Raw genomic sequence first — 62,188 nt, forward strand, 5'->3', positions numbered from 1 at the left:
ACAGTTTTTGCATTTTCATTATGGGGTATTGTGTGCAGATTGCTGAGGATTTGTTTTTATTTAATCAGCTTTAGAATATGGCTGTAATGTAACAAAATGTGGAAAAGGGAATGTGGTCTGAATACTTTCCGAAGGCACTGTACATAAACAAACAATCAAGTTACAGGAGATGTATCGCCACTCACTACCCTCAAAAGAGGTCAGGTTTACAGACTGCTTCTCACCTTATGGTTATGGTTTCTCAGAGACAGCAGTGACTTACTTCAGATTTATGTGTGACCACGTGTGGAACATTGGAATTTAGATATTAACTCTGCGTTTGGACCATTGGGTTATGGACAGGGCTGTACTTGGCCTTCTGGCATTTCAGGCAAATGCCATACGGGCTGGTCTGTTTTTAGCCCAGTGGGCCTGTCAAACTTTATTTGTTCTTGTGCAAAATGATCATTAACTGGATAATAATGGGGGCCTCAAGGAAATAAATTGGCCAGTTTCAGGGCCTTGAGGAAGAATGGACCGGGTTTTAGATTTTTGGTCCCAGTCCGCCCCTGGTTATGGATGAAGGTCTACATGGTTCTATGAATACAGGGACTGAAGGTCCAACAGTAGGAAAGCAGTCATCTTTGTTCATCAGTGGTTCAGTACATAGAATCATAGAAAATAATAGTACTGGCCCAGGACTCAAACCTTTGGGCTACCATCATTGTGTATGCATGGGGGAATGGGTCATATAAACTCAGCAAAAAAAATAATTTCCTCTCGCTGTCAACTGTGTTTATTTTCAGCATACTTAACATGTGTACATATTTCTATGAACATAAGATTCAACAACTGAGACATAAACTGAACAAGTTCCACAGACATGTGACAAACAGAAATGGAATAATGTGTCCCTGAACAAAGGGGGTCAAAATCAAGAGTAACAGTAAGTATATGGTGTGGCCACCAGCTGCATTAAGTACTGCAGTGCATATCCTCCTCATGGACTGCACCAGATTTGCCAGTTCTTGCTGTGAGATGTTACCCCACTCTTTCACCAAGGCACCTGCAAGTTCCCGGACATTTCTGGGTGGAATGGCCCTAGCCCTCCCCCTCTGATCCAAGAGGTCCCAGACATACTCAATGGGATTGAGATCCGGGCTCTTCGCTGGCCATGGCAGAACACTGACATTCCTTTCTTGCAGGAAATCCCGCACAGAACAAGCAGTATGGTTGGTGGCATTGTCAAGCTGCAGGGTCATGTCAGGATGAGCCTGCAGGAAGGGTACCACATGAGGGAGGAGGATGTCTTCCCTGTAACGCACAACGTTGAGATTGCTTGCAATGACAACAAGCTCAGTCCGATGATGTTGTGACACACCGCCCCAGCCCATGACGGACCCTCCACCTCCAAATCGATCCCTCTCCAGAGTACAGGCCTCGGTGTAACGCTCATTCCTTCGACGATAAACGCGAATCCGACCATCACCCCTGATGAGACAAAACCTCGACTCGTCAGTGAAGAGCCCTTTTTGCCAGTCCTGTCTGGTCCACCGACGGTGAGTTTGTGCCCATAGGCGACATTTGTTGCCAGTGATGTCTGGTGAGGACTTGTCTTACAACAGGCCTACAAGCCCTCAGTCCAGCCTCTCTCAGCCTATTGTGGACAGTCTGAGCACTGATGGAGGGATTGTGTGTTCCTGGTGTAACTTGGGCAGTTGTTGTTGCCATCCTGTACCTGTCCCGCAGGTGTGATATTCAGATGTACCGATCCTGTGCAGGTGTTGTTACATGTGTTCTGTCACTTCAAGGACGATCAGCTGTCCATCCTGTCTCCCTGTATCGCTGTCTTAGGTGTCTCACAGTACGGACATTGCAATTTATTGCCCTGGCCACAAATGCAGTCCTCATGCCTCCTTGCAGCATGCCTAAGGCACGTTCACACAGATGAGCAGGGACCCTGGGCATCTTTCTTTTGGTGTTTTTCAGAGTCAGTAGAAAGGCCTCTTTAGTGTCCTAAGTTTTCATAACTGTGACTTTAATTGCCTAAGCTGTTAGTGTCTTAATGACCGTTCCACAGGTGCATGTTCATTAATTGTTCATGGTTCATTGAACAAGCATGGGAAACAGTGTTTAAACCCTTTACTATGAAGATCTGATAAGTTATTTGGATTTGAACTAATTATCTTTGAAAGACAGGGTCTTGAAAAAGGGATGTTTATTTTTTTGCTGAGTTTTATACTGCAGTGTTGGAGACAACAACAACAACAGCAGGAGAAGTCTGTTTCTGAAGTCTGACATTTGATCAATATAATTTTTGTTTACTATGAGCAATTCTGGTAAGGTGTCTAATATCTTTGCTATCATACACTGTTGTTCACCTGCCTTAATCTAATTTTCCAAAAGAAAGATTAAAGCACTTAAGCAGAGCTAGGTTTTCAATTTTCTTGTTTTTGAAAGAAAACCACATTTTTTGTCCATTAAAATAACATCAAATTGATCAGAAATACAGTGTAGACATGGTTAATGTTGTAAATGACTATTGTAGCTGTAAACGGCTGATTGTTAATGCAATATCTACATAGGCGTATTGAGGTCCATTATCAGCAACCATCACTCCTGTGTTCCAATGGCATGTTGTGTTAGCTAATCCAAGTGTATCATTTTAAAAGGCTAATTCATCATTAGAAAATCCCTTTGCAATTATGTTAGCACAGCTGAAAACTGTTGTTTTGATTAAAGAAGCAATAAAACTAGCCTTCTTTAGACTAGACAGCATTTGTGGGTTCAATTACAGGATCAAAATGGCCAGAAACAAATAACTTTCTTCTGAAAGTTGTCATTCTATTCTTGTTCTGAGAAATGAAGGCTTTTCCATGCGAAAAATTGCCAAGAATCTGAAGATCTCGTACAACGCTGTGTACTACTCCCTTCACAGAACGGCGCAAACTGGCCCTAACCAGAATAGAAAGAGGAGTGGGAGGCCCCGGTGCACAACTGAGCAAGAGGACAAGTACATTAGAGTGTCTAGTTTGAGAAACAGACACTGCATAAAGCAGTGTTTCACAAACTCTGTCCTGGGGACCCCAAGGGGCGCACTTTTTTGTTTTTTTGCCCTGCACTACACAGCTGATCCAAATGATCAAAGCTTAATGTTGAGTTGATTATTTGAATCAGCTGTGTGGTGCTAGGGCAAAAAAACAAACCGAGTTTGGGAAACACTGGCATAAAATGTGTTGAATATGTGACTCAAAGAGAGAGAAAGACAATAGTTGAACAGATTTGAACAAAATAATTTGTGCCGAAATAAAGGAGATGCAGCCGAGAAAGAGAGTGAGAGAGAGAGAGAGAGAGAGAGTGAGAGAGAGAGAGTGAGAGAGTGAGAGCGAGAGAAAGAGAGAGAGAGAGAGAGAGAGGGAGAAAGAGCTATATTTTGTTGTATTTTTATCTTTCTTAGTTTACCTTTCAATTACCTTTCAATTCAATGCTATTTCTGTTAGCTTGCTTTCTATGGCTAACCAACATGCAAACTCGTCCAAGTCAAGGTAAGCTTTCAATTTTATTAATGTATTGACATCGGGGCCACCGGTGTAAACTGCTTGCTGCACACTTTACTGCGTGATTGTACACATGGATTGGATTGTGGGTATACTAACACCAGAGATGTGCAGTATTCTGTTACATGTATTTGAAATACATATTTTAATTTCTTCTGAGTATTTGTTATGTTGTGTTACACTGGGCTAAACTACACTCCACTGTATTTTGTAACAAGATACTTTCGAAAGCTGTCATTTGTATTTTCGACATACAAATTCTTTATAGCATTTCACAGTTTTGTGGCCCCCTTTCACCCTACAATGGTCTCAAAAATCTGATGGCACTATGGTATGATAAGAGCTTCTACTAAATGTACTAAATCCAAATGAAATGTAAAAATTAACAATTGCAAAGCGTACTGAGTATTACTCTAATGAGCTCTGCCCCGAAAACAAGGGCAATGACAATACCCAGTGTGCTTTGCAATTGTTCATTTTCACATCCATTTACATTTTGGTAATTTAGCAGATGCTCTTATCCAGACTGACAGTGTATTCAACTAAGTTAGATAAACAACAACATATCACAGTCATAGCAAGAAGTTTCTGTAACCATTCATGAGAATGTTGTTGCTGTTTGCAGGTCATTTGCAAATGTATTATTCGTGTTTTAAAATGCAAATGACATGTATTTGAATTAAAAACAATACTTGGCAAAAGCATTTTAGATTTGATTTTGATCCTCTTTAGGGTATTTTGTAGTTCTATTTTGTAATTGTAATTACATTGGCTATAAAGTTAATATGGTCACAACGATGTAGGTTGTGTAGTGGTTAGCAGTTATGGTATGAAGGTTTAGCTTGGAGAGATTTATGCGCCTGGTCACAGACAGCTAGTTTGTTGTGCATTGAAGTCCACAAGCGAAGGAAAAAGGTGAGAGGAGGAGAGCACGTGGCTGCATTGAAAGTGAACCGTGTGTGCAGGTGATCAGCGGTGTATTCATTCAGCTGATTCTGTTGCAAAACGTTTTTAAACAGAGGCACATGAAACTAAACGGGACCTACCTGAATTTGTCCAATAGAAACTCTTGTTTAATGATTAAACTCAGCTAGATGCAGGCAAAAGTATGCAAGGCGGTATTGAATGGGTCACTGTCTGTCACCTTCATTACTAAGTCAAGTTGTCTCTTGACCTGTGCACCTACGTTTTAAACTTTAATTCATAGGCTAGGTTGCAGAAACGTCATGATGGGTATAGGGAAAATGTGAGTATCATGTAGTATTCTAAACCTATCGATGTTACATTGAATTGAATGGATGACAGTCATCCAATATGCTGTAATAGAAATAAGGCCTTGCTCATAAAAAAAACATCCTCCCTAACATGTAACGGCACGAGCTGTCACTGACACACACACACACACACACACACACACACACACACACACACACACACACACACACACACACACACACAAGGGTTAGTTTGGAGCTTGGGGTTTTGGCCCTTTGCTTTTGTCACTTCCGTATTCCCTATTCTGCACATCCTATTGGCACACAGCTCTGCCTATGACTGTTCCACTGCAGCTTTGGTACTGTCTGCGAGGAATAGGACCGCCCCTCTCACCAAAATGTGTTTAAGGCTTACTTTTCACAACAGAAGTACTATTGTAAGAGGTATTTGGGCATATCCTGTGAACGAGAAACCTGGCTATCTTGAACTATATGTTACATGTGGTATTTAGTTAGTCACTGTGAAGTCAGCTTTTATTATGACTGGAACGCTTGGTATTGGAGCAGAATACAGCCCATGAAGTCGGCGTTTCCCATTGATGTAAACAAACCCCTTACACACTACACCACAGTAAATATGCAATGTGAGTCATTGGATCTATAAAATGATACAAGGTATGACTTGTTTGACATGGTTTAGAGACAATGAATTGCTTATTCCAATTAGCCATACATTCAAAATATTATGCTGAGATTTTTCGTTAGGAGTCAAGAAACAGGCCACATTCCTCAAAATCTATGACAGGTTTTTGTAAATTTGAACTGGGGATGTAAACCACAACTTCGAGGATACCAATTGAATCACATAAGATTACACTTTGTTTACCTTAGTTAATCGCATGTATGTATATGCGTCAGCTCAATAAATATTGGGTCTGGAACAGAAAAGAAACAACTGCCCAAAACTCAAATTTTGTTCTAAAAGTTATTCAGTCATTCAACATGCTTTTTAAACATTCTAAACGGATACTTTACGATGTATTTGGTGTGTTGATATGTTTCTGTAAATCGAAATCAACTGAAGAAGGAGGATTATATTTTAAAGTGGGCCTATAGAGTAGACTACTCTTTTTAAAGAGTATCTTTACAAAGCTGTCGCATTTCTTTCTAGGATCAAATAAAATTCTCGAATGAAACAGCTATTGATTAAACTTACCCACATTTGAATTTTGAATCTATTCTCTCAAATCAGTGTCAAATCTTCTGGATTGTCCATTCCAAAAATATCACGATAATATAGGCCTATTGTTGTCTAAATGTTTCGTATCCTACTGCCTAAATGGCTAGTCCTTAAGTGAAGTTATTTTAAAACTATTTTTGCCTCCTTGTAGCTTATTAAAAATACAGAAAGTTTCCGTGCAATTAACAATTATCTGAAAGCGTTGACTGACCGTGCGGCTTTTGTGTATACTTTTAACAGAGGGTTGACATTCTCGTTTAGGTTTAGTGTACCTGCTGTAAACTTTATTGGTGGTATAAACGGAGCTAGCCGTTTCCGGAAACTCAGTGTTTCTCTTTTTATAGTGTGCAATGTCGACTCGTCCTGCTACACGAGTACACCCAGCCCAAACTGCTACACCCAGTATGCATGTACAAGATGCAACTTGTCTCAGTGTATGTATATCATTTATTTATATCTTAATCATAGCTGTGGAATTCAAAATATGATCTATCTTTATCATATATCATAGAGAGACTAAATGATTGCCTACTTTGTCTATGCTCAAAGACAGGATTCGACCGATTTGGAATGACAATAGGAGGACAGCACATTTGGGCATGAACTAGGCTATTACAACAGAAACATGGAAAATGTCGTAGGGCTAAAACATTGAATCAAATATTCAAAAGGAATAGGCTAGTAGACCTACAAAACAAACATGTTTTTCTCCGATATCAAGGCGTATTCTTTTGAATAGCGCTAGTAATTTAATTGAAGTGTCACAGCATCTGGGCTTGATCTTCCCTCGTCGCTCATCTTAATTCTAACCTTTTTTTAAATGACAGTATCCTAATAAAAGAGGTTTGGCGACACTGCTTTTGCTGAAATATATCTAGCCCTGTCGGATTTGCAGTTGTGCGATTTATTGCAACGTTCGGTCTAACTTTTTCTGTCTAACTTTTGTCAGTCATATTTAAAGCTTTCCACGCATATATTATGTGTGTTGTTAGTGGATGAAAGGCTTAAATTAAACTCTTGGTGAGGGAAATCTGTAACATTTAGACTGTTTTCAGTATTCCTGAGAATATTAAAAAACGATAGGCTATTGTTTTCACACTACATAGGTCGTTGTCAAATAGCGTGGTTCCTTTCGAGGTATGAGGCCTATTGTTTCTCAACGTTGCTGACAATAACTGAAGGTGAACTGTTTCTATAACCACATGTTTTCTATACGTTTTTTTTTCAACCAAATTATAATAGAAATGTCTGCATGACATGAATTATAGTGTCGTCACAGTGTCGTTTCTGTAAATATGAAGTATTGTAGGCCTGCTCATATCTTTGAAAACATAGAGGAATCGAAAGAATTGAACCTGAGCATACACATTCATGCTAGTAGGCCTATGTTCTTATTATATTGAAGATGATGATGATTGAGGGGAAAATGTACTCAAATGATCTCTATTCACCTAATGGGTGTGTGTGTGTGTGTGTGTGTGTGTGTGTGTGTGTGTGTGTGTGTGTGTGTGTGTGTGTGTGTGTGTGTGTGTGTGTGTGTGTGTGTGTGTGTGTGTGTGTGTGTGTGTGTGTGTGTGTGTGTGTGTGTGTGTATTATTCACGGCCAACAGTCATATTGGTGATCAATTGAGATATTGATAGATAAAGTAACATATGGGGGAATGCTGTCATATCATTGCTTTCGTTTTGTTCTTTATAAAAACCAATATTTAGGCCTAGAGAATTGTATCCTCAAGAAGGAGAGAGACAAATTCTAGGGTGTGCAACACATTCCTAGTTGTTTAGGGGAGAAATTTACAGCTGAGTAATAAAAGTTTACGACTCAATCCATTCAGGGATTGGTTGCAGCGAGCCACGTGGCACACCCGCTCTGTGAACATGAACTTTATGCCTTTGTCTATTCCTCGGACCTCACGTAATATCAGCAGCTCTCTCAGCAGGGGCATAGAAATGATTTCGCCAATAGCGTATTTTCCTAGAGTATAGATTATACAATAGTTTAGCTTTTTGATATGGAACGCGTTTCGTCTAGGCTCCATCCCCTTCCCGACGTGCTCCTTCATGCTTCGCGGTCAGAAATGGCTTCACCACAGTCACCGTCTCTACCAGCCCCTGTCTAGAGTACACCCCAGAGGAAGAACAACCCAACGGTTGCAGAAAGAGAAATAGAGAAAGAGAAAGCAAGCGGACTGTAAATTACGCGGTGTTTACCTAATTGTTAAATTCAGCTTTTTGCTCTTCCATCAATTGGCAGATTTGGGGACGTTTGCTACGCCCGGTGTAGCGGTGTAGAGGTCTATTCGTCAGCATCACCCCCATACCTTTCCGATGGGCCAACGAGCTTGCGTCACCGTCACTATAGACAACCGGGAGAACGCAGACGCGGGTAAGAAAGCGGTTCCTTCCGTGATCCTTCCTCACTGGCTTGACTGTTAATGAACTAAACCTTATCTATGAGAAGGGGGATTTGAGACGTTATGCCATACATGTTATATGGGGTCAGATATCCTAAGTGAGGGAAAAGACATTGAATATGAATGCTATTGATCAAATCAAAGTTTATTTGTCTCGTGCGCCGAACACAACAGATGTAGGTAGACCTTACAGTGAAAAGCTTGATTTTGTGTAGTTTGGGTGTTCGTGACCTGACCTGTAGGCTATTGTAAACTCCGTTATTTCTATATGCCTATAGTAGGCTACCTCCAAACTTTGACAGTGCGCTGTTCAGAAAATCACTGACACACCATCGAGAATTAGATTTAATCATCAATTGTTCTAAGTTTTGGTTTGTTTATCGAAGGTAGCTTGCCTTGAGTGGCTTAATAATGTGAGGTTATCCACTGGGGGGGGCGTGTTGATTTGTGCTAAACAGTTTTAATCTTTGTTTTCCATTCTTCCAGATTATTTATATATTACATTGAACCATGTTTTGGGCCCTCCCCATTGGTCTAAGTGGCCTTTCTTCTATGATCTATTCTAATTGCTGACTGCATATGTAATTATCTATAGGCAACATTAGTTGCAAAAAAGATGGGTGAGAGTATATATATCTAATCAGTGTGAAAAGTCAATGTTAGATCGTGTAGTATTATACTATGTTACACACACACACACACACACACACACACACACACACACACACACACACACAAACAAACAAACACAATACTGTTGTTCACTGATACTAACAGTGCCCCCTTGTGCCCACCTCTTCCACAGCGGAGTTGAGAGGTTGTGTGGGGGGAGTGATGGGGTTTGGTGACCGTTGGTCGGTGGTTGGTAGTTATGCAGGCTATATGCCACATTAGTGCGGATACATTTTAATACATAAATGAAATATGCGGATAGAAAGATGTCTGAACATGTCATCGGGCTCCCGAGTGGCTCCCGAGTGGCTCCCGAGTGGCGCAGCATTCTAAGGCACTGCCACTATAGACCCTGGTTCGATTCCAGGCTGTATCACAACCGGCCGTGATTGGGAGTCCCATAGGGCGGCGCACAATTGGCCCAGCGTCGTCCGGGTTAGGATACACCCGGGTACACCCCGGGGTAGGCCGTAATTGTGAACAAGAATGTGTTCTTAACTGACTTCATTAGTTATATAAAAATAGTCAGGTAAGAAGCTTGGTACCTCGTCTGAAATATTTAAACTGTCACGTGTGGCATGGGAACCATGTTGAATTGATATCTGTATTGTGAGATGGCTTAAACCTGTTATTTTCTCATACAATAATGAAAACAGCTGTACACAACAAATGTAAAAAATTGAATTATATTTATTGGAGGAACACCAGCAACAGCAAACATGGTCAAAATCATAATACTAATATAACTATAAATCATAATCACAATAATCATCATGATCATATTTCACAACAACAATAATTTGCACACATAGGGCAAGATCTTTAATTCAGAAATCCATGCTTAAACTAGCCTATAATTTGCGCGTCGATCGGATTGCTAAGGTTTATTTGTTACGCTTTATATACGATATTTTACGCATGAACATCATCATTGTTGGATTCGCCAATAGTGTATACTGTGGTGAATGGGACTTAGGCCCTTTCCTGTGCATATTTAGTTAAATATGGCAGACACTTGTACATTCATTTACACAAAATTAACATTGAATGCATGTTTAGTGATGGCAAAGCTGTGAAAGTGTGTGTCTGTCTGTGGGGGCGGGGGGGGTACATATTGTGTATTTAACTACATTTTTCACTATAAGTTAGGCTATAGCCTAAAGTAAAAACATTAGCTGGCAAAAATGCATATTTGATTTTTCCAAATCACTTCAGATATTGTGTGAGGCTAATTGAAATGAGACGAAGTGGATAGGCCTGTCGCAGGTGCGTTTGAGTCGTACTATCACCTCAATGAGATTTTGCTGCAGGTCATTGTGCGGGAACCTTTTTCCAATGGTTTCTTTTTGCACTTTGCCGCGTGGGGTACACCTTTTGCAGCTCTTCAGGTTCCCTTGAATGAGAGAGAAAGAGATCAGTAAAATGAAACACAGAAGTCATGTGCTGCCAATATGCGAAACATGTTTCCCCAATCCATCGTAACTAACGTTGCACTTCAAAACGTCGTACAATAACGAGTGACCCAACTCAATCGTAAAAATCCTACGAATTTAGAATTTTCCAGATGTAAGTTTGTAGATACATAGGCCTCCACAAACACGCAAATTAAGAAGGAAATAAATGATGATTTTATGCTTTATTGATACACATGAAAATAATGGGCATACCAAATGCCTGGAGTGTATTTTTTCCTGGGGTTTTGAAACTTGCAATAGGACCAAGCGCTGTTCATTCAAACTTTTTAATGACTAATAAACATTGCTATTGAATCATAAATCAATTTTACAAGAAGATATTTGCTTATTAACATGATTTACGATGTGTTATTTTTTTGTTGGTCTCCTTAAAACAGCCTAGTCTCTGATTAGCGTAGTGCGTAACATGAACGCAGCATAGCGCCTAGACCTAATTTGTAAATTGGCCGGAAAAGATGAACATCATTTTATAAAAGTTTGTTCAGAGCCAGCAATAAGTATGAATTCCTCATGGTCAAGTAAGAGAAAGCTGATAACAGAAAACATTGCTTCCCGGCCCACATGATCGACACATGTTCATCTCTGCTTCAAATTGTTAAACGTGGCAAACTGAACAGTGTAGGCTAATGTAGCCTAGATATTATGTGTTAGCCTATGTTGTTACAGCTTCATATGTACACAAATTATAATTCAACCCAGTGCAGTGATGGGCTAGGCTACCATTATTAGGCCTAATTGGATTGTTCTGGAATTTCTACAACTCCTGATAATAATAATAATAATAATATTGTGTTTGGTCAAAAATAGCATTATTGTTAGTAGTAGTAGCAGTAGTAGTAGTAGTCGTAGTAGTAGTATTATAGTTAGCTACACGCGTAGGGGTAGTCATAAAGTGCAACAGTGCAGATGTTCTTCTTCAAAGAAATAAAAGAATTACGGGCCAAACGGTCTCTTTCCTCTCTGCTTCAAAAGCTGAGATGAGTCCACGTCATTTGTCTTGAGGGCTGCCAAAACACTTATGCCTACAGCTCTTTCTCCCATCTCACATCACTATACCGCATACCAACAGCTCTTGTGAATTATGCAATGGAACTACCACAAACTCCATGATATGAAAATACAAATAATCATAGTGGCTTTATAAACAACCATGTCGAATAAGGGATACAACTAAGATGTTGTAGCCTACAGAGAGGTATAAAACGTGAAATACCAAAGAGAGCATATAGCGTATAGTCAAATAGTCACTGTGGTTCGCTCTCAGTCATCTCATCTGTCACAGTTGACAACACGTTGAAGTACGTGATGGTGATACGTTATGAATATTGCTGATTTCAGAAGCGCGCTCGGCTATATGGTTCTCATCAAGTGCTAGAAACCCATACTTATTTTTGGCTTAGTTGAGTGTCGGAGGAGAATCGTAATTCTATTCGCAAAATGGGGATACAATTTATGTAGGCTGGTGAAATGCAATGTTGTGAGCATAAGGAAAGCATCTTCACTACATAGAACATTTCAAGTGAAGGACATAGGCATGGGCCTATATACCTAGTTTCTGAGAGTTATGACGCACTTTCAACTGACTTAAATGTTGTCAAATGGTTAACACCATAACACACATGTAATAATGTTTACAATGAGGAATACAGATATTTTTGGGTTTTCCTATTTGGTTTTCCTATTTGTGTCATTTTTGTCAGTCTGCGGATGTAAACATATGGCGGTTAATCCAGTGGGAAGCCTTTATTGCACAACAGACGTCCTCGTCTTTCTTTCCGTTCTAGCTTTTATTGCCTGTTTTAGAACCGACAACAGAAGCCCAGCAAAATAGACCTACTATGTGCAAGTTAAAGATTCGTTTTATTGTAGACTGCATAGGCCTACGCGTAGACATCCCCTTGTCAAATACGTATGTCCTACATTTGTGGTTTCAATAATGTGAATTATGTCATTGTTTTCAATACTAGACGTTGTTACTATAGATTATTGAGGGGAAAAAATCAGATCTTTAGCTAATATCGTTCTCTAACCAACGTGTTGTTATCGAATAGCTTGACGGTTGTTTGAACAATCAAATGAATCAATCTGAATGGATTTACATGCAGCTGTGTGTTGGAGCTGAAGATAGTGGTAAAAGGATTTGCAGTAGGCTATTGTTGACTGAGTTTTTCCACACATGGAGAACAAAAGGATTCAATGTGGAATATTCATTTTTGGAATAATAGTTTTGTCGGGTTTGTACCTCAAATTGAGTAGCCTACCTTATAGAAAGGAGCCCACTTTTTTTAATCCAGGTTGCCATTCATTGATAAATTACTCTTGTCAGTCATTTTAGACAATAGGATACCTAACGTTTCCAGCTGACTCACGCACGAGCATATGTCCCAGGCCCCCATAGCACACAATTATAGATCTATAGCTAAAGCACTGGGCTATTTAAAAATATCCACCTCTGTGTACGATGTACAGCATACCGTCGACACTAAAATTCCATTACTACCATTAATCAATGTAATAATTTTGTGAAGTCAACTCACATAACTTATATTTAGCGCAATTTGGCACTAAACAAATACCTAACTCTACATTTCTAAGATGTGATTGTATCCGTAAAGATATCGCCTACCATCTCAATAACAGTGCTTTGTGGATACATATCCTCTGACGTAGCCTGATCAATTCTCTACTCACGGTTGATTTCTGGGTTTTCAGGAAAAGTGTTCTAAACGGTTACCACTTAGGCTAGTAACTTCAAATACAATTAAACACTAATTCTCTTTTTTTTAATATTGTTATTCTTCTTGCGTTTATAATCCAACGCATTCGTTTCAAAGGCTCAGGATGTATCGTTATGTAGGCTATACACAGAGTTATTTGTTGGTGAGCTGAGAAACTTCACTTGGTTTTATTGCCCTTCACAGAAGAGACCCTAAACGCATTCTTATCACCACCGCCCTTCCCCCTAGCAATCGGAATTACCCGTTAAGAGCCGAGGCACGATAATTACCTTCAAGTCATGTAATGCTAATTCATACACGATGTAAAACATGGAAAGAATGTGAAAAATTCTTGCCCAGCAAAAACACAAGAACCAACAGAGCACGCGAGCTTTATGAGAGCGCTACCACTACATAAACATCTGCTTTGGATACAACCTACACTGAATATGTACACAGCGGCGAGGACAAACGATACATTATCTTACATATTAGATTGTACTCTTTATTGGCTTTCACAATTTTCAAATATGTGCGTGCGAACTACATTGTCCTTGTGTGTAAGTGTATTACACACACACACACGTGCACTCACACACACACACACACACGCCATGCCACATAAGCAGGTAAAACATATGTATAGGTATCAATTTATTTATCCCATTTATAAATTTACATTAAAAAAAACTAAAATGCCAATTCAGTGACGGGATTATTCTGGTTCTGGACAGCAGTTTGATATTGCAGACATATACACGTCGCTTATATATTTATATTGTCTTGTTTTCTTGCTCAGTGTGGAATGTCCAACTAACTTAATGCATGCGTTGCTATGCCCCACTAACTTAATGCATTCGTTTTCTGGCTGCATTTTTAGAGCTATAGCTGGTTAGCTAAAAGCTACAGTTTCCTTGCTCTCAATTGGTGGAGAATGGTCAGCTGACATTGTCATATTGCCTCTCTCTGGAGCTAAGCGATCAGCTATAACACTCGGGTTTGTGAGTCTAACCGGAGATTGGAAATTAATAATATTGAAACCTCAAGCAACCGTCTATTTATACAAGCAGCGAAAGGGTGAAAGGAAGCAACATCCAGCAACATATCCAGAATAAGGGAAAGGTAAAGGGGGAGCTACTGAGAGGGGAAAGTGGAGAAAAAAGACTGATTAAGAAGTGCGGAGAGTTGAAGAAGAAGGGTTGCAGGCAAGGTATGAATTCGTATTTCGCAAACCCGTCACTCTCCTGCCATTTATCCGGTGGTCAAGATGTTTTGCCAAGCGTGCCACTAAATTCCACCACTTATGACACAGTGAGACATTTTTCGTCGTATGGGGCTGCTGTGACCCAGAATCGGATATACGCAAATCCTTTCTATTCTCCCCAAGACAATGTTGTTTTTGGGCCGAGCCGGGCATCCTATGAGTATCATGGATCTAATGTGTTTCTTCAAGACAAGGATGGAGGTCTTGCCAGTTGCAGACAAACAACAAGCATGGGACTGAATGCACAAAACCACATTGCTCAGGAGTACAGTTTGGATCAAGCCAGAGGTGGATCGCAGGAGCAGAAAGCTAACGTCCAGATATACCCGTGGATGCAGCGAATGAACTCTCACAGCGGTGAGTTTTACTACAACAAATAAATTAAGTAAATGAGCCAGTTTCACGATATATCTTAGCAACAGAGCATCTTCGTTTTTATGGCCCCATAAAACATCATTGTATCGTCTCGCCCTGTAGAAGGCCTCTTTTCTGAGTGTGCGTAACTATTCCAACAGTTTCCCAAAATAACGATGATATATTTAACTATTATACATTTAGTTTAAACAATTTGCATAGGCTACGTATATTTTACAAACAGATATTGGACATGCAGATTAAGTCTCATGCATGGTTTGGAGAATCGTGTTTATTTTACTGCATGCCATATGCGTTTCTACCCTGACCAGAGATAGGCTATTTTCTACATGAAATGCTCCCATCACATTGTCAGTACCTTTGTCATGATGTCTAATCTAGATTGTGGTAATTGCATCAATTTATGTCAGAACAATTCACATAATGGCTTGACATAGAAATGTAATCCAGTACATTATGATTTCTTTTCTCTGCACAGGAGTTGGGTATGGGTCAGACAGACGCAGAGGACGCCAGATATACTCCCGTTACCAAACACTGGAACTGGAGAAAGAGTTCCATTTCAACCGCTATCTAACCAGACGTAGACGTATCGAAATAGCAAACGCCCTTTGTTTGACAGAACGTCAGATCAAAATTTGGTTCCAGAATCGTCGCATGAAATGGAAGAAAGAGAGCAGCCTGACGTCGACGGTGACGGGAAGTGAATCGACTGGGGCCACGGCGGAGAAGGAACGAGACAGCGTGGAAGAGGAGAAAGAGGAGGAAAAGAAAGAGAAAGAATGAAAGACATTTTACAACGAAATCATGAAACTCCACTAAACTACCTAGCCATTCAAAGATCACAAACTCCCCTGCATGATATTATTCTGCTATTTGTCCCTCTCTCTCACAAACTCGTAGCCTTCGCGCGCGTAAAAACATGCAATATTCTGCAATTCGGATCATTTTAGGCTGGAAAAAGCATATAGTTAACTGATAGCTGTTTACTTCTGGTGGCATAATGTCCTTTGTCATAGTCATGCTATTTGTGTTGTGAAATGTGAAACATTCATCATTTCCCTCCAGAATTGCCCATTTACACTGTAAAATATATCGTTCGGATTACTTCAGTCAATTCACATAGGTCAGTGTTGGGGATGGTTTACAAACACAATAGGGCATAAGCATTCCAAATGTGAAGGAAATGCTCAGGCATACTTATTTCGTTTGTGTTAATGTACTTGAATCTTTACATTCCCATGAATCCCATCGCAATATGACTCCTGCAAATATCCTGAAAGCTCTCACGGGGTGAACTACACTACCTAAATTGTAGATACGCCTGTATATATTCTATGTATTCCCATATACTCTGTGAGGGTTTTGTGTGCATTATGCTGCTTAAACGGATGTTCTCTTAACGTTGCACTTACCACTTTTTGGCATAATAACCGTTTATGGTTACCCAAGACTACCTAATAAAAAGGGAGAAACGATACAAGAGGAATCAATCACGTTGTTTAAGGTTGTGAATTTATGTTTTGTGTATCATTGAATAAAATGTTTTCAAAACAGTTCCGTCCGTGTGGTATGTAAATCCACAATAGACTAAGTGGACACCTGAGTGACTTTACCTCACATCAATATAATCCAGAGAAGACATTTTTTGCACAAGTTGTGTGTTTGATTGGTCATTCGTCAAGGTATCTCATGTATGAATAACCTGTTACTTGACATATTACGGTTTAAGAAAGCACCCGTATTGTTTTTAGTCATATAGCCTATCCAATTTCCAAAATGAAGTTGGAACTGAAACCAATTTGGCATAACAAAATAAACGTGACCACAAGCCAGGAAAATATGATATTGTGCTATAAAAGCTGATAGCTGGTAAAACATTTAGTCTATCGGCTTTGGTGACTGTTTATTCTGCGCAATACATTGTCATATAGACACTTTGGGCACGTGGACCTATATGGATTCCTGGGATGACTATAAAACTACATTTAAACCAAATTAAGACAAACCTAAATATAATAATGGCTCCTCGAATAGCAAACCGTTAATTTATTGTTATTATTATTATTACTATTACTATTATAGCCTACTATAGAGCATTTAACGTTTTTATTGCTTAACAATCACGTCATTGCTCGATCAGTGTTGCTCTTCATAGTGCCTCTATGGGGCACCCCGCACCCACCCTCAACAGAGGCTGGTATGCTATATGATGCAGCAAGGCAAGGGCATTATGGAGGGGGCATAGATGAGATGACCGCCCTGGCCTGCCCTATATCAGACACCAGATGACGCTCTTGTCTTAGAGTCTCGCCCTTTTCCTCACAAAGACCCCACAAGGTCCCCAACAGCCCACAGCACAAAGTTTACCGGACACGTTCCTCCTATTCATCAATATACCCCCGGGGTATCAAGCCAATGTATGACTGGCCAACATCAGCACGTGATCCTATTCAGATGCCCCATATTTGGGCAGTGCGCGTCGAATCAAGAAAAAAATACCATTCCCCCACCTATAAATCGTGCTTATTTTTTTTTTTAGGAAAGATACCCCTTGAACTTCCAAAGAGCTTCATAGGAAAAGCAATAACCAATAAAAACAACAATACAAGAGCCAAATATCTAGCCCAGGCTACTCCCAGATAAAATATTTAGGCTATAGGCTATTGCAGTTTTTACTTCATGTATCTCTTCTGCAGCGTTTTTGTGTGTTTTGTTTTTCGTATAAGATGAGTTCCTATGTAGCAAATTCAATTTTTAAGCAGCAAACGCACGAGGCATCCTCCTGTAGCGCCATGAATAGTTTAGGCAGTTATGGCTCTCTCTCTGACTTCGATCAAGCTAATTATGCCTATAACGGAGGTCTTCATGATTTCAACGGAACATTCACCTCCTCTGATGCCACTGTAAACTCTCTAAAACGAGAAGAGATGAACTCTAGCCTGCGAGGCAAAACGGACACTCAATCTCCAACACGACCACAGTCATACTCAGCCTTGAGCTCCCGGAACTCCGTGCAGAACTGCCTCAGTGACGGTATACTGAGCAAAGGGAATGAAATGCAAATGGAGGTGGTCGAAAACCCCAGAACTACGACCGAAGAAAGCGCGATCAAAGTCGAAACTATGCAACCTGTAAAACATCAAATCCATTCGAAGAAGCACCAAGACAATCAACAGCAACCGCAGATTTTTCCCTGGATGACAAAACTACACATGATCCACGGTAAACTTATTTGTAAAATGTATATAGCCTACTACTTCCCTCACTCACTCTCTCGCCTGCTATCCTGCTTTTGTCCATTCACAGTTTTTCCTCTTGAGTTTTATTGGCCAAACGCAGGAAATAATAAAACTGGCGGTCATAAATTTTGACAAAGGCATCTATTGCTCGTAAACCTGTTCTGTTACTGTGAAGAGATGATCTGCGGTTAGATTGATTGCTGCATAATTGGATAAGAGAAACAAACAATTGAAGAAAACGATGAACGAGTATTAATGAGAGTTCTGTTGGGCTGAAAGTACTTTTCGTTTCCAAACAGGTTATTTTAGTCTAAAATGAGAGTATAGCCTAGTCTAGTTGAACTCTCGGGGGGGAAACCAGTGCCCTGACCTCCGTGTGAACTTTTCACCCTGGAAAGCTCCAGATATAACTGCGGAAAGGCATTCATGTTGCCATGTCCAACATCCACTAGCTGCCCATTGGGATTTAGCCACTAAATATTAGCACTGCATTTAGTGCTGTGTTCAAGACTTAAATTATAGTTCTGCAAGTGTTCTTGTAACAATGATCTGTATTTCCCTCAACTAGGGCAACTAATTTATTTTGCCAAGTGGTATTTGAAATGAACAAGTGCCAGAATATAAAAGTTTTTGCTTTCAATGAAAAATAATTAGAATAAAATTGGTTGTCATCCCAGAGACGTTATCCCTTGATTTCAATTCCATTATTTAGTTTTTTAAAAAACACACAAAAAACGAATTTAACCTGAATTTAAATCGTTTCACTTTTGGGGATTTAGTCACAAGGCCATTTTACCATTTGTTCATTATTTGAATGGTTTTGCATTCTGTAACTCACAGGAGTCTTCATTCTCAGGTCATCCAAACCGTTTGACCTCGAGCCATATTTTTTTTTTTTACGTATAAGATGTATATAATGTTCGACAGCTCTGGATTTTTTACTTCAAATGTAGGCTAACACCTATTTGTTTTTCTCTAATGCCACTTCAGAATCATCTGACGGTAAACGCTCTCGAACCAGTTACACCCGCTACCAGACTCTGGAGTTGGAGAAAGAGTTCCATTTCAACCGTTACCTCGCCCGTCGCAGGCGCATTGAGATCGCCAATACCCTCTGTCTGAACGAGAGGCAAATTAAAATTTGGTTCCAGAATCGACGTATGAAGTGGAAGAAGGATTCGAAACTCAAATCAAAGGATTCAATATAAACATGGAGTTTATGACTGATCTGGAGACGAACAGCTAAAAGAAGTAGGGCCTAAGCCTACCCTAAATAGAGAAAGAGAGACCATGATTTGAAACGTGAAGGCCGTGTTCAGAATCAGACCCTATTATGTGTTATGGACTATTACATTATTTGCATATTTCGTGTTTGGCACTTTATATGTGGACTTGTATTCTTTGCTTAATGGTTGTACAACATTTAAGATTAAAAATATATATATATAATAATAAAGTAATGTGTTGTCTTAATGTAAAGATTGTGTCAGGACCTTTGGAAGAATTAGGGAGAGCTGTGGACTATAAGGCCACTCACTCTTTCATGTTACATTCAAAAATGGAATAGACACCAAATAAACATTCTATAGCCTATACCCTTAGCATTGAGATAATAATTATGATCATGTAAATGACTGATAAGCCTACTGAGGGGTACCAATGAGAACGAGGAGACTTTATCACGAAAATATTAGATTTTTCCAAATGTTTTAAAATTCATATTTGGCCAGAGTCTTACACACGAATAAGAAAAACAGACGATATAAATAGACGGTTGACTTTTACAATAGCAAATAGATTGTCTACACGCATAGACCAGCAGGGTCAGGGATCTGCTTGTAATTATGTCCAACCAACTATTGAAGAGTTTCGTGATGGTATTTGAGAACAGCACCCATACCAATAGGCCTGAGATGTCCATGTCCATAACCTTCAACTGAAGAACCATCGACATGCGTTTCTCCAATTTCAGATTCTTACTGATTTTGTATCTTATTGTTCACTGTAATCAATGTCCAGAGTTGTCAACAGACATGGAAATGTGTTGTACATGTCGTCTATTTCTAGTCTCTATGTAATATCAAGACTTTGGATGATTCTATAAAACTATAGAAGTACAAATATACCCTAACACTAACATTTTCCAAAACGGAGATATCAACAGTGTAGGCTACATATTGGATTATCTGAATAGCTATAAGACCTATTGTATAATTCATGGTATGTTGAAGCTTGTGATTCAATCAAAACGCTTACAGGTGTTGAGAGACCATTTGAATAAACTTCCCATACCATATACCAGCACATTCGTGTCGCTTTTTAAAAAATCATTACATGTGTAGGCACACTTGGTATTGAAAAACAGATTCGAGTCCCCGCACCGTCTATTTCAATAATTTACAGTATCCCTGTCAGACAAACGCATGCACATAAAAGTTTAAGGCCCTAATAAAACGTTATTACTAGGTATCCACCTTTCCACCACCGATAGGGAAATGGTCCCTGTTTTAACAGGATATAGAGGCACATAGCCAGCTGCTACTAAATTCTCATGGGTTGAAATGCAGACTAACTTTCTTCTCTATAGAGGCTGGCGACCTACATACTTTGATGTTTCTAGGGCATTCTGGATCAAATGTAAAAGCTATGGTAATGAAATGTAGGATCTTCATTTGAGCCTAGTTTGCTACCGCATGAAAATAGTCCTGCAGCAACATGAAATGTGAATTGTTATGTGGACTATAATGAATGGACATTTTTGTTGAAAGTGGAAAAATAATAAACGGTTGACTTAATGTATTTATCTCTTGTGCTTTGAGTATATATTCATTTCATCACGTGGGTCAATATTGTAAGCTATATTGGAGCTGCAGGCTGTGTATATAGACAAAACCATAAATTGAAACAAAACTATGCATTGACCTGAATTTGACCCACTGCTGGCCCAGTGACACGTGGAACTATAATTTTAACAATAGTTTAATTAAATGGCTTAACCAAAACAATCAGGTTAACAGGGACAACAATTGTTCAGATGCCATGTCCTGTCGCAAATATCGTCTCAAATGAAAAAAATATAATTTTCACTCACCTCGCAGACAGGTAGCCTTTTTACTGCTAGGTCTATAAATGCAACAGAGCATGGGCTGCTTTCTCAATGGCACTGTCGGGCCTAACCGTGCTACGTTAGCCTATGTAGGGCTATCAAATTCCCCTTTATGGTATCTCTTTCTTTTAGTATTTTAAAGTTTGGAAGGTTATTTATGCCAATTGCCTCTAGCGGGGCCTGTGAATGGTGCATACGGAGCACGTGGTGCCATTAAAGTGGGTTTTATGGCCTGGAAGAGCTGACAAACCCTCGATATATACACATCATATATAATCTTAACTGTCCGGAATCGCAGCTGCTGGCTCCTCTTATCCGAGGAAGAAAGGGCTGTGTGGCAGTTAGTGTGGATTACCTTGGCCCGGACTAGTCTGCCTGTAATGGTGGTGCTGTGCTCTCTCAGTCACAAATGGATCCTTAAACGCTCCAGTAAGTTTACAATATTTGTACTTTCCAGCATGTTGTGTCAAACTATAGCGTTTCGTTTGTATTTGGTGCTGTGGTTGGGTTTGCTTGATGTTTCCGAAGAAACGGGATTTGTTTTAAAATGGTTGTGATATTCATCCCTTGTCATTTGTACACTCAATCGTTATTTTATATATCTGACTCTGTTTGTTGTTTGTTGGTCCTTAGAGGCAAAATGTATTCCAATAGATTACAAACGTGTGTCATCCATGCATGTTCCCCTTACCACTGGCAAAATGAAGCTATGGGAGTAGAGTTGGGAAAGAGAGATCTGTTCCAGCTTCACTTGAGTGTGTTCTACTTATGCTACTCTTATTCATTAGGCATGCACCTTTATACAGAGCGGAGTATATACTTCTTTAGATAAAGGCCAACTCCACTTTGCTGCACAATGGTCAGATGCTTTATTCTATAATATGTTACATAGTTGTCAGAGACTCAAGAGAGAGACTCTGTAGGTGTGTGTGTGTTTGTGTGTGTGTTGATGTCAATAGCCTATACATAGGCAACAGCTGCTATCCAAACCATTGCAGTCAGGTTCCAGAGCTTGGCCATGTGCATAAATAACTCGTTGCTACTTGAATAAATATAACAATCCGCCTTGCAGGTTTGGCTTGGTTGGGATAGGGAAGGAGGTACTGCTGAAGCAATCATACTGATGACTCAGAGACTGAAGAGTGTGTCATCATCGTCCCTGCTCAATGCTTCACCGTCCCTGCTCAATGCTTCATCAATGCTTCATCTAATATCTTTGCAGGGCAGCCCAGTTGATGCCTGTGACGTTAGAAGTTCAGTGGATAAACATCATCCATCCCTTAATCAATACATGTTTGTGATTTTATGTTTGTTTTTGTAGTTGAGGAATGGATTAGGTAGTGGAAGGTGTGGAAAACGTTTCTGAAGCCAAACTGGATGTAGCAGAGCAACAAGTTTAGTCCCGATTGTAATATTGTATCCATCACTATTTACTTGGGAAAGTTGTGTGGTTGATATTGGTAAGATGGTAAGATCCTGTGCTGCCTTGAGTTTTCCATGTTCGTGTGACCTGCCAATGAACTCTGGGCCCCATGTTGTAGCTTGTAATTATGGCCCAGAGTATTTCCTGGTCAGTTCACAGATGGGTCAAGGAGGAACTCTGGGCCCTGATGATGCAGTGAGTTGATGGGTTCATGTTGAGTATTTTCCCAATAATTCCTGTTAGATGAAGAGAGAGGAAGCCAATAGGGGGTGCTATTTAACATGCTCCACCTCCATATGGCGCATAAGGATGTTAAAGAGGGGATTCACCTGCATTATATTCATTGGAATGGAGTTAAGTTCTTCACTGTTCTTAAACTCAGTTATTCTTTACTGTTCCGGTTCCGGTTGACTGTATTCCATCACAGTGATTGGCAAATACTCATCCAATAAGAAAACCACTGTCAAGTTTAGATAATATAAGAGTTGTGAGGCATTGAGAACGTTGCCTCATTTTTTTTTTTCGAGGAACCCACCTCCAGAAGCCAACAAATATGTCTCGATGAACAGAAAACTATATTATTATGTTGTATTTGTTTGCGTACTTAACTTAATGGTTTGTTATATTGTAATATTTTCACATTACATGAATCTCACTTTATGAAATGAATTTGTTTCATTATGAGATTGAATTAAACACAATTGAGCATGCAGGCCTATGCCATTAATTGGATTTCTTAGTGTGTTCATTTCAGTGCCAAAAACTGCCCAATGTAAGACAGATGCAAAACAGAAAAAAACGGACCCTTTTTCAACAAAGGGTCCGAATTCCAGTTGTAGAGATTGCAAGTTTTATGATGTACAATCAAATTCGTTTTTGCTTCAGGCTTGAATATACCCAATACGGTGACAAAATCTTCATTTTGACAATTGAACATTAATCAGCATGGTCTGAATCGAAGTCGAGGGATTTCTATAAATATAACTTTTGCCCAAGGAAATGCCAAATGTATAAATCCAGTTTAACGACCCCAAACCGACCTGTCCTTAATATCTCTCCTCGGCCCCAATTCTAGAAGATCACACACTTGTTATAGCTTTTTCTGGGACACCTCACCTCAATTAGAAATTAACTGGAAGGAGGGGGATGTGAGAGAAGGGGTTGGGAGGATAAAGTGGCAATGGAGAGAAAAGGATACAACAAGCAATGCAAAGTCAAGAACACTAACATTGTTGTTATTAATGGGGAAAGTTGTAGCCTAAGCCTATGTGGCTTAGGCCACATATATATTGGACATTTCAGGGAGATTTCAGAGAGAATAGATATTGTCGTTAGAAAAAGGGGATTTGTGACATATGACTTAATTGGTATCGATTGCTTTTCTATGACATAAAATATTGTAATTCACAGTATTTTAGCCTTTTTAAACCTGCTTATTAGATAATTCCCTCTTTTTTTATTGCGACAAAAGATAATTTCTAAACGAAAATGTCCATTGTGTTTTTTAGTTGTGAAGTTTGAAAATACAATACAAAAATACTATCTTGACCGTCCAATATTACCTTCTGTTGTTTTTCAGGACATCATAGGCTACACTTTTTTAGGGCAGTTATTAAAACCATTCCGAATAATTTGGGATGAAATAATATATATACTTTTACAGGTTTTTTATTTCGCTAGGCAAGCCAGTTAAGACCAAATTCTTACTTACAATAACGGCCTACCCCGGTCAAACCCTAACGACGCTGGGCCAATTGTGCGCTGCCCAATGGGACTCCCCATCACGGCCGGTTGTGACACATCCTGGAATCGAACCAGGGTCTATAGTGACGCCTCTAGCGCTGAAATGCAGTGCCTTAGACCACCGCGCCAATCGGGCGTTTGAACTCTAGTATCTCATCCCGCTCATTATCTTGTTTTTTATTGTTATTTTATTTTGCAGACAACGAAATGAGGACCGATACAGAATGAAGGGGATATGTACAGTATCGGTAAGTTGTTTATTATTTTTGCACAAACAATAGGCTACCTGCCCCATTCGGTCCCTTCCTGCAGAGCCAACAGAGAGGGCAGTGTTCCCTGATAATAGCCAAGCCAGTGAAATGCACTGGGCGAGGTGATATTAGCAAAAATATGCTATTTGCTTTCATGCTAAGAAATTCGTTTTAACTAGGCCTATGTACACAAATTCCATTCTACAACAATTACTCGTTATTACCCTATATAAACATCATAAAGATTATTTCACACATGTTGGGTTCTAATTTTCTGAAAGATATCTATTTATAACAATCAGTCAGTGAAAGAACAACGAATCTTATGTTATCCTACTATCAATGTTGTAGCCTACAGAATTTGTGTTGCATGCATATCGTGTGTTACAGATATGCACTATAAAAAGGGTTATTATGAATTTGACAGTAGTTTACAGCCATCTAGGTGGAAAGTACAATTCTGTATGTAATATTACAGCACACCTACTGTAATATAAACAAAGTATCAAAGCAAGTACTGTGTAAGGACACACAGTACATTACCGTAAAAGAAAATGCTACCATAATCGAAATGAATGACTGAAAGAATGAGTGAATGGATGAATGAAATTAATTGAGGGGAGGAGATCGTATTTCAGAGTATTTTACTGTAATTACAAGGGATTGGTACAAGCAGGTTGACTGCTAAGTAAATTGTTTACACGTTAAAGTAGACCAATTCATATCTGGGTTTTTATATTACGTACACTTCTAGAGGCCTTAACAACGGTTTCTAAACTGGCAGCAACTGCATGGAAAAACAGATCAAAATGACATGGCAAAATGCTCAACCATTTGAGGTTTAAGACTGACTGCCTCTGGGGCCCTATAACCACATTGGAGTTCAATTGGTACCGCATTCTCACTCATGGGTGCAACAAATATGGCCTCTTACAATGCACGCCTCAAAATATGTAAATGAGACAGAAACTACATTACCATGCAACCACACTAGTGGTCAAAGGGTTTTTAGTGCTCCAAAGATACGGTATGGCATACTGAGTGCCATTCGAAATACAGCAATTCTTTCCCCAACTACAACATTTTCCACAATGCACCATAATTGACAGTATGCTGCAGTAAAACGTTTCAGAATATATTACTGTTGATAATAGCCACAATTACAGTATCATTTACAGTTTTCTGTTACAGTGTGCAGCCTATGTTTGTGAAAGAGATGTTCTCTGCAAGGTGTTCATGTGACGGAAAAGAAAGGTTCACCATTTTTCCCATTAACAAATGAAACATCAAATGAGTTTGCCTAAGGGCCTCATTTTTCTGTAGTTCTACATTATAACTAGTTATTGAACTAGGGGAGAGATCTGAAATCCATTTGTGGGGAGAAAGAATTCATTGCTTTTCGCCCATCAATAATCCTTGGCAGTGAACTATTGGAAGTCAAACGTGAGGGGTGAAACGCAGGTCAGGCTGTCTAACGAATATTAAAAAGCGTCCACAACACTGGAGCTGGGGTGAGATGAGACCTGGGGGCGTGCACGGGCCTGTGAAGGCGGGGGCGGGTGGTAGGGGTAGTGCGAAAACTCTAATTATGAACTGAGTGGGTCGAACCCTAAATGCTGATTGGCTGAAAGCTGGTATATCAGACCGTATACCATGGGTATGGCAAAACATGTATTTTTACTGGTCTAATTGTGTTGGTAAGCAGTTTATAATAGCAATAAGGCTCTTCGGGGGTTTGTGATATGTGTCAAAGCACTCTGCGTTGCGTCGTACATTATAATGATTTGACCATATACCACACCCCCTCGGGCCTTGTTGCTTAATCATATGCCGAGATTTGCAGATGCTAATGTTAGATGAGCAAGAAAGTGTGTATGTTTTCTTCTTCTCTTGTCTATCCTAAATGGTTACCGATTCTATTCCATTCCATTCAATGTATGATATTATATTATATCTATAACATGATCTTGTTCACAAGTCATCTGAACATGTTCATCTTTTAATTGTGCATCAATAAAAACGTGAAGATTAAATTGGCGTTTTCAAGGCTATTCGGTTGAATATACCTATTCACCATTTCAGTAGACTATTAGATTCTTGAAACAGGTCACACTCACACCATGCACGATACATTTTTCATCTCCGTCTTCTCATTAACTTCTAGGATGGCAGCCAGAGAGGTTACCGAGCGGTCAGTATGGTAATAGCGAGGCAGGCGAGCACAAGAAATCGTTGGGGACAATAGAAACTTATTTTTCATCTGTGCTGTCACGCCGGCGCTTTGCAGGCTACCCACCGTGCACCGTGTTTGTGGCTGAATATTCATAGTTCAGAGGAGCGACTAACCTCAAAGGCAGGCTACTCTTTTCGTGTGTGTGTGTGTGTGTGTGTGAGAGGGAGAGAGAGGAGAGAGAGAGAGAGAGAGAGAGAGAGAGAGAGAGAGAGAGAGAGAGAGAGAGAGAGAGAAAATAGCTACTGCAGATATTTTATTGACAGATTTTCACCTAACAGAATTCTGGCAGTTCGATATTTTCTTTTCATGCTACAATGGAAAATACTCATTAGTTGTCTATATGTACCCTGTAGAACCGAATTTGTGTTAATATATTACAATCGCAAGTACGTCTCTACAGGAATACATGGGCTACTGAAATCCCACGTCTGTCAAGATAATCGTCTGCTTCAACTGTCGCTTCTATTCAGTAGGTTATAGCTGCGTTGTGTCACGTGTTAGCATGAATAATAGGGCACGAATAGCCATAAATCTCAGAAGAAGTCTGTGCAAAATATGTGTCTAACTTACAAACAATCTAAGATTGTCTAGAAGAAGCCCAGGCCCAGGCATTGTAATGACGTTCAAAGGCATATATTTGTACAGTAGGCTATCTGGAAGCAAAGGTATACTACTACAAGTCTGCCTATACTAGTAAAACATGTAAGCAACCAGCGATCGTTTAAAGCGGACTGATTTAGGCCTACGGCGTTCTATAGCCCCATAAAACGCCTCAAACATCGCTGCCGAAAGTAATAAAAATGGCGGGCGCGCTCTACACATAAACAAACCATAAACATCTGCCCTGCTATGTTATTTTCACCAGATCATGTTGACAAATGACTAAAAGAAGACCACTACCTCGAATTTAGACGCTGATTAGCAAGCAGGTGATTGACCTCGTGTTCTGATCCTTCTCATGTTCTTATAATCCATCCCTGTCGTAGTAGGCTAGAATTTATTCTAGATGTATTTTAAATTATTATTATTATTCGTTTTTATTATTAGTCTATTGAGCCATAAAGTTCACAGACTGATTATGTGTAGGCCTACTGTCCTGTGATAATGTGGTCTCGTGCATAATTTAAAGGATGGAATACAAAACACGAATACATTTGGCCAACAGTTAATTACAGTATAATTGCGCCTGTAACGCATCTGTGGCAAGTGATACCACTCAAAATGGACAGTTTTATCTGCAATGATTTACTTTTCTGAACACAACATTGTATGGGGGTTGTAATGGATGATGCTATTTGCTCCGCATGCTAGGGCTGATGTCAAATGAATAACCTATACACGTGCACTTAGACAGCCACTTGTGTTGAAGAAGATGAAGCCACGATGGACAAAACACCTCCCTGAGACTCATTTCAGAGTAACGTAACACTGATTTGTTTACTAGTTGGATCACCATGTCATACCTATGTAGTGCCTTATTCAAATGTATGGACCTGTACATATCCAGAGAGAGAAAGAGAACGCGACGGAGAAAGGTATAAATTCATACTGCAATAATTCAACCATAATGTCAGTGATAATTTCATTATCATTAGCATCTACGTAATACTATTTTAAAGCAGTGAAATGTGTTTGACCTTGTTTGAAAGTAATTCAAAATGCAAAGTATTACATGTGTACTTGTACTTCAGTATACTTCGTGATGTTGTTTTTACCTAAAAAGCTCGTGTATACTGGTATACTAATTTGGTGTACCTCTGGTGTCCTCTTTCCCCTGATTTAGGCCCAATTCTAATTTCAAAAACTCTCGCTTAGTTGGAACTGGAACGTCTGCATAACATGTACGATTTACGCGAACGTTCATGGACTGTCTGAAGGCAGCAGCCGGATATTTTTAGATAGGGTTGCCTTTATTTTTGTGAATGAGGTAATCCTGCCGCTGTTTTACTTGCAGTAAGCAACCCAATTGTTATTGAGATTTTGCGTGCGATTGTCCATTCACATATATCACTCTACCTCCATTTCTATTTCTGGATAATAGTGATACTGATGATCACAATAATAATAATAGAACTGTAATGACAGGGTACACTTCACATAAGAGGTGTTTGTTTTGATCATTTGCATTGGTGACACAAATGGCGTGAGAGAGAGAGACAGCGAGAGAAAGAGAGAGAGAGAGAGAGAGAGAGAGAGAGAGAGAGAGAGAGAGAGATGATGCCCACAATGGCGACCGAAGGTACGTTCGAAAACCTTTGGTTCCTTATCCGGGGACTACCTCTCACTCTGCTATTGGGCCGTGGGGTCACGTGGTAAAAGTAACTTTACAGGGCTGCTCGCAAGTAGGAGGGCTTTATGGAGCAGAAAAACGACAAAGCTAGAAAAATTATTTTCCACTCCAGAAATTAATGATCATGAGCTCGTATTTGATGGACTCTACCTACATTGATCCGAAATTTCCTCCATGCGAGGAATATTCACAAAACAGCTACATCCCCGACCACAGCCCCGAATATTACAGCCGCGCAAGGGACCCTGGCTCTGGTTACCAGCATCACCATCAGGAGTTATACCCTCCGCGGGCGAGCTACCAAGAGCGCCAATATAACTGTGCAAGCATCCCTGAACCTGACACGCAAAGTGGACATGGACTACCCCATACTGCGCACCTGCTTGCAGGGAAAGGGCAGCCAGCCTCATGTGAGACCCCACAGCTACCCATGTCCCCCACCACCCCACCGGCTGCATCCTCCGCCTGCAACCAAGCTACACCGGAGCATCCAAACAGCTCAGCCTCCTCCAAGCAGCCCGTGGTATACCCATGGATGAAGAAAATTCACATCAGCACTGGTAGGCAACTTGTCTCTGTGTTTGTCTTTTCTCTCTCTCTCTCCACTCTCTCCTCCTCTCTCCTCCTTTCCTTCCCTTTATCGGTGCCTCTAACTCCCATCTCCTTCCCAGCCCCTGCTACGATAGGGGAGAAGCTTTTGAAATGGCACAATTGAGGCGGATTTACGACTCCGCGTCGGTAATTACACCCACCATAAATTTTATAGCCGAGGTATACTCTTGGCAGCCGTATCACCATGTGGCTTCTGCTGTTATGTAGCCTATGTGCGCGATGGAGAGAAGAGGGGAGAGATTAAACGAAAGAAAAAAGACTGCGCTTTGTAATCTTGCATTAATAATTTAGCGCATACTTGGATGTGAGTGTCTCCTAATTACAGAGAGATAGACAAGTTCTTAACTTCCCATTTAGATTCTTTCTCACACCAGAACTACCATATCTAGCCATTTATTCTGCCCATTCCCATCATATATCCCAGTTGAGGACACTCTTGTTTACTCCCTCCTTCCCTGCTTTTCTTTCTTTCTTTCTATTTACTTCTCCCCTTTTCCAGCGAACCCGAATTACAATGGAGCGGATTCCAAGCGGTCTAGGACAGCCTACACTCGACAGCAGGTCTTAGAATTGGAGAAGGAGTTCCACTATAACCGCTATTTAACTCGGCGGAGGCGCATTGAGATAGCTCATACATTGGTTCTCTCCGAACGACAAATCAAAATTTGGTTTCAGAACCGCAGGATGAAGTGGAAAAAAGACCATAGGCTTCCTAACACCAAAGTGAGATCCTCCACCACGGGCGTATCCTCCGGGTCCAACACAACCTCATCAACCGGCGCTGTCGCCACTTCCTCGGCCACTGGTGCCATTATTCCAAATGAACTTTCCGGAGGAGAGGATGGCGAGGATATTACAACGTTATAAGGCGAACAAAACAAAACACAAAAACACTTCAAGAAGGGAGATAGAGAAATGACTGATTATTTATAGAATAAAAGAATCAGTCATATAGAATATATTTTGTTTTCGTAGCTATTTGTGTGGTTTCATTTAAGTCCAAAGTTATATAAAATGCATGTTATATAGCATGGATTTATGCGAATACCGATGGATTCTTTTTACGCGACACAGGGTTTAAGTTATTTCATGCTGAATCAAAATGATGTTTTTATGAGAAAATGTTTTGAATGAAGGAAAAAAAATGTAGGCCTACATTTGATCTAAATGTTATGGTGGGCCATTCGTTTGCCCTGCTGCCCAAGGTGAAATGCACAATTTATTTATTTTAAGGGGAACACTGGAAGAATATCATTATTATCATAGTTATTTTTGGTAAAAATGCTGGAACATCGCGATGTGAACATCGATATTGCAAGGTGAATTACTTCGCGTGTTTCAAAAACAGGATTTTGAATTACAATTTAGTTTGTGGTGTTTACGTTGTGTTTAGCAGGTTATTGTAAAATGCAATAAACAGAGTTTAGTGTATTTGTGATAATCATATTGGTCAATAAAACAGTGAATGTCTACTAGTTTTTTTTCATGTTTGGATGGATTTTATTCATGACCAATCGAGGTCAAGTGTAATTTCTTTTGATAACAGAAGCTCATCCTATGATTTGGTGAACGTTATTTCAAAATGTTATGAAAGTCACAATTGACCAAGTACTGTATTTCCTTTATAGTTCAGCCTAACAAAGCATTTAACATTTGTTTGGCAAAGTTGTCCGTTTGCAACGTTCTCGAGGTTGGCATGTGTATCAGATTCACCATTCATATTCCCCCTTAATTTCTAATACTCCACAATAGACCTAATCCCTAATCCAATCATAATCAATGATTCTATTCCAAATAAAGGGTTATAGCCTGGCTGCATGCGTCCTACCCTACATGCTAGCTCATTAGTCTCAAGGACATTCAATTAACATGGCAAGCCATTCAACCAGGCCCTCAACCAGACTCCCTCTGTAGAATAGGCCAGTGCCTGACTTTCTGGAGCCCTGTTTCCTGCTCATTACTGAACCTATTGCTGCATATAACTCTGCAAATCAGTATCATATTGTCAAAATATGACCAAATAATCATTTGTGTTGATGGTATGGGTTGCTATTAATTCCCCCTTTGCCCCAATTACAGGTTGTTCTTCTTGTCTTCTAATAAAGTCAATAACTTGAAGTCTATGGGCGCCTTATCGTGGACAATAAAGTATACTATAGTTTACACAATATCGTACTAGTATCATATCCACGAGCATTGCCTCAGATTTTCATAGAATATCTTGTAAAAAACAAACAATAATTTGATAATAGTTTTTTATATGCATGCACACAGGCCTTCTCAATATGCAATCATTTCTACAGATATAAAATGGAATGTTAGTTTTCTGAGATTGTCATTATAAAAATAGCCTATGTCTGTTGGGCCCTGAGACCTCCCCGGTCAAAGTGAAGAGTATGCTTTTAAAAAGTGGCGCTCGAGCAACGTCATCGTCACCTCTGCGCTTGGTAAGTAGCCGACACTGCAAAAGTATCGTGGCGGGATTTTCCATAGGACTATATGGCAGTGTTGTGGATTTATTGTCACCATGCAACTCTAATAATACATAGGCTACTCATATTGTGCAATTTCTCTCCTGTAACCATGTCTTGCATGATGAAAAAGACCGTTCAGTTAACAGTTTTCCAAAACATTATTTCATTTGTGGAATAACTTTTTCTTATCCTGCTCAAAATGTGGTGTAAAACATGCCACGTTTGAAAAGAGCGCAAGCATTTGATAGATTATTAAAATGTGTGACTTGAATAGAAATTATAAAACGGCTTGCTAGATGGGGGGGCAGACGATCACAAAGGGGAGATGTAGTCTATTCTGAACCATCAATCTTAACGCCACAGAGTAAAATTATTTGGGACTGAATATATTAATTTGGCAACAGCCTCCCTCACAAAGAAATAAACCCAACTCACTAACTAGCAACTTTACAAATAAAACTACCAGGGACAAAAATGAAACTTAACACCTTGCCGAATTCCAGGAGCCTTTATGTAGCTGGCAGGGCCCGTTTTCCCAAAAGCATTTTAAGGATAATTATGAACTTAGCCTTAAAATGCTTTGGGAAACCGGGCCCTTGACAGTTGAGAGAATGTGTAGCTACTCCACAGTCTCAGCATCCCTCCAATCTCTTTCTAAAACCTGTCGCCTCCATGTCGCGAGGCTGAAAAGGTACTTTATTGAAGTTGGGGACGAACCGCGAGAAGGCCGAGTTCAGTCGGAGGGCACATTTTCTGTCCCATTAGGTCCGTTTCAGCCGGGATGGCCGACCTTTGCAACCCCTGTGACCTGACTGGCTCTCTATACGTGTACCTTCTGTGTGTGCCCTCGTAGGTGGTACCCCGTCCTTACGTGGCTTCGTCAGTGCGCTGGCCTTTGTGGGTTTTTCTGCTCGGGGCCCATTGAGGGGCCGGTGGAAGGGCACTTCTGAATGTGTTACTCTTTTGTTGCTCTCAGTGGTGACCCGATAGTGCGGTGAACTGTCGGCCACTTCTCTTCCATTGTGTAGGACCTAGCCCCCTTGGACATCTTACACATTTGAGGGACTTCCAAGTGGTGACTTTGGAGCTTCTGATCCGTATGCATGTGTGTGTTAGGCCTGCTCATGTCGAATGCATTATTACAATTTATAGGATTCTGCATGGGAAAACGTTGTATATTTGTGAAAATGCATCCATCTTGGTGCATAACAGCTTCAATATCATTATTGAACGTTACTTTTGGAATGAATATTATATAGACAAATATATAGGCTACGTTTATGTGGACATTTGCTCTTGCGTTGTAGGCCGAAATTAACAATTTAATGTATTTCAATCCAAGTCATGTATTTGATTCAATAAACGTTCTTAAGTTCTTAAGTCAGTTAATCACAAAATTAATTATGTGTTAACAGTTTGAGGCTACGAACAACCACGAACGAAAGCATTGATTTACAAAACTGATTCTGCAAGAGATCAGTCCAGGCATCTAGCCTAATTTGAGCCTATAATATTTCATCTACATTTTAACACCTACCTTGATAAAGCTCAAATAATGACAATATTATACAAGAAATGCACGTCTTCAACTTGTGGGCATTCATGGAGACAATGATAGGATGCTCCACCAGGACAGGACTGATTCCCCCAATATATACGATGGACGACGGTCTGAAGTGAATGGTCTCGCAGTGCACTGTGCAGGTGTGTGAAGTTATACAGCCACATGGTGTATTTTATGAGAAGCTTTTGCACCTCGTGTACCTCTCTTTGCAGTTCACTGATTTACTATGTACTGGTCTGTTACGATCTGTCGTCGAAGTGGGGCCTATACGAATACATGAATTAAACCACACCACGGCAGCATGCATCACACTCAGTAGAGATTCTTCAACCTGTGCTGGTTAGATGTTATATGGGTTAGGTGTAGATGTGTACATATGAACGAGAGTGGTCACTTGTAATTACACCATTTGTAACTATATTTAGATCATTGACGTTCAGTCGGACCTCTTAGAATTATTCGACATTGAAACCGTTTTAAAATGACTTGTGATCATAACATGTAATTCACGATTTTAGATATAGGCCTATGCCTTGATTTGCCCCTAAAACATATATCAAACCTATGCAGTTACTGTGGTCCATGGCACAAATATGTTGTAGCAAACAGGACGCTTACACACAACAGTTCTGTAAGCGATGAACAGCTTTCACGTGCTATAGAACAGTAATTGTACCATTTATCAGCATCTCCATAAAGCCACCTCACCTGACATTTTGTGCCCTGGAGATATTTGAGAGTAGGGGTTGCACAGAGGTTATGTGTGACAATACGTTTATTTTCACGTTGTTCAATATTATTTGAGTAAACACAAGCAGCAACACAAAAAAACCCCGTTATATCTGATTGTAATTTTCATTAATCGGACATAGCCCATAGGGTGCTCCAATAGGCCGAGGACGACAACACGTACAGTACACGGTCATTGAAAGAAAATATTATTGATACAGCACAGAAATTATGGAGGAAATGAACTTTTTCAAGTTATTTTCTTGTGACTTAAACAATCGAAGTTGTCCATTCACAGACCTTAGCCGCAACCTAATGTATTTTCAACTTGATTTGAAAGCTTACTTACGAGTTGCAGCTTTCAATCCAATCTACATGTTTATGTCATTACGAAGAATGCTAGTTTGAAAGTAGATTATATAGCCAGATACTGGTAATATAAATACATCTGAAAGTAGATTATACACTATGGGTTTAAATGTAAAGCAATTACGCACTAGTTCAGATGTAATGTTTTATTTGTAGCTACAGGCTAAGACCTGTCTTTTCATAATTATTTTGTATTTGTTTAATTGTTTAGCTTCGTGTATTTCAATTGGTGTGATGAATTCCCAAAAAGTAACTAAAGAATATGCTGCATTTTGTACAAATGTCGCCTATATTTTTGGAGTGTAGGCCTAATTATTTGATAACATTCCTGCAAAAGCTAAGCCATTGTGAATCTTGTCTCTTCAAAGTCTTTAGAGAATATTGAGAATGTTTCTCTCCATATGATTCCGGGGAATGCAGGCGAACATTCCACTTTGCAACATTGATTTATGGCAGGCCTCTGGCAAGGCATCTTTCTCTCTCACACTCTCTTGGCGGACGGAACCACGAAAATAAACTGGTTAAAAGAAGTGGAAATCATATATTCGAATTCCCCACCCCAAAAAACTGTTATGATGATCTTTGTGGTAATATTTGTAGATTTATATTAGTAAATTACTATGGCTATAAAAACATCTCTCCCTTGTTCAAGATGAGTGTCTTCTTCAACCAATTAATTTTTTAACGAAAGGTCTGACTCCAGACTATTGTGATGGGGATGGTGTAGTATGCAGAGGCGTAAAGTATTTAAGTAAAAAATACTTTAAAGTACTACTTAAGTATTTTTTTTTAGTATCTGTACTTTACTATTTTTTGACAACTTTTACTTTCACGTCACTACATGCCGAAAGAAAATAATGTTCTTTTTACGCCATATATTCTCCCTGACACCCACAAGTACTCTTTACATTTTGAATGCTTAGCAGGCCAGAAAATGGTCCAATTCGCACACTTATCAAGAGAACATCCCTGGTCATCCCTACTGCCTCTGATCTGGAGGACTCACTAATAACAAATGCTTTGTTTTTAAATGTTGTCTTAGTGTTGGAGTGTGAAAATTGTGCATCTGGTTTGCTTAATATAATGCATTTTCTACTTATTCCTACTTTTACTTTTACTTTTTATACTTAAGTATATTTTAGCAACTACATTTACTTTTTGATACTTAAGTATATTTAAAACCAAATACTTTTAGACTTTTACTCAAGTAGTATTTTACTGTGTGACTTTCACTTCTACTTGAGTCATTTTCTATTAAGGTTTCTTTACTTTTACTCAAGTATGAAAACGCAGTACTTTTTCCACCACTGGTAGTCTGTTTATACAGCAGTCATGGCAGCTGCATGAAGGCGCTGAGTTGAAACAGGGGTCAAATCTCATGTTCCAGGGATAAGGGAAATAAGGCTGCCCACTCTCACATTGACCAGACTTAATTAAGGAGGGGTGTGTCATAAATCCGTAAATCTAGTCTGTCCGTTCACCCCCAGAGGGGCAGATGCACCATGTCTGGCCTGTGTGCTTATGGGCATCTGTGTGTGTGTGTGTGTGTGTGTGTGTGTGTGTGTGTGTGTGTGTGTGTGTGTGTGTGGTGAATTGATTCTCAAATCTATTATTAATTAATTATTTACAAGTAGAAAAGTTGCCATCCAAGGCTCAATATTTAAAAAATATAGGGACTTAAAAGTTGTCAATACAATTATGGTTTTTCCTTTATAAACATCATAACATATGCTACATTTAACAGTTGTAATGAGGCCTACTGCAGTTACTTATAAAGCATTTATAGATATTAGTGTAACGTAATATAGCATTTTACCTAAGTTTCAGTCCCTGGTAGACAAGTGTCCAAGTATTGGTCTATATGAGACATGGATCAATGTCAGATATGGACTGAATGCACTGGACTGCTGCCTAAACGATAAAGGGAGAGTGATTAGTTGCAATAGCAAGTGAGCTACTCATAACTTCTTGTCTTCACTAGTATACCCAACAGATGTTTAATATGAATTTGATTAAATGTATTTCTCTGGACAAGTAACATACATTTCCAAGTTATTGTATAATTCTCAGCAGCCATCTGTTCTTGTCAGCTCTCCAAGTCTATGCAGGTCCATTAAATCAGGTGAGAGGTTGAGGCTTTGGATTGGGTTAAATTCAATTCAGGCATTCATTCCGAATGGTTCAGTTAAGGGTTAAGGTTTGATATAGGGTTAAAACAAATCTAAAATAAAATCATTGTCTACCACTGGGATTGGACACACGACCATCTGATCCGAAGTCATGGGATTGTGCCCATCCGCCACGCCTGTCCATAACACCAAGCCTATGGTAATAGCGCTCCGTGTTGCCCCTAGTGGCCGGTTTAGAAGGCATTTACCGACGTCTTCGGGACAAGTCAATCTTGAACAATCTGCCTGGTTGGACTACAAGGTTGCATTTGCTGAGTGTAGGCGAAAATGTATTTCTGTAGTATCAAAACTATGGCATTATTGCAGAACTCGATGGGTCCAATTGCATTGTAGCAGATACAGGAATCATGAAATTATTCCATAACAAATGTAGTCATTATTGATGCACAGTATATTGCCCCACCTGGACACTGTAGGGAATAATGAGATTGTGATGCTCAGATGCAAACTGGTAACAGTTCACTGCAGTATACTATGTAGGTATCATGTGTTTTGAGAAATAGAACATAACAGTTTTAGAAGTTATATTAGCCTACTGTTGGAACGTATTGGCAGAGAATCAATCCAAAAATACTACGTAATATAGAACTTCCATCCGTTCTAGAGATTGGAGGTCCTTTGGCCATGGCCGATATCCAAGTGCATGGGGTTATTGTAACAATATTTCACTCCCAGAAGCACTCTTCTGAAAGAACTGGTTGTTCAGTTTATGGTATAGGCCCTAGAGAGGGAGATACAACTGAAAAGTAGTGTTTTATGTCTATATTGGACACAAACCAACATGTTAATTTACTCAAATGTTCATGGAAATGTATGTCCAGAAACTAAGGATATATGTTGGCCAAGAAAGACAAAATAGCTAGTTTCACTTTTAATCTGTCGTTTTAATGGGTTATTATTTTTAGGAGTTGAAGCCAATAGCTATGGTTCAGCCTACAGTCTTAGAAAAAGCCTAATTTGGGGAACCTTTTGGTACTTTGGACAAGATAAAAGAACCTTTTACAAAAAAAGGTTCTACAGTGCCTTACGGTAAAAGGTTCTACAGTGCCTTCAGAAAGTATTCAAACCCCTTGAGTTATTCTACATTTTGTTGTGTTACACACTGAATAAAACATTTATTCAATGTATTTTTTCCTCCCCACTCTACAAACAATACCCCATAATGAGAAAGTGAAAACGTAAAAAAAACAAAAACATGTATTCATTTACATAAGTATTCACACCCCTGAGTCAATGCATGTTAGAATCACCTTTGGCAGGAATTACAGCTGTAGGTCTTTCTGGGTAAGTCTATAAGATCTTTGCACATTATTATTTTTATAATTCTTCAAGCTCTCCCTCGCCCTCCATTTGACAAATCGGACCATAATTCTATCCTCCTGAATCCTGCATTACAAGCAAAATTGAAAGGAGGAAGCACCAGTGGCTCGTCAATAAAAAAGTGGTCAGATGAAGCCGATGCTAAACTACAGGACTGTTTTGCTAGCACCGACTGGAATATGTTCCGGGATTCTTCAAATGGCATTGAGGAGTACAGCACATCAGTCACTGGCTTCATCAATATGTGCATTGATGACATCGTCCCCACAGTGACATACCCCCAACCAGAAGCCATGGATTACAGGCAACATCCGCGCTGAGCTAAAGGGTAGAGCTGCCGCTTTCAAGGAGCGGGACTCTAACCCGGAAGCTTATAAGAAATCCCGCTATTCCCTCCGACGAACCATCAAACAGGCAAAGTGTCAATACAGGACTAAGATTGAATCGTACTACACTGGCTCTGACGCTTGTCGGATGTGGCAGGGCTTGCAAACTAATACAGACTACAAAGGGCAGCGCAGCCAAGAGCTTCCCAGTGACATGAGCCTACCAGACAAGCTAAATTACTTCTATGCTCGCTTCGAGTCAAGAAACACTGAAACATGCATGAGAGCATCAGCTGTTCCGGACGACTGTGTGATCACACTCTCCGCAGCCGATGTGAGTAAGACCTTTAAACAGGTCAACATTCACAAGGCCGATGGGCCAGACAGATTAGCAGGACGTGTACAGAGGGGTGTCTTCACCGACATTTTCAACCTCTCCATGTCTGAGTCTATAATACAAACATGTCTCAAGCAGACCACCATAGTCCCTGTGCCCAATAACACTAAGGTACAGTGGCTTACGAAAGTATTCACCCCCCTTGGCATTTTTCCTATTTTGTTGCCTTACAACCTGGAATTAAAATAGATTTTTGGGGGGTTTGTATCATTTCATTTACACACTCACACTTTGAAGATGCAAAATGTTTTTAATTGTGAAACAAACAAGAAATAAGACAAAAAAAAACAGAAAACTTGAGCGTGCATAACTATTTACCCCACCAAAGTCAATACTTTGTAGAGCTATCTTTCTTAGCAATTACAGCTGCAAGTCTCTTGGGGTATGTCTCTATAAGCTTGGCACATCTAGCCACTGGGATTTTTTTCCCATTCTTCAAGGCAAAACTGCTCCAGCTCCTTCAAGTTGGATGGGTTCTGCTGGTGTTCAGCAATCTTTAAGTCATACCACAGATTCTCAATTTGATTGAGGTCTGGGCTTTGACTAGGCCATTCCAAGACATTGTGTTTCCCCTTAAACCACTCAAGTGTTGCTTTAGCAGTATGCTTAGAGTCATTGTCCTGCTGGAAGGTGAACCTCCTTCCCAGTCTCAAATCTCTGGGAGACTGAAACAGGTTCCCCTCGTGGATTTCCCTGTATTTAGCGCCATCCATCATTGCTTCAATTCTGCCTCTCTGATTAATGCCCTCCTTGCCTGAGTTTTGGTGGGAGGCCTTCTCTTGGCAGGTTTGTTGTGGTGCCAGATTCTTTCCATTTTTTAATAATGGATTTAATGGTGCTCCATGGGATGTTTAAAGTTTTGGATATTTTCTCCGGCCTGTTTGGAGAGCTCCTTGGTCTTCATGGTGTCGCTTGCTTGTTGTTGCCCCTTGCATAATGGTGTTGCAGACTCTGGGGCCCTTTAGAGCAGGTATATATATACTGAGATCATGTGACACTTAGATTGCACACAGGTGGACTTTACTTAACTAATTATGAGACTTATGAAGGTGATTGGTTGCACCAGATCTTATTTAGGGGCTTCAATAGCAAAGGAGGTGAATACATATGCACGCACCACAATTCCGTTTTGAATTTTTTTAAATTTCACTTTACCAATTTGGACTATTTTGTGTTTGTCCAATACATGAACTCCAAATAAAACTCAATTTAAAAGACAGGTTGTATTGCAACAAAATAGGAAAAATAGCCAATGAATACTTTTGCAAGGCACTGTTATCTGCCTAAATGACTACTGATACATACACTCACGTCTGTAGGCATGAAGAGCTTTGAAAGGCTGGTCATGGCTCACATCAACACCATTATCCCAGAATCCCGAGACCCACTCCAATTTGCATACCACCCCAACAGATTCACAGATGATGCAATCTCTAGTGTACTCCACACTACCCTTTCACACCTGGACAAAAGGAACACCTATGTGAGAATGCTATACCATTGACGACAGCTCAGCGTTCAACACCATAGTGCCCTCAAAGTTCATCACTAAGCTAAGGACCCTAGCACTAAGCACCTCCCTCTGCAACTGGGTCCTGGAAATTCTGATGGGCCGCCCCCAGGTGGTAAGGGTAGGTAACAACACATCCGCCACGCTGATCCTCAACACGTGGGCCCCTCAGGAGTGCGTGCTCAGTACCCTCCTGTACTCCCTGTTCACTCATGATTGCACGACCAGGCATGACTCCAACACCATCATTAAGTTTGCCGATGACACAACAGTGGTAGGCCTGGTCATCAATAACGACGAGACAGCATATAGGGAGGAGGACAGAGACCTGACCGTGTGGTGCAAGGACAAAAACCTCTCCCTCAACGTGATTAAGACTAAGGCGATGATTGTGGACAACAGGAAAAGGAGGACCAAGCACGCCCCCATTCTCATCGACAGGGCTGTAGTGGAGCAGGTTGAGAGCTTCAAGTTCTTTGGTGTCCACATCACCAGGACAGTCGTGAAGAGGCAACGACAAATCCCCTCAGGAGACTGAAAAAATTTGGCATAGGTCCTTAGATCCTCAAAAGGTTCTACAGCTGCACCATCGAGGTCATCCAGACTGGTTGCATCACTGCCTGGTATGGCAACTGCTCGGCATCCGACTGCAAGGCACTACAGAGGGTAGTGTGCACAGTCCAGTACATCACTGGGGCCAAGCTTCCTGCCATCCAGGACCTCTATACCAGGCGGTGTCAGAGGAAGGCCCTAAAACTTGTCAAAGACTCCAGCTACCCTAGTCATAGACAGTTCTCTCTGCTACCACACGGCAAGCGGTACCGGAGCGTCAAGTCTAGGTCCAAGAGGCTTCTAAGCAGCTTCTACCCCAAGCCGTAAGACTACTGAACGTCTAATCAAATGGCTATCCAGGTTATGCCTCCCACCCTCTTTTACTCTGCTCCCCTCTGTGATTATCTATGCATAAGTCACTTTAATAACTCTACCTACATGTACATTATATACAGATCAACTCAGAAGTTTACATGCACCTTAGCCAAATACATTTAAACTCAGTTTGTCACAATTCCTGACATTTAAAAAATTCCCTGTCTTAGGTCAGTTAGCATCGCCATTTTATTGTAAGAATGTGAAATGTCAGAATAATAGTAGAGAGAATGATTTCTTTCAGCTTTTATTTCTTTCATCACATTCCCAGTGGGTCAGACGTTTCATACACGCAAATAGTAGGTGCTAGCATTGCCTTTAAATTGCTTAACTTGGGTCAAACATTTCAGGTTGCCTTCCACAAGCTTCCCACAATAAGTTAGGTGAGTTTTTGCCCATTCTTCCTGACAGAGCTGGTGTAACTGAGTCAGGTTTGTAGGCCTCCTTGCTCACACACGCTTTTTCAGTTCTGCCCACAAATTTCCTATAGGCTTGAGGTCAGGGCTTTGTGATGGCTGCTTCAATACCTTGACTTTGTTGTCCTTAAGCCATTTTGCCACAACTTTGGATATATGCTTGGGGTCATTGTCCATTTGGAAGACCCATTTGCGACCAAGCTTTACCTTCCTGACTGATGTCTTAGGATGTTGCTTCAATATATCCACGTAATTTTCCTTCTCATGATGCCATTTATTTTGTGAAGTGCACCAGTCCCTCCTACAGCAAAGCACCCCCATAACATGATGCTGCCACCCCCGTGCTTCACAGTTGGGGGGGTGTTCTTCGGCTTGCAGGCCTCCCCCTTTTTCCTCCAAACATAACAATGGTCATTATGGCCAAACAGTTCTATTTTTGTTTCATGAGACCAGAGGAAATTTCTCCAAAAAGTGCATTTGCAAACCGTAGTCTGGATTTTGTCTGGCGGTTTTGGAGCAGTGGCTATTCCTTGCTGAGCGGCCTTTCAGGTTATGTTGATTTGGACTCGTTTTACTGTAGATATAGATACTTTCATACCTGTTTCCTCCAGCATCTTCACAAGGTTATTTGCTGTTGTTCTGGGATAAATTTGCATTCTTCGCCCCATAATACGTTCATCTCTAGGAGACAGAATGCGTCTCCTTCCTCAGCGGTATGACAGCTGTGTGGTCCCATGGTGTTTATACTTGCATGCTATTGTTTGTGCAGATGAATGTGGTACCTTCAGGCATTTGGAAATTGCTCCCAAGGATGGACCAGACTTGTGGAGGTCTACAATTTGTTTCTGAGGTCTTGGCTGATTTCTTTTGATTTTCCCATGATGTCAAGCAAAGAGGCACTGAGTTTGAAGGTAGGCCTTGCAAAAAAAAAAAAAAATTTTTTTAATGACTCCAACCAAAGTGTATGTTAACTTCCGACTTCAACTGTATGTGTGAGGCTTGGGGGGGTTGAGAAAGGAGCAGACGACACATTTTTGATGTTTTATTGTATTGTTATTGTAAAGAAGTCAGCCAGAGTTGACTTAGGCCATCATTCAAACAAGGAGATACCTGCCTGGCCAAACTATGTTTGCAAATAATGACAATGCATTCTAAAAACTATGCTGGTATACATTTGTGCTTTCATTAATTGTTTATTAAATTATATTCTGAGCTCAAAACATTGTTGGTTAAGGGTAGTAGCCATAATTCATAAATGGCACCATGCAGGGTTCCATATGGTACCATTTTGTTTTAGTGAAGAAGAACCTCTAGGGTTCTGATAAAAGAACCCCATAAAATGGTTCTACATAGAACATTTAGGGGTTCCATACATAAAGCACGCAATATAACCTTTTTGGTTCTATAAGGAACCGTTTTTTCTAAGTGTATTGCATGTACATGTCCTATTTATATAGGTCAAGACATTAACACGTGTTCTGGGAAGAAAGGAAATTGACAATGTGTGTCTTTTACTTTTCCTCATGTATGAAGTGTGCAGTGCTCAGCAAAGTCTCCGGTCCTTTCATTTCACTCTGAATTGTTTACAGCAATGTAGGGCACCGGGCCAATAAATCTCCCGCGTGCTCTGCCGAGACAGGTCCATTTGTATGCACCGTTTTAACCGACAACATCCTCTGCCCATTAACGTCCTTCCACGAGCTCTCTGTCTCCTCTTCTCTGTCCGCCGAAAATACATTATGGGCATGGATGCTTTTTGTTGAGAAGAGCAGTGTGGAGAACAGTGTTTTTGGAACAAAGGGGTTCGGAATTTTGCTGCTAGTGCTAAGGCCTACATGGTAGCCATGTCAACACGAAAAAGCCCACATTAGTGGAAATGCTATATGTTGTGAATTATGATATATTGTATGTTAAAATCCTCAATCGTTACGAAACTTTTTCAATGTTTCCTCGGCTGTTTGTGTCAGCCACCAAGCCGTGAAAAAGGGGTTGACACCCAGAGGGACTGGCGCGCGCTTTGTGCAGACAAGAGAAAAATGATTTATTGCCACTTGGGCGGTTCAACCAGAGTTCACGGATAATCGTGGTGTAGGCGCACGGATGAGCTAAATTATGTTCTTGCTGAGATAGTATATCACAGATTATATTCTATATATATCCAACACAGCCGAGTGTTCAACGATTTGAAACAAAGAAAACAAACGGAATTGAATTCCTTTCCTCTCATTTCTGACGTTACAGGTTCACAATATGATGATGGTAATAATAACAATCATAATGTTATCCTTATAATTATCCTAATCCTAATACTGTACTGAGTATGTGTAGTCTATATATCGAAATTGATCATGGGTGAGGAAAATGAAAAAGTGACTAGGATATGACTATGACCCATAACTCGATTTAGCTGAAATTCAAGTGGAGTATTTTGTTTAACCTTGATGGTCAACTGCATTGCTCTCCGTGAACATTTGATGTTGCCGGAAATCCTATCTCTACCTGCGTGCTATTCTTGTTGTTCTATTATTCTAAATGATCCCGTCAAAAAAAGGTCCTTTAATCGTTTTAACCTACAATATTGAGAACATGATATGCTCCTTCTTTATGTTCAAATAACGTATTGGCGTGAGTGTGTGACGTGTGAATGGAGGATATGAATCAGGGAGTGAGGTTACCCTTGTGGCGGGGCTAGAAGGAGGGTAAACGGAAGAGGGATTAAATCAGAGCGGTGCTGTGAAGATGCTGGCTCGTCCCGGCTAGGCGATCCAGAGTGCATCGTCCATCACGGTGCTGCTGGAAGACATCTATTGAGGATTCTCCTCAACAGATTTGTTATATTATATTGTAGAAATACTAGTGAAAATATATTGTTGTAGGCCTAGAATCTAATCAACATTTTCTGATAATATCATCCTTAGTCCACGTACACTTTAAAGCCACCAGAGCCCTAATCTCTACATGGCTCTGCTGTAGACCATGCTCGTTTGGGTAGGGTATATAGCTAGCTATATAGTCAAATTTTTTATTGTAATATTTACATTGGCCTAAACATTATTGCAACAGCACACCTCCAAGTTAAATGACTAACAAGTTCCTGAAGTCCATAGGCTATTGCTTTGGTGTTAGCGTTGGGTTCGTATAACCCAGCCAGCCAGTCATTTTCCTCCCTCTTTGTCTGTCCGTCCATACACACGGGTTTTATCAATCGAAAAATACCCTGTAATATGAATGTTGTTGGGCAGAGCAAAACACATCCACGTGGATATTGATTAGTAATCGCAGGTAGCCAGACATTTGAGGTAAAAAATACTATTATTTTCGATATTCTTTTGTGGTCTTCTCATTCTCTTTGTGTGTGGCAATGATTGTCAAAAGCCTTTGTTTGACCACTCCCATTGACTCTATTCGAATCTATTCCAAGTCCTTTAATCTAAGTAGATAAGTGCACTGCTCACTTGGATGGTTCCCTCCCTCAGTGTATTAGCATACAACCACTATGAACTGAATGCATATTCACAAGCAAATAGAATGAAGTAAATAGACAAAAGTATAGTTTTAAGGCCAAGCTTTGTATATCCAGAGGAATACCATTCACAATGGTTGGTCCTCATTTTTAATATAGTAATAACACTTCAACAAACAGCACACTCATGTTACAATAACACATTCACGAAAATTACACATTTTAGTCAAATGTCATTTTTTTTGTATATCTCGCGATAGCATTGATATTATCCAAGTAGGCTAACATACTACTTATTCGATAGTTTCCAACAAGGAGCATTGATATAACCTACCGGGGAAGTTTTAAAAAACGATGCAACTTTCATTGCGCTGGATTTCCATTCGAATTCTTCCCACCATGTGGTACTCTGTAAATAAAAAACGAATAGATATTTAGTTCCAAATGATGCGTTCAGTTGCGTGCCTCTTTTTCTGTCTATCTCTTACTCACTCTCTTACTCTCTCTCTCTCTCTCTCTCTCTCTCTCTAGCTCTCTCTCTCCCTCCATCTTCCCCTCTCTCGCGTTCTAAAACTGCCAACATACACTGCTAGTCCTCTCTTACTTTTCATACACTAATTAGTTGTTTTCATCCATAGGTGAAGAAACCCGTGCTTATTGCAATGCTGCCTGAAGAATGGGAGCGGGTTCCTCCAGCGCGATTAAGTTCCTTTCGGACGGTTTGCAACTCCAGCGCGCGATTATTGGAGGACGGCCCCACGTGACTTCACGGTTTACCCCTCTGGTAATATTATTCAATACAGTCTTAAAGCTTATTTAAAGTCTTCTGCATAAAGCTTTTACATTTACGTTCGTTGTAAAAGCTATATATTTAACATGCAAAAGTGCATACCTTCCCAACATTCAGGGCGTACCCATAGTTATATTTATCAGAGTGAATTTGATGAAGTGCACCCTGCTAGGTCTATGGACCAGCACCAGTCCCTTCTCCCATGTCATCTACAGGGCGAACACAACACTGCAACCGAACCTGCTGGATGCGTCACCGGACACAGTGAGGGAGGCCACGCGCCACAATTCCGAGAGATTCCACTCTTCCAGCGTTCAGTCACCTCTTCTGCTTGTATCAGCTGTACGCCGTACCCGACTGACCCGTTATGGGGCACCCCGGACCCGGTGGATACCCGCCATGCCAAGGGCAAAGCAGTCGTCAGAGACAAGAGGTGCAGTGCATCCACTTACTCCCTCTCACCGAGGCATCTCTTCCCTTGGATGAGAGAAACTCGGCATGACCTACACCAGAGTGCATCGGACTCCAACGAATTAGGTCAATATAATATCATATTTGAATATAGTACAGTGTCATAATGATGAATGTGCATATGACTGTCCATATTATCCTAGCCTATATCTGCATTTACCTAGTCTTCAAACGTATTTGATCAGAACATTGCACACCTTATAATTTTGGTGCCAAAGGGACATTTGTGAGTTATGACTTGCTCACATATTAACATAGAAAGAATAAGTATTAGGCAATAATTTTTGTTTTAACCTTTATTGACATAATATAGAGTTTAGATGTTGTCTATAATTCTCTTTTTATTGACCAGAATTATGCTATGCCTACACTTTTAGAAAACAAGGGTGCTATTTAGAACCTAAAGGGGTTCTTCAGCTGTCACCACAGGAGAACCCTTTGAAGAACCCTGTTTGGTTCCAGGTAGAACCCTTTTTGGTTCCAGGTAGAACTCTTTTTCACAGAGAGTTCCATGTAGAACCCTTTTTTCACAGAGGGTTTTACATGAAACCCAAAAGAGTTCTACCTGTAACCAAAACGGGTTCTACTTGGAACCAAAAATGGTTCTCCCACCCTCCTTTTCTATGAGTGTATATACACATACATATGTTTGTGTTACATTTGAAGAAATTTGAATAATACGTTTGAACAACTCCTTATGTTAGTTCTCAATTCTTTCACACACGATCATTTCCTCCTAAGTAGGTCAGATATCCAGGTGTAAACAGGGACTTTAAACCCTGAATACAATAGTCACTGACAGGATTGTTGTGGCACATCTGACACTCTGACGGTGGTTGTTTCCAGTGGTGGTCCCAAGGCACTCTTTAAGTGATTGAGTTGACAGGTACACTACTGCCGTGTGTAGATGTGATTAATGCGTATGTAAGACGATTCCCTGAAAAACAACTTTCTCAAAACACTATCATCTGAGACAAGCTGTAACTGGTGTTATGTCCCAGACACTTGCAGTGCATTATCAGCAAGGTATAGATGTGTTTCTCTCTTAGGCCCACGGGACAGGTCTCTCTTGGGCTAGTCATGAACACAAAGCATTTGATGCAATTAAGGAGAGATGGAAGCTTTGAAGGAAACACATGTAGCCCTTTCCTGCAGTCAATGACCAAAAGTGCCCTCTTTGGCATTATGAGTGGAAAGTTATTCATATTCATCATAATTTCATCATTAATAAAAAAACTTTTTTTTTTAAACAACGGAAATCTGGTGGTTTCTATGTCAAATAGTTTTGTTATATTTCAGGCTTCTGTGATGTATATGAAGTGTAATATTGGGATGCAACGTCACAATGTAATACATTTCAACTCTATATCTGACATGGTACAGGTGTCTTCTTTTCTTAAGTCCATCGCCATGTGTGTGAGGTGTGTACTTTTGTTCCAAAGTAGATTTGGTTAAGACTACCAAGAAACACTGTGTGACCCTGATTTAGCCCACTGCAGTAAAAGGTTAATTGACTCCCGAAAAAAACAATTTATCCCAGGACACTTTACAAGATGCCTATTAGGATTCCTAAGTCCCTCAGTTAAGCTTTTCCCTTTTTACGCCAGCTAGGCAGAAGCTCGCCTGGGTGCCCGCTAGCTGACTTTTAATTGACTGCTCCTTCACATGTTCCTTTTGTCATTTCCCCAGGTGATTCAGTGTGCAGTCGTAACGAGGCTGGTGGTCTCCCAAGTAGAGGAAGAGACGGAGGGCGAGACGGAGGGAGGCGAGCGAGGACGGCGTTCACCAGTACTCAGCTAGTGGAGCTGGAGAAGGAGTTTCACTTCAGCCCCTACCTATGTCGACCACGCAGGCTGGAGATGGCTGCGGGCCTGAGGCTCACAGACCGGCAGATCAAGATCTGGTTCCAGAACCGACGCATGAAATACAAGAAGGATCATAAGGAGGACAGAGGGACAGCGACTGAGACACCGTCGCGGTGCCTCTCTACCACCACACACATGCCATCCCTCAGCCCAAGGTCCTCTGTTGGAGTTGGGTACTCGGGATTCAGAAGTGCTGGTCTGGTGAGAGGGACTCGGTCTCCAAACCTTCTCCTCGTTAATTGTGATCGTACCCCGGCGTCGGGTTCTCACAGTAAGGCCAACACCAGTGACTGTTTACGTGTTACTCCCATGGACCTTCCCCAGCTCACCACCGGAACTGCGACTGACTCTGATAGTCTGCAGTCGGCCCTTACGGTTGTAGACAGCGGATGTTTGTGCACGGGTCTCTCCAAACTCGCCCCAGGGCACCTATCCTCTTATGTTGACAGTGACATCAGTGCATATTTCAGATGTAGAGGATGCCTCTTAGACCTAGAACCCCCTACACTTACTCACCTGTAAGAGCAGGCCTATGCCACAAACCTAAACACCTAGACCTTCAGTAATATGTGTGTGTGTAGGTGGTCAATTCAATCAAACCAGCATTGTGGAGGCTAGCTTTCTTTCAACTTTCTGATAGTGGCTCACTGAAGAATGCAGATTTATTACCTATAGGGTTTCCAGTATCCTTATAGGTTTCTAGTCCAAAAGCGACCACTACTGCCCCCTCTGTTCCTGTTACACCTTGTGGCAAAATGTTATCTTTTTTTAATCAAAATTGACATGATTTATATTAGCAATAAAATCCTCAAAGACATCCTGCTACTGTTTTGCATGTCGAATGCATGTTTAGAACACATTACCAATCCATTTTTGTATTTTCATGTGTCATGGCTTTGTGCTTGTCGTCTATTTAAATCAGAGAGAAAGGGATTTTACTTTAAGGTATAGGTATCACGTGTTACGTTATGATCTCGTAATGATCCTGATGAAGAGATTTTTGTCTGTCGAAACGTCGGTTATTCAATTATTGCACCTGAGCTCCTAGAATGTGAGGCTCTCCTTTTCTTGTTCAAGTTGTTCTAACTCCGCAAGCCAGCACCTCGCCGAAACAGGTGTGCGTTTCTTTCGCCTCCAGAATGATCCTGTAAGTAGCGTAACGTACTAGCGATCAGTTTTGTTTTTTTCAAGAGATCCTAATGTGTCAAATAATTGTGGCGGCCATATCTGTAAATCAGAGAGAAAGGAATTTGACTTCGGCTGTAGGTGTCATGTGTTAGGCCATGTTTTGTGTTCTTATCATTAAATAGCTGTTCGTTCGTGTGAGTTTGTGTAAGTGTGAAAACACAGAAGCATATGTTCATATTGAATGAAGTTCTATTTTTGTTATATATGTGTTTGTGTTGAGAATCCTAGAATCCTTCGTTAAAACAATATCAACATGTCTCCCTGTCCCTGTTTCGCTAAAAAGCTAAGGGATGGGGCTGGAGAAATGTAACTACTCTCAAATTCACAGACAGCGCTATGGATGCAAGGACTGACCATCCATGATTTCAAATGTATCGTTTTAACCATGTTTCGAGGCTATACAGTGTTTGTTTACATTTACATTGTTGACAAACATTGGGGTAAAACAAGCTTATGTTTGTGTTCTGATAGGGTACGACTGTTGAACTAAGCTCATGAGGCATTTATAAGTTATATTCTTCAAGAGTCAATGGGTATATGTCATTAATCTATAAATTAAAACTGGATGCAGAAACTAAGGATCATAGCTTTTTTTTAAAACGTCTTTGATACTGTTCTTGATTAATGAGATGCTTAATAAATGCATTTGTGGAAAATCAATCTCAGTGGAATCATTATCTTTATTCATTTCTTATTAGAATGACTTCATTCTCCAGCAGCATTTTATTGAGATTAAAGAGTGCATTCTACTTCTGGAAAACAAGTTTTGTAATAAAATTAGCCCATACTGTGGAATAGATTCAATAAAAACTCTGTGATATTATGTTTTCATGTTACACAATCTCTGGGCACCACTTTCCCTGGCTCCTGCCTCCTGTTTACCCTACATTAATCATGGAGACAAGGCAGTGTTTCCAGCAGTCCAACCACAGGCTCTCAACCCACTAGACATCTTGACAAGAGCTGATGCCGCCTCCCTTTCATTCTAAACCCTCTCCTTTTCAATTGCTTATTTGAAGCAGGGTTGGAGCCCCTTCATTCTCAGAGGATGTGTTTGTTGCATGGCTCAGCACCCTAGTTTACAGCATCCAGTAGGACTATATGCCAAGCTTTCTACTTGTTATTACAGACAGACAGAGAGAGAGAGAGAGAGACGGAGAGAGAGAGAGAGAGAGACAGACAGACAGACAGACAGACAGACAGACAGACAGACAGACAGACAGACAGACAGACACAGAGAGATAGACAGAGACAGAGACAGAGAGACAGAGATTATACAGTAAATGCCAGCAGTGTTATCATCAGATATTTATGAAACCCTGGAACCCTATGGCCTCGACAATGCAGTCTGTCTAAGATCAAAGGTACAGTATGATGAAAACGATTGAATCAGGACACAAAACAGAAGATGCATACTCAATATAAATCAGAGAGAGAGAGAGAGAGAGAGAGAGAGAGAGAGAGAGAAAGAAAGAAAGAAAGAAAGAGACAGAGACAGAGACAGAGACAGAGACAGAGAGACAGACAGAGAATAGATTAGAGAGGAGAGAGAAAACCAACTGGCGAGAGACTGAGAGAGAGAGCGAGAGAGAGAGAGAGAGAGACTAAATTGCAGACAGCAGTGTTGGATTCTTTGCATTCTTGTGTGTGCTGTGTGAGCAGACGTGATTTATGGTCGTAATACAGAGCATTAAATGAGGCCTGGCCCGGCATCTGAGGAGCTCTGCTTGTTCTGCTCTGCTCCATCCTAAACAGTCGGCTTTTAGACATTAAAAACCAGACACACCACACTAAACCATGCCACTACAAACACTCTCAGTGTCATTGCAGAATATGAAACAGAATCCAGGGTTGAGAATGCATCACATTATACATTCCGGAACATGAGGTCAGATCCCAGCAGACTTGCAATCCAAACCAGATCATAGATGATGTTTTTTGACAATTGGTGGTCAAATAAACAAAGACAGACTGCCCATAAAACTTTCAATGTGAGATCATTCTTGTTGACCCTTTCTTGTCTGTGTTGTTATATTTTCATTTGGCTTATTTTAGAGTAGGTATTATAAATGCATTATACTCTATTCCTCTGACGATAAACAAGACACTGAACTTCACAGGTGGCCTTTAGCCAATCAAGTATAATTTACAACCGTTAACCTTTATCATCCACCTTTACACTCTCTTTTTCGTTCTCTCTCCCCCCTCCCCCTTCCCTCTCTCCCTTCATCCCTCCACCCTCAGCAGTACATCACACCGTTCATGCACCTTTTCCAGCAGCTTTTAATTTTTTTTTTTAAGTATCAATTTCCTGTGTCAGCTTTATGGGTTGTATTTATATGTCCGCGCCGTGGTGCGGAACGGAGCGAGGGAGAGCATCACTCAGGTAGACGGATGACAACTCACCTGGTACTTCTCATCCATCTCCGGAATTTGACTTCCTGGTTAGCTAGACAACTGTTACCGTCATATTAAAGTATGCCGCCGTTAAAGATCCATGACGTTTTAAATACATCCCAGTTAAGGGTGATCGGTGACAATGAAAAGGTGAGGCCACCGATAAAAGTGTGGCAGTCGAGGGAAGGACAGAGCAAACTGAGAGAGAGAGTCACTTACTGTACCTCGGCTGTGGTCCTGTGTGGCTCAGTTGGCACTACAGCAATGTTCAAGTCCTAGAGGAATCGCATGCTGTACAAATTGCCTTTGGTTAAGAGCGTATTCTAACTGACATTGACAGTATATTTGCCACTACAACAAATCTGACCGATTAAAGGAAATTGTAATCACACCAATCATCAAGGCTAAATGTCAACACGTTGATCGTCATTGATCGTTCAGAGAGGACAGGAGATACGATGGACAGACCCAATGGCTTTATTATACAGCTTCAATTGCATTCCACGGTAAAAACCTCAAATTAAAAGCACAGCCCTTTGTGTCACAAAAATTCTTTACCCTTATTTCATGTCCACGATAGACGCTTTAAGCTCTAAAAAAGTCTCAATGCCATGTGCTGTCTTCTCATTCTCATTCTATTTCCCTGCATTCGTTGCGGTGTGAGACTGGAGACAGAGGCATATGGCAATGTGCTGCTGTGATGAACACACACACGACGCACTCACACTTCACGTTGAACCCTGCTCATTTCCCGCCAGTAAGAACTCCGGAAGGAAACCGAGAAGTGTGCACAGCAGCTGGCGAGGAACGGTGATGACGGATGCTTTGTTGTCATGGTGTTTGGGAGACTGCCTGCTGAGCGCCTCGCTGGGTTCCTAGGATTTGTGAAGCATCATACACACATATTCTGGTGGCGCACCAGTATCTATATGTTCTTGGGAAGTCTGAGTATGCCAAGCTAGCACTGTTGGCTGTGTATCGCTCTATTATCCTCTCTGTGGGAATGTGGTTACATGCATCTTAGATGAGCCCCTCCCCTGTCCCCCCAATCAATCCCTCCCTCACTATAACGTGCCTCTGTCCCTTGACCTGGTAAAGTCCACAACTGAGGTTATGACTGCTGAGTGATCCCCACTGTACAGGTTGCTGAGGGCCTCACCACGTATATCGCCGAGCTGGCTTTTACTGCTCCTGTTTGTCATCTTGTGGACCCCACAGAGATCCCCGCCACTGTATAGGTCGCCCAGCTTTTACAGCTCAGCACCACACTGCATTAACGGCCGATTGTGACCTCCGGTTGGTGGTGACAGTCATCTGTCATCGCACGGTTAATTCCCAGCGCTCCCAGGGTCGACAGATGACAAATAATGAGTCTGTGACGGTGTTCCTGGGTTAGACCAGGGCCTCATCGTGTCAGTGTCAGCACCGTCACCACGCTTCAGCCTGTAGCATCATTACCGCCACTGTCAGCAAGGTGTGTGTGTGTATGACCACTGTCAGTGTGTGTGTGTGTGTGTGTGTGTGTGTGTGTGTGTGTGTGTGTGTGTGTGTGTGTGTGTGTGTGTGTGTGTGTGTGTGTGTGTGTGTGTGTGTGTGTGTGTGTGTGTGTGTGTGTGTGTGTGTGTGTGTTGTGTGTGCATTTGCGTGTGCGTGTGTGCGTGTGTGTGCGTGTGTGTCCGTGTCAACAGGGTGAGGGGTCCATACAAACCCATAGGAGATAATCCCATCCATCCAGGCATGGCCACCATGATCACTGGGCCTCTGCAGCTCAGCTCCTCTATTGGCGACAGATCAGAGAGATCAGAGAATGGAGCAGAAAACAAATGAGCAGCATCAGTCAATCAATATTCTTTCTCCCTGCTGTCTGAGATAGACAACCTCACCAATAGCGTTGTTTACCTCACCTCCAATGACAACTATAGAGACAATGGGGCCATCAACAAGAGGATGGAAGGATGTGAAAATGTAATATGCATGTTATAAGGGAACATGGAATTGATTGTACAGGGTACAACAAGGTATTGTAGGTTACCCATCCAGAACAACACGTGGTGTTTGACTTTATCACCAAATAGCATCTGAGAAGGGTTTTGTAGGAGTGCATAATTTTAATGAGGCATGTGAAGGCAAAGTCCAAATCTGACATCCATGCAGGATGTTAAATAATGCAGTGAGTTGGTTCATTTATTTTGCAGAGGGAGAGGAGGTTTAGGATGGTGGTATTGGCTGCTGGTTGGTTTCATTCCAGCTGTAAAAAAAAGAAGGAAATGTTCTTTCTCCCTTCTTAACATTATCCCAGATTGTTTAGCATCATCTGCCCTGGTAAATGTGTCTGTTTTGGGGATACAAGCTGTTGAGAGGGAGACGAGCCAACTCAAGGTCCAGAGGACTTGTTTTACTTCCTAAGGTCAGCGTGATAATATCACTCCTGTTGCCAGGATGTTTACAACCAGGAGTGTGTTTAACACACTTATTTAAAATATATGCTAATCAAACATATGCCACTGACTGAATATATGCATGGTTGCATAGTTATTTATTTATTTTCAGATTTTTTATTCGTTGGAAACTGGGTTTATTAACTTTTTTTAATTAAAGAAGTACGTGTATTTCCATAAAGGGAGAGGAAATATTCTCATGCCAGTTGTTTTTTTATTTTAATTTTATTTTTTTATCATACTGCATACCCCCTCCCTCTGCTGAAAGCCATTAGAGAAATACAATTTCTAATACCTCCACACAGGTCTTCGATCGACTGCAAACAAATTTATATTCAGGCGGTAAACAGAACGCTGCGGAGATTTATTTATTGAGTGTAGGGGAGAGAAACAAGCTAGCGCGTGAACCCTGGGTAACCTCGCAAGATGACAACAAGATGGATAAGTGTAGCATGCAAATGCACGGAGGGAAGGGATATATCGCACTCACTCATTCAGCACATCGCTGCCTGTAGAATTCCATTACCTCCCCCAGCTGCGACCGGGTTTCTGGGCTGTTGCCTATAGAATGTTGTATGCTTTTATGAGGCCTAAATGGTTGATTATATATCATTGTTTTGTAATTACTATTGTGTAGTTGTGTGGATAAATATTGTGATCAGGTTAGTGATATGGTCTTTGACGGAAAATTATGTTACGGTGATGATAATAATTCAAACAAAAATTCAGACGCAAATAGAGGTTAGTTATGAACAATAAAACATTATTCATAGCAATTTCTCTCCATTACAATAATAATAATAGCAAAAATGATATGCCTAATAAAACGAAGGCATATAATAATAATAATAATAACAATAACGATAATACATGCACGATATTTACTACAAATAATAATTACACCATTTTAAACGGATTACATTTACGCTTGTGAAACTAAAATATGTTGTCTATTGTGAAGTTGGTGTCCCGGTATATGTAATATTACACTCTAGTCGTATAGCAGTCAATACTACCCACAAATGTATTTGAAGAAGAACAAAAACAAAGTTCTTTGGATTCACCACCCACTTGTCTCACCCACCTCAATATCTGGACTCAACAGACATGCTACTGAATTAATAACGTTGTAATTACCTGTATCTCTAAACACGTGTAATTCCTTCAAATAATTACTAATAAAATTGCACGCCTACCTGTATATTCTGCTTCTTAAAAAAATATACGAGCTAATACTAACATTTTTTCTCACGTTGTGTTATTTTGTTTCTTAACATGTAGCCTCATCTGAATATAATTAACTTTAATGTGGGCAATTAAACAAGTTTAGCTCTCCTTAAAGTGTAATAAAATGAGGATGAGCGTATAGGCCTATGCACGTAACTGGGAATTATAGCGGCCGAACAAAATGTAATTTAAAGGTTGTTGTTCAATTTGCACTGTCAACATTTCCTATGCCATCTAATTAAAAATGTAAATACAGTTTAATGGCAAGAAGAAGGCCGGCTCTATATATAATATACATGAAGATGGAAATATGTATCTGAAATAACATCGCTGAGCCTGCATTTGCAATATTGACATAGTTTGATCATTCATAGTTCTATTAGTTTATCTTCCCATTTCATAAAGCTAACTGCAGGGCTATATAATTGTCGATAAGTGGGTCCCTAAACATGAACGTCCATCTGTCTCTCAAATGCAAAACTTTTGGGTTTTGTCCTCAGAGCTATTTTCCTAGTTGTTCGGAGACTAATTACATATATGCTGCCAGTGAACAGCTCAACAGCCACTGTCACGACCTTTGAACCCATTAAGTGTGCCTTTCACATGACCCTTAGCCCTGCACTGAACGCGGCCACTGCTGCTGAAGAAACCGTCATCGCAGGATAGTTGCGTAAGACCCTAAGGCCAATGAATAGACTGTATCCACTTAAGCTTATAGTCGACCTTCCTACTAGTTTGTTTAGGCGTTTTACATTATGCAGGCCTATACTAATGATAGTACTAATAATAATCTTTCATTTCAATCCAGGACCTGCAAACAAGTGTTGTTATGGTATTGGCTTGTACCTTAAAAGCAGTTATTAAATAACAGCTATAGGCCTAATCGTTTTGGTAAATGATAACAACAAATCTGGCGTGATGTATACAGAGTCACAAAGTTGGTAGATGGAGAAGGCCTGCAGCACTGTGCGCGTAAAGAGGAACACGCCAATATGCCGTCATTTTGCCTGTTTGAAATATGAGCGCGGACATTGTGATGAATGCAAGACTTCAGAAACGTTGGTCTATCGTCTCTGGGAACTTTCCTTAAATTAGGCCTACTTGCTCCTCCATATTCCAGTCCTCCATATCCCAGTCACAAAGTGCCACTTTATGTGTCCATTTTACGCGTAAATATTTAAACGGTCCTGTTTGAGAAAATAAAGTTACCACGAATGGTCTACACTGGCATTGCCTGCTGTACTGGAGTCCATTCATTTGGCCACCCCAAATGAGTCTACAACTTGCTTGGCTTGGCTAATCAGCGTTGTCCCGTATGGATGACAGAGATGTCCAGCTATTGGCCAAGACTAAGAGGGCACGTCATCTCCATCAATCAGAGATCGACTTTCTCCAGGGCATGCCCATCTGACTGTCCATGCATGGTCGCTGTCTTGGTCCATCCATGCGTTGTTGGGTGTTAGCTACAGCTACTTGTCTATGCGTTCTACGACCGTTTGACCGGTCCAACGATTATGGTAGGTGAATTCATATCAAGAGTTAGCGTGTAATGGGGAGGGTAGCAGGGGGGTACCGACCTGGGGAGGTCATGATACGGGACTTGGACCAGATAACTTCTCCTGAAGTTAGCGCTGGCAACTAAGGAAAAACTTCAGCAGAGATTGGCAGGGAATATTAATTGCAACACAGTTACCCATCTTTTTTCGAAACCAGTTCTGAAACAGACTGCACGGTAAGTCAGCTCCGGGTCTGCTCAGGCTCGAGCAGCCCTTCCCTTAACACAGAGTCAGGGCTTTTCCACCACGCCAGCGGCTTGCCTCCGCTACTCTCGTCTCCCCTCCTATCTCCTGGCTCACGAGCACGACTTCCCGGACTTTGATACTCCTCTTCCACACACAACACCGCGACTGAGGCGCTGGCGCGCTCCGAATTCGGGTGTGTAAATGCACACTTTCAAATCTACACTCATGATGGGCCTAAGATTCACGTTGCTGTTGTGGACAGTGGCTCTCACTCGGACCCCAAGTGTAAGGTACCTGAACTAAGTCACAGGAGCAAAACTTTTGAGTGGGTGAAAGTGAAGAGAACTCGACCTCGGACGGGTAAGTTTTGGACACGTCGTTCACGTTCCCATTTGGAAAGACGACAGCTATCTTATTGACCAAATCATTTGTAAAAACGTTTTATTTGTTCTTGATACGAAAACCATTAGCAAGTCTTAAACGATGTATGAGTACTGTATCATTAGTTATCAATTCGTTTCTACATCTACATTTAACGTTTGGTAAACCGTTATTCATTACTCATCATATGTTGAAAAGTAGTCTGCAACAGATGTGCCATATTCTCAAATCGGCTACTGTAGGTAGGACAGTGCTGTGCTGTGCGAAAGTATAAGATAGGCTACTGTAGGCTACTGTACAACAGCCAAAACAAGTTTCACGTGTTTTTGTGCATAGCTGAAATTTCGCAAAAGGCGGTCAAAATGATCAACTACAAGACACGCATTTATTTGCATTCATGTAGCCTATTGCACCAAATGGCTTCAAAAATAAATACATCATTGTGAATGAACTTTTAACAAAAGATAATAGGCTATAAAATATGAATAGTATAACTGAGCACTTGTAATTCCTGAATCAGTCAACCACAATAACCATACAGTAAGTGACATTTTACCTACATATTCATCAATTCTACCCAGATTGGAAAAATTAGGATGTACTGGGGAAAAGGCAGGGGACGCTGGGCCAGGTGTAGTGGGTCTATACACAGGCATACACACATATGCCTGCCTCTCTGTACCTATTGGGGCACAGAAAATGATGGAGATATTTCTAGAAAAGAATAGAATAGTTTTATTCTATCCACTTGTACCTTTCTTTAATTTGCATCACTGTGCTCTGGAAAGGCAGTAGGACCTGAGGGTTCAGTGTGCACAGGTAAGTTTACTCCCAAAAACGTTAGAGCTCTCTGCCTATTGATTATCTGTCGGTATAGTAATGAGAGCCTTGTGTATTGATCTCAATGCCAAGCACCTTTACGTGTTCACCTTTTGACCATAATCATAGTCACATATCATCAGTCCACCAACAACACATCGGTCTTTACTGTGCACTCAGCGTATACTTTCTGATTTCGTAGAAATGAGATCGTACTTACTAAAAACTCCCGTAGAATACCTGCAGTTTCTTGACTTTGCCCATTGAAAGTAATTGATCATGTTTAAAACGACCAATAATCCTTCTGTGTGACCCCGATTTAGCCCACTGCAGTATATGGTTAATCAAAGATGGCATGCCTTCATTGTTACTTGTCTCAGAGACATCTACAATTACAACAATTTCTCATTCAAAATGTCTTGATTTAAATTGATTGTTTTTGTTGCTTGCCAGGACTAGTATCCATGTCCTCTAGCCAGCGTTTGTATATTACTGCCTGATGGATTTAAGCTATCATACAAACAGCTGGGTAGATATAGGATAGACGTAGTATCATAAGAATTGATTCTCGGGGTTGGAGTATATCTCATTAGTGCTACATTCTTACCAGTAGTATGATTAGTGAAAGCAGCAGCAACTTTTTTTCCTGTAGGGTGTATTGTCTTGGCACGAAAACAAAGCATCCCTATATTCTCTCATGCATAAAGGCCTTAATACAACCCGTCTGCAAGTTGATCTGCTGGTACAGTGTATATACTCCCAGTGCCTCATTCTTCAATTATGCTCTGACAGCACCTGAATTACTGTGGGCAGGATGCCCAGATGGCTGAGGCAATGTGTATTGATCCTCTCTCTCTCTGTCTCTCTCTCTCTCTCTTGCTCTCTCCCTCTCTCTTGCTCTCTCCCTCTCTCTCTCTCTCTCTCTCTTGCTCTCTTGCTCTCTCTCTCTCTCTCTCTCTCTCTCTCTCTTTCTCTCTCTCTCTCTCTCTCTCTCTCTCTCTCTCTCTCTCTCTCTCTCTCTCTCTCTCTCTCTCTCTCTCTCTCTCTGTCTCTCCTTGGCTGGGAATACTTTCCCTCAGCGGCTTGCCCTGGCTTTGCTGGCTGGCTATTTTTAAAGCATGCAAGTCGTTAATATTCCCAGCCAAGGAGAATATTTTCAGTTTGATTCTTCATTCCTCCTGGCCAGCATCAGTTCTATTATCTTAGAAGTCATTCATCAGAATGTACATGTGATGTTCTATTCCTGAGAGCCCAGGTGCTTAATTACTTACTGTATTGTTTGGCCTGTGTTGGCCTCTTCATAGTCACCAAAGGCTCTTAGTTTAGGTTATAGGTTAGGTAAACCTCTCCTTGACATTCTCCTTTGTCTAAAACGTGGATTTCAAGACGTCTCCTATGAGCTGACGTGTCTAAGAGGCCTCTTCTTCATAGCCTCTTTCTTCATAGCCTCTTCAATTCCTATACCTTTCCTATGAATTATGATAGAAGTTATTACATCCAATACCTGGCCTTATTGAGTCCATGGTACAGTACGGATACAGTACCAGTCAATTGACTTACCTATAATCACCATAGACAGACACCTTGATGGGGTTGGTGTCTCCATCACAAACAATACAACACCTATAATCAGTGTTTCCAAATACTGGTCCCGGAGACCCAAAGCGGGGCACTATTTTTTAAAATTTATTCTAGCTGATCAAAATGATCAAGTCATCATTCATATGTTATGATGAAAATAAATAATTGTGCTCTGCTTTAGGTCTCCAGGACCAGGATTAAGAAACACTCCAGACTAGGGATTTCATCACACCTACTCTAGCCTCGAGGATTTAGTGAGTCAGCTGTTTAAGTCTGGTTTAAGTCCAGTGTTCAGTGTGTGACTAGGGCAAAAGCCCCGACGGCTACTTATCTATCCATGTCTCAGAACCATAGCCGAATCTTGGGCACTGCAACAAAAATGTGACTCTTTAGTGCCACATTTTTTATTCCTCATTGCCATCCAGTGTATTGATCTCAACACAGATACACATAACCAATTCACTTAATGAATATATTGAATATATGTTTTATAAGTCATTCTGTAATCACTTTAATCCCCCTGAAACCTTCATTCATCTCTTTCATTGGATAAGATGACTTTATGTTGCAGCCAGTGGGGTCTCCATGGTCAGTTTCCGAAACACTTTTATGCTCCTTATAATAATGATATACTTGTGTTTTAACTGTCTTTTCAGCCAAGATGCACATGGCCTGTGGATTGAGTATAGTTGCACGGGGGTCAGTATGGACAGAGGACGTGGAGGTAACCACCGATGGGCACCATCTTACTGCTAACCGGGTACCAAGGACCAACTTCACCACAAAACAGCTCACGGAGCTCGAGAAGGAGTTCCTCTTCAACAAGTACTTGACGCGGGTCAGAAGAGTGGACATCTCGAGCGCCCTGCAGCTGAGCGAGACGCAGGTGAAGATTTGGTTCCAGAACCGGCTCATGAAACACTAGAAATTAACGCGCGAGGGCCTTCTTCTCCCGGTGACCCCTTTGGCGTCCTCGAGATGCTCAGAACGCTCACGCTCCAACAACTTGGACACCTGACCCGACCTCGTGCTCTCCCAAACACCAACTAGCAGAGGAACTGTCTCGTGCGTTACAAAACAAGGTGTGTAGGCCTAAAAATAGTGACAGTGTCACCAACCTGCAGCTGGTTTGATTCTCCGTTTGGAGGAATTTTAGTTAGCCTAATTGGTTAAATCAGGATCATGTTGTTTTGCACGAAAACCACGAAAGCAGGGTAAGTTTTGTGAACTCGAATAATTTATTGTAAAATGTTTGACTCGGTGATTCTTAGTTTTAGAGGCGCACATATTTATTTTCTGCATTTATTGAACCATTATTTTACGAGGCAATATAAGCCTACCTGAGACTTTCGATTGGAGTAGGCTATTTGACTTGTTCTCCGGTGTCAGCTGTAGTAACATTAAGGCCCTTTATGAGTTTATACCAAATAACATGAGTTTAATCAGACATAACTATTATTATAATATGTATTATAGGTATTTGTTTATTTATTTATTGAGTTGTTAATTATTATACATTAGCCTACATGTCATTAAAGCAGCATTACAATCATTTTGTGGCCAGCTCTTTCTTCGGGAACAGCCTACCTGAAATGTTCTTGACTAAAAAGCATGTATATTTCTGTCAGGGCTTTCTCTTCGTTTAAAGGGTGAAAGAACATCTAATTCATTTTTTAAAAAGCACCATGGCTGAAATCTATGTCCAAAATAATTTACAATATTTTTGTCAATAGCCTATCTACAGTAATACATCTTCTGGTCACAAATTTGGAATAAATTAACAGTTATTTGAGTTATA

The 62,188-nt window shown here is 40.7% G+C and overlaps 4 protein-coding genes and 1 pseudogene across 5 annotated transcripts; all 5 read left to right on the plus strand.

Moving 5' to 3' along the window:
- The first annotated feature begins 7,876 nt into the window (after positions 1-7,876).
- LOC112221728 (homeobox protein Hox-C3a) lies at positions 7,877-50,465 on the plus strand. 2 transcript variants are annotated; one of them, XM_042303697.1, is made up of 5 exons: positions 7,877-8,376; positions 24,621-24,669; positions 46,130-46,275; positions 46,497-46,818; positions 48,442-50,465. In XM_042303697.1, exons 3-5 carry the CDS (start codon positions 46,168-46,170, stop codon positions 49,137-49,139), a joined length of 1,128 nt encoding a protein of 375 aa, XP_042159631.1. In that variant the 5' UTR covers positions 7,877-8,376; positions 24,621-24,669; positions 46,130-46,167; the 3' UTR covers positions 49,140-50,465. The 2 variants fall into 2 exon arrangements, with proteins under 2 accessions (XP_042159631.1, XP_042159630.1); XM_042303696.1 differs by lacking the exon at positions 7,877-8,376 and adding an exon at positions 21,525-21,684 and having other exon boundaries at positions 46,130-46,818.
- On the plus strand, positions 14,208-16,447 carry LOC112221402 (homeobox protein Hox-C6a-like). Its single transcript, XM_024383550.2, has 2 exons — positions 14,208-14,889; positions 15,386-16,447. The coding sequence occupies exons 1-2, from the start codon at positions 14,481-14,483 to the stop codon at positions 15,691-15,693; spliced, it is 717 nt and encodes a 238-aa protein (XP_024239318.1). The 5' UTR covers positions 14,208-14,480; the 3' UTR covers positions 15,694-16,447.
- hoxc5a (homeobox C5a) lies at positions 17,466-20,944 on the plus strand. Its single transcript, XM_024383551.2, has 2 exons — positions 17,466-18,132; positions 19,140-20,944. Exons 1-2 carry the CDS (start codon positions 17,637-17,639, stop codon positions 19,355-19,357), a joined length of 714 nt encoding a protein of 237 aa, XP_024239319.1. The 5' UTR covers positions 17,466-17,636; the 3' UTR covers positions 19,358-20,944.
- Positions 29,182-31,273, plus strand: LOC112221729 (homeobox protein Hox-C4-like). The gene is made up of 2 exons (XM_024383995.1): positions 29,182-29,755; positions 30,307-31,273. The coding sequence occupies exons 1-2, from the start codon at positions 29,314-29,316 to the stop codon at positions 30,672-30,674; spliced, it is 810 nt and encodes a 269-aa protein (XP_024239763.1). The 5' UTR covers positions 29,182-29,313; the 3' UTR covers positions 30,675-31,273.
- Positions 50,466-57,182: 6,717 nt separating the features above from the next.
- Positions 57,183-61,942, plus strand: LOC112221514 (annotated as a pseudogene).
- The last annotated feature ends 246 nt before the right edge of the window (positions 61,943-62,188 follow it).

The sequence above is a fragment of the Oncorhynchus tshawytscha genome, linkage group LG22 (assembly GCF_018296145.1).
Source record: "Oncorhynchus tshawytscha isolate Ot180627B linkage group LG22, Otsh_v2.0, whole genome shotgun sequence".
NCBI lineage: Eukaryota > Metazoa > Chordata > Actinopteri > Salmoniformes > Salmonidae > Oncorhynchus > Oncorhynchus tshawytscha.

Coding starts and splice junctions, on each gene's coding strand:
- LOC112221729 (XM_024383995.1), top strand. CDS start 29,314: ATGATCATGAGCTCGTATTTGATGGACTCTACCTACATTGATCCGAAA. Junction 29,756..30,306: donor GAAAATTCACATCAGCACTG/GTAGGCAACTTG, acceptor CCCCTTTTCCAG/CGAACCCGAATTACAATGGA.
- LOC112221402 (XM_024383550.2), top strand. CDS start 14,481: ATGAATTCGTATTTCGCAAACCCGTCACTCTCCTGCCATTTATCCGGT. Junction 14,890..15,385: donor GCGAATGAACTCTCACAGCG/GTGAGTTTTACT, acceptor TTCTCTGCACAG/GAGTTGGGTATGGGTCAGAC.
- hoxc5a (XM_024383551.2), top strand. CDS start 17,637: ATGAGTTCCTATGTAGCAAATTCAATTTTTAAGCAGCAAACGCACGAG. Junction 18,133..19,139: donor AAAACTACACATGATCCACG/GTAAACTTATTT, acceptor ATGCCACTTCAG/AATCATCTGACGGTAAACGC.
- LOC112221728 (XM_042303696.1), top strand. CDS start 46,368: ATGCAAAAGTGCATACCTTCCCAACATTCAGGGCGTACCCATAGTTAT. Junction 46,819..48,441: donor ATCGGACTCCAACGAATTAG/GTCAATATAATA, acceptor TCATTTCCCCAG/GTGATTCAGTGTGCAGTCGT.